Source organism: Thalassophryne amazonica, chromosome 6, assembly GCF_902500255.1.
Source record: "Thalassophryne amazonica chromosome 6, fThaAma1.1, whole genome shotgun sequence".
Classification (NCBI taxonomy): Eukaryota; Metazoa; Chordata; class Actinopteri; order Batrachoidiformes; family Batrachoididae; genus Thalassophryne; species Thalassophryne amazonica.
In genome coordinates, this window is record NC_047108.1 from 125,332,249 (window position 1) to 125,404,337 (window position 72,089).

At 44.7% G+C, this 72,089-nt stretch overlaps 2 protein-coding genes across 2 annotated transcripts; both read left to right on the top strand.

The window, feature by feature from the left end:
* The first annotated feature begins 20,834 nt into the window (after positions 1–20,834).
* ccn5 (cellular communication network factor 5) lies at positions 20,835–44,300 on the top strand. Its single transcript, XM_034173366.1, has 5 exons — positions 20,835–21,347; positions 30,135–30,351; positions 36,155–36,403; positions 40,030–40,268; positions 43,801–44,300. The coding sequence occupies exons 1-5, from the start codon at positions 21,273–21,275 to the stop codon at positions 44,086–44,088; spliced, it is 1,068 nt and encodes a 355-aa protein (XP_034029257.1). The 5' UTR covers positions 20,835–21,272; the 3' UTR covers positions 44,089–44,300.
* A 9,505-nt stretch (positions 44,301–53,805) lies between these two features.
* On the top strand, positions 53,806–57,265 carry si:dkey-78k11.9 (P2Y purinoceptor 1). Its single transcript, XM_034171640.1, has one exon. It carries the CDS (start codon positions 54,429–54,431, stop codon positions 55,416–55,418), a length of 990 nt encoding a protein of 329 aa, XP_034027531.1. The 5' UTR covers positions 53,806–54,428; the 3' UTR covers positions 55,419–57,265.
* Positions 57,266–72,089: the final 14,824 nt, after the last annotated feature.

The following is a 72,089-nucleotide window of genomic DNA, read 5'->3' on the forward strand; positions in this document are numbered from 1 at the left end:
AGTTTTTCAGCATCACTCTGAGACAAGACCTTTCTGATTTTAGAGATATTGCGTAAATGCAAAAAAGCAGTCCTACATATTTGTTTAATATGCGCTTTGAATGACATATCCTGATCAAAAATGACTCCAAGATTTCTCACAGTATTACTAGAGGTCAGGGTAATGCCATCCACAGTAAGGATCTGGTTAGACACCATGTTTCTAAGATTTGTGGGGCCAAGTACAATAACTTCAGTTTTATCTGAGTTTAAAAGCAGGAAATTAGAGGTCATCCATGTCTTTATGTCTGTAAGACAATCCTGCAGTTTAGCTAATTGGTGTGTGTCCTCTGGCTTCATGGATAGATAAAGCTGGGTATCATCTGCGTAACAATGAAAATTTAAGCAATACCGTCTAATAATACTGCCTAAGGGAAGCATGTATAAAGTGAATAAAATTGGTCCTAGCACAGAACCTTGTGGAACTCCATAATTAACTTTAGTCTGTGAAGAAGATTCCCCATTTACATGAACAAATTGCAATCTATTAGACAAATATGATTCAAACCACCGCAGCGCAGTGCCTTTAATACCTATGGCATGCTCTAATCTCTGTAATAAAATTTTATGGTCAACAGTATCAAAAGCAGCACTGAGGTCTAACAGAACAAGCACAGAGATGAGTCCACTGTCCGAGGCCATAAGAAGATCATTTGTAACCTTCACTAATGCTGTTTCTGTACTATGATGAATTCTAAAACCTGACTGAAACTCTTCAAATAGACCATTCCTCTGCAGATGATCAGTTAGCTGTTTTACAACTACCCTTTCAAGAATTTTTGAGAGAAAAGGAAGGTTGGAGATTGGCCTATAATTAGCTAAGATAGCTGGGTCAAGTGATGGCTTTTTAAGTAATGGTTTAATTACTGCCACCTTAAAAGCCTGTGGTACATAGCCAACTAACAAAGATAGATTGATCATATTTAAGATCGAAGCATTAAATAATGGTAGGGCTTCCTTGAGCAGCCTGGTAGGAATGGGGTCTAATAAACATGTTGATGGTTTGGATGAAGTAACTAATGAAAATAACTCAGACAGAACAATCGGAGAGAAAGAGTCTAACCAAATACAGGCATCACTGAAAGCAGCCAAAGATAACGATACGTCTTTGGGATGGTTATGAGTAATTTTTTCTCTAATAGTTAAAATTTTGTTAGCAAAGAAAGTCATGAAGTCATTACTAGTTAAAGTTAATGGAATACTCAGCTCAATAGAGCTCTGACTCTTTGTCAGCCTGGCTACAGTGCTGAAAAGAAACCTGGGGTTGTTCTTATTTTCTTCAATTAGTGATGAGTAGAAAGATGTCCTAGCTTTACGGAGGGCTTTTTTTATAGAGCAACAGACTCTTTTTCCAGGCTAAGTGAAGATCTTCTAAATTAGTGAGACGCCATTTCCTCTCCAACTTACGGGTTATCTGCTTTAAGCTACGAGTTTGTGAGTTATACCACGGAGTCAGGCACTTCTGATTTAAAGCTCTCTTTTTTAGAGGAGCTACAGCATCCAAAGTTGTCTTCAATGAGGATGTAAAACTATTGACGAGATACTCTATCTCACTTACAGAGTTTAGGTAGCTACTCTGCACTGTGTTGGTATATGGCATTAGAGAACATAAAGAAGGAATCATATCCTTAAACCTAGTTACAGCGCTTTCTGAAAGACTTCTAGTGTAATGAAACTTATTCCCCACTGCTGGGTAGTCCATCAGAGTAAATGTAAATGTTATTAAGAAATGATCAGACAGAAGGGAGTTTTCAGGGAATACTGTTAAGTCTTCTATTTCCATACCATAAGTCAGAACAAGATCTAAGATATGATTAAAGTGGTGGGTGGACTCATTTACTTTTTGAGCAAAACCAATAGAGTCTAATAATAGATTAAATGCAGTGTTGAGGCTGTCATTCTCAGCATCTGTGTGGATGTTAAAATCGCCCACTATAATTATCTTATCTGAGCTAAGCACTAAGTCAGACAAAAGGTCTGAAAATTCACAGAGAAACTCACAGTAACGACCAGGTGGACGATAGATAATAACAAATAAAACTGGCTTTTGGGACTTCCAATTTGGATGGACAAGGCTAAGAGTCAAGCTTTCAAATGAATTAAAGCTCTGTCTGGGTTTTTGATTAATTAATAAGCTGGAATGGAAGATTGCTGCTAATCCTCCGCCCCGGCCCGTGCTACGAGCATTCTGACAGTTAGTGTGACTCGGGGGTGTTGACTCATTTAAACTAACATATTCATCCTGCTGTAACCAGGTTTCTGTAAGGCAGAATAAATCAATATGTTGATCAATTATTATATCATTTACCAACAGGGACTTAGAAGAGAGAGACCTAATGTTTAATAGACCACATTTAACTGTTTTAGTCTGTGGTGCAGTTGAAGGTGCTATATTATTTTTTCTTTTTGAATTTTTATGCTTAAATAGATTTTTGCTGGTTATTGGTAGTCTGGGAGCAGGCACCGTCTCTACGGGGATGGGGTAATGAGGGGATGGCAGGGGGAGAGAAGCTGCAGAGAGGTGTGTAAGACTACAACTCTGCTTCCTGGTCCCAACCCTGGATAGTCACGGTTTGGAGGATTTAAGAAAATTGGCCAGATTTCTAGAAATGAGAGCTGCTCCATCCAAAGTGGGATGGATGCCGTCTCTCCTAACAAGACCAGGTTTTCCCCAGAAGCTTTGCCAATTATCTATGAAGCCCACCTCATTTTTTGGACACCACTCAGACAGCCAGCAATTCAGGGAGAACATGCGGCTAAACATGTCACTCCCGGTCTGATTGGGGAGGGGCCCAGAGAAAACTACAGAGTCCGACATTGTTTTTGCAAAGTTACACACCGATTTAATGTTAATTTTAGTGACCTCCGATTGGCGTAACCGGGTGTCATTACTGCCGACGTGAATTACAATCTTACCAAATTTACGCTTAGCCTTAGCCAGCAGTTTCAAGTTTCCTTCAATGTCGCCTGCTCTGGCCCCGGAAGACAATTGACTATGGTTGCTGGTGTTGCTAACTTCACATTTCGCAAAACAGAGTCGCCAATAACCAGAGTTTGATCCTCAGCGGGTGTGTCGTCGAGTGGGGAAAAACGGTTAGAGATGTGAACGGGTTGGCGGTGTACACGGGGCTTCTGTTTAGGGCTACGCTTCCTCCTCACAGTCACCCAGTCGGCCTGCTTTCCCGGCTGCTCGGGATCTGCCAGGGGGTAACTAACGGCGGCTAAGCTACCTTGGTCTGCACCGACTACAGGGGCCTGGCTAGCTGTAGAATTTTCCACGGTGCGGAGCCGAGTCTCCAATTCGCCCAGCCTGGCCTCCAAAGCTACGAATATGCTACACTTATTACAAGTACCGTTACTGCTAAGGAGGCTGAGGAATAACTAAACATTTCACACCCAGAGCAGAAAAGTGCGGGAGAGACAGGAGAAGCCGCCATGCTAAATCGGCTAAGAGCTAGTAGCTACGCTAAGCTAGCGGATTCCTAAAAACACGCAAAGTGAATAATGTGTAAATAATTTAGAGGTGATTCAGCAGAAGGAGTGCTTTAGTTAAGGCACGTAAAGATTACACTGGGAAACAAATCGTAATCTAGATAACTAGATCAATCTAACTGCGCAGATTAAACAGCTAACAGATACAGAAAAACACCGCTGTGCTCCGGAACAGGAAGTGATACAATACCGCAGTGAGAGCCAACCACCAGTAGAGGCAGAACAAAGATCCCTCCTGGTCACCATCACTCTTGATCACTCTCCATTGGTCTCCAACAGGTGCGCGAGTGTATTGAACTGCTTAAAACTCTTGCAGCAGTTGTGCGACCGGTTAAAAGACTCATGGGTCTCATAGTCAGTCTCATTAACTCTCAAAGGTCCCAACCTGATCCTATTGGTCTTAATAGACTCTCAGTTGATTCTGCATGGGGTTGCATCACTGATTGTGGATATTAATATATATGTTACTCGCACAATTCATTCGCAGTGCACGCTTGGTGTAAACACAAATAATAGATCAAACTGGAGATCAGCCAAGACTTGTGAGAGCTGACATGTCATGGTCATGTAGGTCTTATGTGGGTCTCAGTCCGGTGTAAACAGGGCATTACTTTCGAGACGTGAGAATGGACCAGCCTGGGTGGTTGCTATACAGAATCCAAGGTGGTTCTCTGGTGTGGAGAAAGTGGCAAATCACAGCACCACCTCAAGCTCCCAGACCTGACCTGAGTGTTACCTCAACATCCATCCAAGATGACAAACCCTTTGAGCTGAAGGAGACACATGCAGAGACAGTTTTTGTATAGCTTAGGACTGCCCAGTCTGTGTCCTCTTCAGGATGTGGCGGTGATGCATCAATGCCAGACAGGACGTTACCTCTCCAAAATCCTGACTGGAATAATGAGTCAGTATAACTCAGTCCGTAAACATCATGAAGGCTATAACTCACACATGCTTTCTGACTTAAGCGTGCACAGATGGCCGCTGCGTTCTGCTATTTCAGACCAGAACAGTCACAGCTAATCTGCCCTCTGAACAGAAAGGGGACCTGCGGCACTGGCAGCCCCATCGTGTCGCTGCCTGGAAAGTCAGGCTGCTTTTAGAGACACACAGAGCCAAAACCTCAGACACCAATTACCAAGCGCACTTGGAGCTGCTCTGCTTGCTCTGTGTCAAATATTGTCCTGGAAGAAGATTTGAGCACAACCACAGCCTGTTTATTCTCAGTCTCATTGGAATCCGTCACAGCTTTGGCACCACCCAAAACCACAAACTGGCAAACTTAAATATTGTCTGGATTTGTTAAGCCTGCTTATGTTGGGGGTACAAGAGCAGATGAGGAGGGGCAAAGTGTTTTCGGTCAAACACAGTTCCTGTAATAATGGCTTAACGGTTTACGTGTGGTAACAATAGATGTAGCATGTGTGCTGTTTTTGTACTTTCTGCTGTGAGACTCAGGAGCTGTGCCACTACGTGTCTCACGACATTCAGCAGAAGTGGACAGAACTGAGCACAGAACTCTCGATGGTAACACACGCTTACTATTGAAGAAGACGGTGGGTTATAGAGCATCTACCTCCACCAAGGGTGAACATTTCTCAAATTTTGCACTGAAACTTCACAGCATCATTGTTGTAATTTACACCTCACTCATTTGGACTTTCACATCTTTACTTGACTGCCTGTCCTACGTTATGCATGTCTGATATTTCATCTAAGGGCAAATTCACTGGCCGACATACTTAAACTTTTGCCATCGGAGGGCAGGCGTACTGGTAGCTCACTATGCGGGCCGGTAATGTAGCTTGGCGGAGCCGATCATCAACTCAGCGTTTGAGACTTCACGTGACACAGCCTATATAAAATAGACTGTGACTGTGTCACTTGGTGCATCATCGAGACACCTTCTACATATTCCTTTACATTTCTTCATATTTCTACATATTTTTTCATGTCCAAGGGATCCTAAGGAGGTGCATCCAGTCAAGCCTCCGACGTTAGCCAGGAGAGGCCGGCGGAGGTGAACGGAGTAGTAACGGGGTACAAGTGGGGGTGAAGTTGTGGTAGCGGAGCTCAACTCTTGTCAGCATTTTAGCATGAACATCAAAGATTTTAAGCATGTTGAAAATTTTTCTGGGACCACGACGAACGTAATTTCACCCTGGAAAAAGAACAGTTCAAGGACATCATTAAAAGACCAAACATTAAAATAAAATAACATTCATGACCATGATGAGAGTATGTAGATATCTGAGCACAACTATATGTATTTATTTGATACAATTATGACACCCAAGGATTGTCAAGAGACCCTGAACCAAAGACATCCAGTTGTCACTTGAGTCCACTGGTTTCCATACAAGTCTCAAAACCATACAAGACAGGAAGCATCTGGACCCTAAAGACCAGGGGCCTCATGTACAAACTGGCGTTTGCACAAAAATATCCAGCTGTATCAAAGTGTGCATACGCATGGACCCAAGCATGTTCCGTTTGTACATCCCACTGAACATGGAATTGAGCGCACATGCAGCTGTACCAAGCTCCTCCCTTTCCATGCCCCTATTTAAATATGCAAATACATGTAAATAAGCCCTTAGAGCTGGGAATCCTCCTCTGTCAGATCAGTCAACATGAACAGATGAGTGGAAATGATATGGAGACACATATTTGGTACCCTGTAAAACAGAATAAACATGAAACAGAAAAAAGTTAGTGGGAGCATATGTGTGTGAGGCTGAAAATGCTGTGAGGTCAGAGCACACACACTGAAGTTAAAAAAGTGAGGTGTGCCGCAGCTGACAATGGTGAGACAATCACAACTTTACACACGCGTTTTTTGAGAAATACTGAACATGGGGAGACAATCGGGGGGCTTGTTAAGAATCACTGCAGCTCTAGTTTCACCATCAAGCAAGCACATTAATAATAATAATAATAATAATAACAAAAACATTTGAATGTGCACATGCCCAAATGTGCCCGCATTGGTGTTTTCATTTGGAACAATTGCACAAATCAACAATCACGTCGCATTGCACCATTTGCAAGGTCCTCTAACAACGCTAATGCAGCCATTGTTAGTGCTATTTTCCTCATCAATGTGTGTATGCTTTTATGTCCACCTATATAATTACAAACACATGGGTGTGTTCCTTGTTCATGAGTGTGTCTCTGATGTGCACATCACTCTGATGACTTCATGTTTTCACACTACGGTTCCCAGCATCACCTCTACGTGTCAGCAGAGCTGTAGAAACGTGTGTACGCCAGCTAGGATTTTTGCGTGACACACCTCACATTTCCACGGTCACTTCACTTTTGATACATCTGAACGTTAGCGTGGAGACGGATGTACACCGCGTTTTTGTGCATATGCAACCTTTGTACATGAGGCCCCTGGACTTTTGTTTTCCTGCAAAGATATAGGCATCAACAAACACTTGTGCCCAGTGACACTATGACTCTGTAAGGTTTTCCCAGGTGACTGACCATCTGAAAGACCTAGGACCCGAAGAAACATCACTGAGGAAAATGAGGAAAAGAAGGGAAACTGCATACCCCATTCAGCTATCACTGGGATTGTTGTAAAACAAAAATGTTCCTCACAAATGAAAGAGACCAAAGGGCTAATCATCTGAATTGGGTATTATGTAGGTAAAGCATGTCGGAAATACAGTTTGTGACCACCTCCCTTTCTACAAAAGGCACAAATCAAATAAGTGAAAGGGTTATTTTGCCCATGAACAAGAATAGCCAAATATTAAAGCAAAGGCAAACTATGCAGTCCGAATACTTTAAACCTACAGCTCTTAAACTTTGATTCCAAATATCGGCACTGATTTTTGTTGAGAATATCAGTTATTTCAAAAATTACTACAACTATGCGAGCTATGCATTTTGTAACTGCCACATTTTGTTTATTCCTAATGTGGACAATACTATCTGATCTTGTCTAAACCTGTACTACTGTATCAGTGGTGTTTAACATCTGTAAATGTGATTTAAAGCCTTCATCACTGTTCCAGAATGTCACCTCAGAATATCATTACAGCAGTCTGAGCTCACGTTGCATTACGTGCTGCTTCCACTCTGAGATATTTTTGGTTTGTTGGACAAAATTTATGAACATATGTTTGAGATTTTTGCTCCCCAGCGTCCGATTTGATGGAAGGATTTCTTCTTTAGGATTTAAACCAGTGAATTCTTCTCTGCTATTTATAAGGCAATTAATATTTTCATTTCTTTGCACGGCAGTACGTGCACAGAAGAAATCCAATAAGGGTTTTCTACATGTAATCACATTCCACATCAGTCTACTAACAAACAGAATATGGTTCATTTTCCAGGATTTGCTTTAAAAATAGCGATGTCTACTGTCATTCACAATGCCACTTTACAGTCTGAGAGCTGTCCAGCGTGTGTTTCCTCTGGAAACATTTGGTGTTTCTTCTGTGCCTATTTCAGTTTGAAATGAAAGATTTAGCTATATCTGATAGCGCCTTCAGACGTCAATGTTGTGGCTGAGCTTTGTGTTTCACACTATGGGTCTTTGGCTTTTGACCATATTGGAATCACATGAATCTGAGACCTCGCAACTGATTGCCATCCATCCATCCATCCATCCATCCATCCATCCATCCATCCATCCATCCATCCATCCATCCATCCATCCATCCATCCATCCATCCATCCATCCATCCATCCATCCATCCATCCATCCATCCATTTTCTAAACCTGTTTATTCCAGTTAAGGGTTACATGGGGTGTGCAGCCAGTACATCCTGAGTGCCGCTCTCAAGCCCGGATAAATGAGGAGGGTTGCGTCAGGAAGGGCATCCGGTGTAAAACAAGCCAACCCAACTATGCAGACTAAGAATCGAATTTCCATACCGGATCGGTCGCGGCCTGGGTTAACAACATCTGCCACTGGTGCTGTTGCCCAACAGGGTGCCGGTGGGAATTGGGCTACTGCTGGGCGAAGACGACGAAGAAGAGGAGGAGAATTTTTCCACAAACAGTGGGAGAAGAAGAAAACTAGAAGGGTGGAAATGAGAGTGGGGACTTTGAATGTTGGTAGTATGAGTGGTAAAAGGAGAGTGCTGGCTGATATGATGGAGAGGAGAAAGGTAGACATATTGTGTGTGCAAGAGACCAAGTGGAAGGGAAGTAAGAGCAGGAGCATCGGCGGTGGGTACAAGTTGTTGTACCATGGTGAGGACAGGAAGAGAAATGGTGTTGGGGTCATTTTAAAGGAAGAGTATGTTAAAAGTGTGTTGGAGGTTAAGCGAGTGTCTGCCAGGGTGATGAGTGTGAAGTTGGAAATTGAAGGGGTGATGATGAATATCATCAGTGTATATACCACACAGGTAGGTTGTGAGATGAAGGAGAAAGAAGATTTCTGGAGTGAGTTAGATGAGGTGGTGGAGAGTGAACCCAAGCATGAAAGAGTGGTGATAGGAGCAGACTTCAATGGGCATGTTGGTGAAGGGAACAGAGGTGATGAGGAAGTAATGGGTAGATATGGTATCAAGGATAGGAATGGGAAGGACAGATGGTAGTTGATTTTGCAAAAAGGATGTAAATGGCTGTGGTGAATACCTACTTTAAGAAAAGTGAGGAGCACAAGGTAACATATAAGAGTGGAGGAAGGTGCACACAGGTGGACTACATTCTTTATAGGAGATGCAAGCTAAAAGAAATCAGAGACTGTAGGGTGGTGGCAGGAGAGAGCGTAGTTAGACAGCATAGGATGGTTGCTTGTAGGATGACTTTAGAGGTAAAGAAGAAGAAGAGAGTGAGAGCTCAACAAAGGATCAGATGGTGGAAGGTGAAGGAGGAAGACTGTTGTGTGAAATTTAGCGAGCAGGTGAGAGAAACACTGGTTGGAGGGGAAGCAATTTTGGACAACTGGAAAAGTACTGCAGATGTGGTGAGGGAGACAGCTAGGACAGTACTGGTATGACATCTGGACAGTGGAAGGAAGACAAGGAGACTTGGTGGTGGAATGAAGAGGTCCAGGAAAGCATAAGGAGAAAGAGGTTGGCGAAAAAGTTTTGGGATAGTCAGAGAGATGAAGAAAGTAGACAGGAGTACAAGTAGATGCAGTGTAAGGCAAAAAAGAGAAGTGGCAAAAGCGAAGGAAAAGGCATATTGTGAGCTGTACAAGATGTTGAATAGTAAGGAAGGAGAAAAGGACTTGTACTGATTGGCCAGACAAAGGGACAGAGCTGGAAAGGATGTGCAGCAGGTTAGGGTGGTAAAAGATGCACATGGTAATGTGCTGACAAGTGAGGAGTGTGTGCTGAGAAGGTGGAGGGAATATTTTGAAGAGCTGATGAATAAAGAAAATGAGCGAGAGAAAAGGCTGCATGATCTGGTGAGAGTAAATCAGGAAGTAGGAAGAACTGAGGGCTGCTATGAAGAGGATGAAGAGTGGAAAGGCAGTTGGTCCAGATGACATTCCAGTGGAGGCATGGAAATGTCTAGGAGAGATGGCAGTAGAGTTTCTAACCAGATTGTTTAATAAAATTTTGGAAAGTGAGAGGATGCCTGAGGAGTGGAGACGAAGTGTGCTGGTTCCTATTTTCAAGAACAAAGGTGATGTGCAGAGCTGCAGTAACTACAGAGGCATAAAGTTGATCAGCCACAGCATGAAGTTATGGGAAAGAGTAGTAGAAGCTAGGCTTAGAAAACAGGTGAAGATCTGTGAGCAGCAATATGGTTTCATGCCGAGAAAGAGCACTACAGATGCAATGTTTGCTCTGAGAATACTGTTGGAGAAGTACAGAGAAGGCCAGAAAGAGTAACATTGTGTGTTTCTGGACTTAGAAAAAGCTTATGATAGGGTGCCAAGAGAAGAGCTGTGGTATTGAATGAGGAAGTCTGGAGTGGCAGAGAAGTATGTTAGGGTGGTGCAGGATATGTACAAGAATAGTGTGACAGCGGTGAGATGCGCAGTCGGAATGACAGACTCATTCAAGGTGGAGGTGGGATTACACCAAGGATCAGCTCTGATTCCTTTCTTGTTTGCAGTGGTCATGGACAGGTTGACGGATGAGATCAGACAGGAGTCCCCATGGACTATGATGTTTGCCGATGACATTGTGATCTGTAGTGAGAGTAGAGAGCAAGTTGGGTCTAGTCTGGAGAGGTGAAGATATGCTTTGGAGAGAAGGGGAATGAAAGTCAATAGAAGCAAGACTGAGTACATGTGTGTGAATGGGAGGGAGCCCAGTGGAATAGTGCAGTTACAAGTAGAAGTGGTGAAAGTAGATGAGTTTAAATATTTGGGGTCAACTGTTCAAAGTAATGGAGAGTGTGGTAGAGAGGTGAAGAAAAGAGTGCAGGCAGGGTTGAGTGGGTGGAGAAAGGTGGCAGGAGGGATTTGTGACCAAAGAATATCAGCAAGAGTGAAGGGAGAAGTTTACAAGATAGTAGTGAGACCAGCTATGTTGGACGGCTTAGAGACGGTGGCACTAACAAAAAGACAGGAGGCAGAGCTGGAGGTGGCAGAGCTGAAGATATTGAGATTCTCTTTGGGAGTGACAAGAATGGACAAGATTAGGAATGAACATATCAGAGGGACAGCTCAGATGGGACGGTTTGGAGACAAAGTCAGAGAGGCGAGATTGAGATGGTTTGGACATGTGCAGAGGAGGGACCCTGGGTATATAGGGAGAAGGATGCTGAGGATGGAGCCACCAGGCAGGAGGAGAAGAGGGAGGACAAAGAGGAGGTTGATGGATGTGCTGAGGGAGGACATGCAGGTGGTTGGTGTGACAGAGGAAGATACAGAGGACAGGGTGAGATGGAAATGGTTGATCTGCTTTGGCGACCCCTAATGGGAACAGCCGAAAGACAAAGAAGAAGATCGATGTGGAGCATGCTACTCTTTGGTGGATTTTCTTTTTAGTCATTCTGCATATTGAGCTTAAAGTGGAAATGTCAGAATTAAAACCAAAAATTCAAGAATAATGTCTAAATGTCAAGAATGAAGTTCAAATACAATTTTGAGAATAAATCTGAAATACACGCTCGAGAAAAAAGTCAAAATGTCAAGAATAATGTTGAATTCAAATTTTGAGAATGAATTTGAAATTCAAATTTGAGAATTAAGTCTAAGTTGAAATACAATTTTGAGACTAAAATCGAAATGCCATCATGACTAATCTAGAGATTCCAAGACTCACCAAGACAACACGATGACTTTATAGTAAAGGTGGTGAAGTGTGTGAGAACAGGGCTTTACAAAAAATGCAAGAAACTATGCATAGTAAGAGCAACTAAGTCTGGAAAAACTAGTAATGATGCAGCTCGAAGTCTCGTTCGTGCTTATCTAAATCTCTTCACGAGCAATAAGTCCAACAATAGACCACGTCCTGATGATTAATAGAGTCAACATATCTGCTTCAAACATGCTGCTGTTTAGTTATTTCTGTGAAGGCTCTCAGTTGTCCAGGTTTGACTGGACTGGGGTGCTTGACGCGAGGATGTTTTGCTTCAAATCACAGAAGCTTCCTCAGCTAAAATTCTTGCTCTGGTATTCTGACTTCTGTCTTGACCCTTGTAGAGAAGGACAAACAGAAGCCACAAAAGATAAGATAAGATAAGATAAACTTTATTGATCTCACAGAGGAGAAATTGTTGTGTGGGCCGCTGAAGAGGAGGTACTTGAGCGCCTTGGGGCAACTGTTTGTTGTGATTTGGCGCTATATAAGAAAAAAGTTGATTGATTGATTGATTGATACTGCTGGCCCACCACCACCAGATGGCGCCCTGCTTGAAGTGCGGGCTTCAAGCACAGAGGGCGTCATAGCAACCGGGAGTGACAGCTGTCACTCGTCATCAGCACCAGCTGTCACTCATCCACATCACCACCACCATAAAGGCCGGACTGCAACTCCACCTCCCCGCCGAGAAATCAGCTACCTTGGAGGTAATATTCTCTGCTGTGTCTGAACACTAACTTATAGTCTGAACTTCTTTGCAGCCGTTTTTCCTGTAAGTGTTTCCTTATCCGTGGGATTGGCGTTTGGTGTGATTAGTAACGGCTTCGCTTCACACCCCAACCAGATAAGTGGTTAGACAGGAGCTGCACGAGTGTGTGATTGGAGGTGGAGGTGCTCCCTCCCAAAAGAACACAGACTGTGGGATTACTGAGTGTGCTTACTCACACTCACCTGTGCTGTTTTTATTCTCTGCCAGCAGTGCCAGGTCTGACAGCTGGAGACGGTGGCCACCTGGGGACTCAGCACTTGGCGGCTCCGGTGTTCTTCAGATCCGTTGGCGGTGAGGGCTGTGTGGGATCTGGTTCGGTTCTGGACGGGCGTCTCCTATCCTCGAGCCTGCCCACACGTCACCCAACGTGTAATTGACTGTAGTTCCAAACTTGTTATTGTCTGTATTCCGTTGTGCACAATTTACAACATTAAATTGTTACTGTTTGGCTTATCCATTGCCCGTTCATTTACGCCCCCTGTTGTGGGTCCGTGTTCCTACACTTTCACAACAGAAATTCACATATATTCATTCAAAAGCTGGAGTTTTAAACCTAACCAGACCCCTCCTACCGAGAGGCAGACTGCTATAGGCTAGTGACTAAACAATTGCTTTAATTAGCACCTATTGTGCTCTAGTTAGCACCCTCCTAATGACAGGGTAGCTGTCCCTCCTAACAATGGGACTGACATCTCTCCTGACAGCTCTCCTGATGACGGGAATGACACATTACCATGAACAAAAGACTGAAACTGCTTTGACCTGAGTACCCCATTGTAAACAGGGGACAAAGCGGGTCTCAGACCCCCTCCCCAGTTAAGGTTGGCTTTCAACTGTTTCACATACAATGAATCCTTCACCTCTCTCTCAAACCATTTCTTCTCTCTGGCTAAGATTTTAACTTCCTTGTCCTCAAACGTGTGGTTAGTGTCTTTAAAGTGGAGATGAACAGCAGACTGAGGTCCACTGGCGCCCTCTCTGCGGTGCTGGTATAGCCTTTTGCGTAATGGCTGCTTAGTCTCACCTATATAGTGTTCATTACAGTTTTCCTGACATCTGATAGAATACACTAGATTGCTCTGTTTGTAACTAGGGATCCTGTCCTTAGGGTGAATTAATTTCTGTCTCAAGGTGTTAACAGGTTTAAAGTAAACTGGGATTTTGTGCTGTCTGAAGATCCTCTGTAGTTTTTCCCCTACCCCTCTTTAGCCCTTCCCTCTGTAGTTGTGGGCACCTGTAGGGCTCTTCAACACAGAGCCCTGCATTCCGGCACCGTCGGGCCGCTCCCTTGTTTGTCCATCGTGCTGCCCCGGTGGCTCTGGTGGCTGCCCTTCCTGGCCCCTGTGCCCTTCCGCTTCCCTTCTTCGCATGGTTCCTCCTGGGGCCCTGCATCCTGGGCCCTTTTCCGTCGTCGCTTGCAGTCGGCCGTATGGCTTCCGACACCCCGGAGTGGTCCATGTCTTATGGTAGGGTTCTGTACTTTTATCTTGGCCCAACACACCAGCCACAGTAGTGATTGGATATATAGCTGTGATCTGGGTCTCTGTGTGTGGCTGGTCACGTGTTTGTGGCCGACACCACAATTCGGTTTTGGGTGCTGTCAAGGGGATCAAGACTCTGGTGTCCTAGATTAGGGAATGAATGCTCACTAACCAGACTGTCACTGTCATTGCTTGTTCATGTGGTTTGTTCCCGCATGTTTTATGTTGGGGCCCCGTCTCCTCGGTGTCTCACTTCACAGTTATTGCTTTCACCACTTGTCTTTCGTTTTTGTCTGTCTTCGTGTTGTTTTGGTGGTCGGTCCCTCCTGATAGAACTTGTGAGGTGGCTTTGAGTAGGATGTTGTAGGCTGATCAGGAAGGGCGGATGGGGGTCACACACGTACACCACATTCACTCACGCACTACATACCTTCTGTCCTGCAAGAATAAATTGCATTTATGTGTATTAATATTCATAAATGGTTCTGCCAGTGTGGCATTTACCATTACTATATATGCAGACAGGGGAAAAAACAAAACAAACAAAAAAACAAACAAACAAAAACTTTAAAAGAACCAGTCAGAGCAGGAGGCTAAGCTAAGCAGCTAACTACGAAACTGTTCATTTAAAAATCCTCCTCTGTAATTACTGGGGTAAACAGTCAACATTGTACCTCCTTAGAGACTCTCTCCGTGCTACCAGACACATTTAATGACATTTTTGCCCATTCAATGGCAACAAGAAGCGGTTCGCTGTTTACTGCTAGCTTGAAACCGTACAATTACATTATGTAACTGTTTAGCCGTGATGGCCTTTACGTTCTAAATCGCTCCTGCACTGAATAAAATGGTCTGAAATGTTGAAATGAAACGATAAACTCAAAAACATCAAAGAATACAGTGTTGTGTGGGCCGCTGAAGAGGAGGTACTGCTGGCCCACCACCAGAAGGCGCCCTGCCTGAAGTGCGGGCTTCAGGCACGAGAGGGTGCTGCCGCCTCAGGAACAAGCCGTGGTGACAGCTGTCACCCATCATCCGTGACAGCTGTCACTAATCATCACATCTGGTATAAAAGCAGGAAGACACCTCCACCAAACTGCCGAGATATCATCTTCATCTGGAGGTAATACTCTCAGCCTTTTGTGATTTATAAATCTGTTATTGTGAGTGTTTGCAGGAGAACCGGTCGTTTTTGTGGAGGCTGTGCAAGACGGCGCTCCTTTTCATCTGAGACCGCTGCAATGTGTTGAGTGAGAGGTGGAGGTGGCATTCCCGCCATTGTTACTGGGTGTTCACACACCCACCCTTTGACTGTCTTTTGCTTTCTGCCAGCAGTACCAGATCCGACACGCCGGGAAGGTGGCCACCTGGGGACTCCGGGACTTGGCGGCTCCAGTATTCCTCGGGTTCAGGTGGCGGTGGAAATCGTGTGGTTCCGGTTCGTTTCCAGACGGGCGTCTCCTATCGTCGAGCCTGCCCACACGACACCTTTATTAATTGACTGTTGCACATTCTGAATCTGCTGTGTTTGGTTGTGACATTCACAACAGTAAAGTGTTATAATTTGACTCCTTCCATTGTCCGTTCATTTACGCCCCCTGTTGTGGGTCCGTGTCACTACACTTTTCCAACAGGATATCTCGGCCAGCGTCATGGACTCCGAGGGGCGTCACCAGGCTGTTGAACAACCAATGGGAGAGCAGGGAGCGCAGGCATCTGCAGGAGGCGTGATTGGTGAGCTGCAGCATATTCTCACCGCCTTTACGGCTCGAATGGATCAAATAGCCGAGCAAAACATCCTCCTGAACCGCAGGGTGGAGGCTCTCTCCGCGCAAGTGGCGGCGAGCGCTCAGGGCGCTGCTGCAGCTCCTCCTCCTGTCGATCCTGTACTAGATATTAATGTTCCAGTGGTGGTTCAACAACCCCTCCCACCATCCCCTGAAGCATACATAAGCCCTCCTGAGCCGTACGGAGGTTGTGTGGAGACGTGCGCGGACTTTCTTATGCAGTGTTCGCTCGTCTTCGCACAACGTCCCGTCATGTATGCGTCAGACGCAAGCAAAATAGCTTATGTGATCACTCTGCTTCGGGGAGAGGCACGCACTTGGGCTACGGCGCTTTGGGAGCACAATTCACGGCTCCTTCACACATACACTGGGTTTGTGAGGGAGTTCAGAACTGTGTTTGATCACCATAACAGGGGAGAGACCGCTTCAACCGTGCTGCTGTCGATGAGACAGGGACGCCGGAGCGCAGCCGCTTATGCAGTCGACTTCCGCATCGCGGCTGCGAGGTCCGGCTGGAATAACGCTGCGCTCCGCGCCGCCTTTGTAAACGGACTGTCGTCAGTCCTAAAGGAGCACCTAGTGGCCAAGGATGAACCGCGGGAATTAGATGGGATTATTGATCTCGTTATACGGTTAGACAATCGGTTGGAGGAACGCTGTCGGGAACGAGACGAAGGACGTGGCCGGGTGCGCGCCATCCCTCTTCCTTCCGGGTCCGAGAAAGGTCCGCCCTTCCCACGCTCCCTGGCCTCTACGTCCCGTGGGGCGACAGCTCCCCCTGCTGACGAAGCTATGGACACGAGCAGGGCCACATTTAGACCACCTAATAGACAGAGGAGGTTTCCACGCGGGGCGTGTTTTGTTTGTGGCTCAATGGAGCATCAATTGAGCGATTGCCCCGAACGGTTAAACACCAACGCCCGCCCCTAGAGACTGGCTTAGGGTGGGCCAAAAAATTCACGTGGGACACACACATATTGCCGCACGACTCCCAGTTACAATCCTTAGTGGGGATTTAACCCTTCAGGCCCCAGCACTGGTAGACACAGGGTCAGAAGGGAATCTGTTAGACAGCAGATGGGCCAGGGAGGTAGGGCTCCCTCTGGTGGCGCTACCTACACCATTGCAGGTGCGAGCACTAGATGGCACCCTACTCCCTTTAATCACACACAAGACACCACCAGTAACTCTGGTAGTGTCAGGGAATCATAGGGAGGAGATTGAGTTTTTTGTGACTCCTTCTACCTCCCGTGTGATTCTGGGGTTCCCCTGGATGATGAAACACAATCCTCGGATTGATTGGCCGTCCGGGGTGGTGGTACAGTGGAGCGAAACCTGCCATCAGATGTGTTCGGGATCCTCAGTTCCTCCCGGTTCCCAGGCTAAGGAGCAGGTCCAAGTTCCCCCCAATCTGTCGGCGGTGCCGGTTGAGTACCACGATCTTGCTGACGTTTTTAGCAAGGATCGGGCACTCACTCTTCCCCCGCACCGTCCATATGATTGTGCCATCGATTTGTTGCCAGGCGTGGAGTTCCCGTCCAGCAGGCTGTACAACCTCTCCCGACCTGAGCACGAATCAATGGAGACCTACATCCGGGACTCCTTAGCTGCCGGGCTGATCCGTAACTCCACCTCTCCGATGGGAGCAGGTTTCTTTTTTGTGGGAAAAAAAGATGGCGTTCTTCATCCATGCATTTATTATCGGGGGCTGAACGAGATCACGGTTCGCAACCGATACCTGTTGCCTTTGTTGGATTCAGTGTTCACCCCCCTGCATGGAGCCAAAATCTTCACAAAGTTGGATCTTAGGAACGCATACCACCTAGTTCGGATCCGGAAGGGAGACGAATGGAAGGCGGCATTTAACACCCCGTTAGGTCATTTTGAGTACCTGGTCATGCCGTTCGACCTCACTAACGCCCCCGTGACGTTCCAAGCTTTGGTTAATGACGTCTTGCGGGACTTCCTGCACCGATTCGTCTTCGTATATCTGGATGATATACTCATCTTTTCTCTGGACCCTGAGACCCATGTACGGCACGTACGTCAGGTCCTGCAGTGGTTGTTGGAGAACCGGTTGTTTGTGAAGGGCGAGAAGTGTGAGTTTCACTGCACTTCTTTGTCCCTCCTGGGGTTTATCCTCTCCTCCAACTCCGTCGCCCCGGATCCGGCCAAGGTCGCAGCGGTGAGAGACTGGCCCCAACCTACAAGCCGTAGGAAGCTGCAACAGTTCCTCGGCTTCGCAAATTTCTACAGGAGGTTCATTAAGGGGTATAGTCAGGTAGTTACCCCCCTGACGGCCCTGACCTCACCAAAAGTTCCCTTCACCTAGTCGGATCGGTGCGAAGCCGCGTTTAGGGAGTTGAAACGCCGGTTCTCGACTGCACCGGTCTTGGTGCAGCCCGATCCTGGTCGCCAGTTTGTGGTTGAAGTGGACGCCTCTGACTCAGGGATAGGAGCCGTGCTATCCCAGAGCGGAGAAACCGATAAGGTTCTTCACCCGTGTGCCTATTTTTCCCGCAAGTTGACCCCAGCAGAGCGGAACTATGACGTGGGCAATCGAGAGCTCCTTGCGGTGAAAGAGGCTCTTGAGGAGTGGAGACACCTGCTGGAGGGAGCGTCAGTGCCTTTCACGGTTTTCACTGACCACCGGAACCTGGAGTATATCAGGACCGCCAAGCGACTGAACCCCAGGCAAGCCTGCTGGTCACTGTTTTTCGGCCGTTTTGACTTCCGGATCACCTACCGCCCCGGGACCAAAAACCAAAGATCGGATGCCCTGTCCCGGGTGCATGAACAGGAAGTCAAAACCGAGCTGTCGGATCCACCGGAACCCATTGTCCCGGAGTCCACTATTGTGGCTGCTCTGACCTGGGACGTGGAGAAGACCGTCCGGGAGGCCCTGGCACGGAGCCCGGATCCCGGAACAGGGCCGAAGAACAGACTATACGTCCCACCAGAAGCCAGAGCTGCCGTTCTGGACTTCTGTCACGGGTCCAAGCTCTCCTGCCACCCAGGGGTGCGTAGGACCGTGGCAGTAGTCCGGCAGCGCTTCTGGTGGGCGTCCCTGGAGACTGATGTCCGGGCTTACATCCAGGCCTGCACCACCTGCGCCAGGGGCAAGGCTGACCACCAGAAGGCACAGGGACTTCTACAGCCACTTCCTGTGCCTCACCGCCCCTGGTCCCACATCGGTCTGGATTTTGTCACGGGCCTCCCGCCGTCCCGGGGACATACCACCATACTCACGATAGTGGACCGTTTCTCCAAGGCGGCCCACTTCGTGGCCCTCCCGAAGCTCCCGTCGGCCCAGGAGACGGCGGATCTTCTCGTCCACCATGTTGTCCGGCTGCATGGGATACCAACAGACATCGTTTCGGATCGCGGTCCCCAGTTCTCCTCGCAGGTGTGGAGAAGATTCTGCCGGGAACTGGGGGCCACTGTAAGGCTCTCGTCTTGGTATCACCCGCAGACTAACGGACAGGTCGAACGGGCCAACCAGGAGTTGGAGCAGGCCCTCAGGTGCACGACCTCCGCACACCCGACGGCTTGGAGTGAACATCTGGCCTGGATCGAGTACGCTCATAACAGCCAGGTGTCCTCTGCCACCGGCCTCTCCCCGTTCGAGGTGTGTCTGGGGTACCAACCCCCTTTGTTTCCTTTGGTGGAGGGAGAGGTCGGTGTGCCCTCAGTCCAGGCCCACCTGCGGAGATGCCGTCGGGTGTGGCGCACCGCCCGTTCGGCCTTGTTGAGGGCCCGGGCGGGGGCTAAAGCCCATGCAGACCATCGACGGTCCCCGGCCCCCACATACCAGCCCAGGCAGGAGGTGTGGCTTTCCACCAAGGACATTCCACTCCAGGTTGAGTCCCCCAAGTTGAAAGACCGATTCATTGGACCCTTCCCCATTCTCAAGGTCCTCAGTCCTACCGCAGTGAGGCTCCAACTCCCGGCCTCACTGCAGATCCATCCGGTCTTTCATGTCTCCAGGATAAAACTGCATCACACCTCGCCCCTCTGTGCACCCGGTCCAGCGCCGCCTCCTGCCCGTATTATCGACGGGGAGCCGGCTTGGACAGTTCGCCGGCTCTTGGACGTCCGTCGAATGGGCCGGGGTTTCCAGTATTTGGTGGACTGGGAGGGGTATGGACCCGAAGAACGCTCCTGGGTGAAGAGGAGCTTCATCCTGGACCCGGCCCTCCTGGCGGATTTCTATCGTCGCCACCCGGACAAGCCTGGTCGGGCGCCAGGAGGCGCCCGTTGAGGGGGGGGGTCCTGTTGTGTGGGCCGCTGAAGAGGAGGTACTGCTGGCCCACCACCAGAAGGTGCCCTGCCTGAAGTGCGGGCTTCAGGCACGAGAGGGCGCTGCCGCCTCAGGAACAAGCCGTGGTGACAGCTGTCACCCATCATCCGTGACAGCTGTCACTAATCATCACATCTGGTATAAAAGCAGGAAGACACCTCCACCAAACTGCCGAGATATCATCTTCATCTGGAGGTAATACTCTCAGCCTTTTGTGATTTATAAATCTGTTATTGTGAGTGTTTGCAGGAGAACCGGTCGTTTTTGCGGAGGCTGTGCAAGAAGGCGCTCCTTTTCATCTGAGACCGCTGCAACGTGTTGAGTGAGAGGTGGAGGTGGCATTCCCACCATTGTTACTGGGTGTTCACACTCCCACCCTTTGACTGTCTTTTGCTTTCTGCCAGCAGTACCAGATCCGACACGCCGGGAAGGTGGCCACCTGGGGACTTCGGGACTTGGCGGCTCCAGTATTCCTCGGGTTCAGGTGGCGGTGGAAATCGTGTGGTTCCGGTTCGTTTCCAGACGGGCGTCTCCTATCGTCGAGCCTGCCCACACGACACCTTTATTAATTGACTGTTGCACATTCTGAATCTGCTGTGTTTGGTTGTGACATTCACAACAGTAAAGTGTTATAATTTGACTCCTTCCATTGTCCGTTCATTTACGCCCCCTGTTGTGGGTCCGTGTCACTACACTTTCCCAACAATACAGCACAGGTTGAAAAAAAAGGCTGTCATATCAGGTTAACATTCCACGAGTATTCCAGGTTTTGAAATGAAAACTTAAATAGAGGAAATATCTGACAGGCCTACAGCAGCTCACAAATCGTAATTCTCACCACAAAAGTGTAAGAGGTTGTTTTGTTTCTCTCATTTCTCGGGTTAATGTGTTTATTTTCCACATCTCCTGGTATTGTCAGCTAAGATGTCTAGAAAAAGAGGGAGGAAAGGAAAAAGAGTGTGTGGTGGTGATGGAAGGGTGTGGAAGTGGAAATGGGCAGCAGAGGGGAGGAATGTTAAACATTTCTCATGCGGGTCCAGTGAGCTGTTTACACGGCAGGCAGCCTGTGACATCACACTCCAGACTTTATAAATGTCTGCAGGCGTAAGAATGAGCAGTTAACAAACAGCTGCTGCTTGCACCGCATCACACCCACCGCGTCAGGAAGGCCTCATGGAGCGACCTCTGGAGCGACCTCTGCGTCGCGCACTCATAGGTTTGGCAGCGCTGCTCTGTGCAGCCACACAGGTGAGTCTCTACCTGCTCGGACTCAGCGCCATATATATGAATGGAAATCATTAAAAGGAATCCAGTGTGCGTTAGAGGGCAATTACATTGAAGCTGGGAAAATACGACGTCTCTGTGGTTTTTAGGGACAAATTGGCTGCAATTAGTGTTCATTTTAGTAACCCTTGGAGATCGCACCATTCAGGAAGCCAATAAACACTGAAGAAAGGGAATTTTTGCACCTACATTTATTAGAATTATTAAAAATTATGAAAACCTGATGAAATATGTGATGAATTTCAACTTTAATGATAACTGATATTAAAACCGAGTTCTGTTTATATGTGATTTTTCAGTATATAAGTCACAGGAATTCAAAACTATTTTAAGAAAAACTCAATTTAAAGTATGAGTAATTGTGTTTTACAATCATTTTAATATTGCATGATCATTTGCAACTATGTTTATGTGGTATTTTAGTGGACAGTACACTTACAAACAAATTATTATTGTTATTATGGATTAAAAAATATAGCTCACATATTCACTTGTGTTGGAACTGATTTTATGTTGATATGCCAGTAAAAAAGGGGGTGGGCCATATACAAATAATGAATGTTTATGAGTTCAATGGTAAGAATATTTCATGAGGTGAAAGCTGGAACAAACCATTCAACCCAAATTAAATATTTGTTTCAATAATGTAAAAACATTCATTGTTTGTTTTATATAACGGCTAAAATAGATCCTTGTCATTTGATATTTTAATAACAACAGAAAAGGGACTTACGTTTTGGTGGTCCTGTGCTGCTGAAGTCCAAATTGTAACGTGTAATCCAGTGATGCTGTGCAGTGACTTTGAACTTCCATAAAAAAAAAACCTTTGTGTAGTTCCTCAGCCCAGCCAAAAATCACATCAGCTTTTCATGCATCCAGACAATGGAGTGGATTTTGTGTGTGTACGTGCATTTGTGTGTGTATTACAAGAACTAGCACTCTCAGTTAGCTCAATTAAATTGTCTCGCTTCTGTCATTGTCCCGTGTGCTCACAGAAAAGGGATGTGCTTGTACTACCAAAAAAGGACTCTATTTCCTCAGTGCAGCAAAAAAAAAAAAAAAAAAAAAAAAAAATCAGAGAGATTAGTCCAGCTTTTCATTCTAACTTCCTGCTAACAGATGGCTTACAGTGCAGTGGATTTGTATCGTGTGCATGCGCGGACGCGTTGTTTGCGCGTGTGTGCATGTGTGCGCGCATGTGTGTAGGTGTGTGTGTGTGTGTGTGTGTGTGTGTGTGTGTGTGTGTGTGTGTGTGTGTGTGCGCGTGTGTGCAGAGTGCAATGGTACCAAATGTATGGAACCAAATTTGCACTCTAAATGGAACCAAGCTGCACTCTAAATGCAATGCAACACAAATGGGATGAATTAATCCATGTCACATGACATACAAAGCGCCAATCAAATGACAAGGATCCACTCAGCTGTTATATAATACCTATTAAAACTTGAGGATGGCTAAAACTTTTGCATAGTACTATATATATATATATATATATATATATATATATATATATATATATATATATATATATATATATACGAGGTCTGTTAGAAAAGTATCCAACCTTATTATTTTTTTAAAAAACCATATGGATTTGAATCACGTGTGATTGCTTCACACAAGCTTGAACCCTCGTGCGCATGCGTGAGTTTTTTCATGCCTGTCGGTTGCATCATTTGCTTGTGAGCAGGCTTTGAGTGAGGTGTGGTCCACCCCTCTCGGTGGATTTTTATTGCGAATAAATGTCTGAACGATTTGGAGCTTTGCTGCATCAATTTTTTTACCAGAAACTGTGAGAGACCTCCAGGTGGACACCGTTCGAAAAATTAATATGGCTTTCAGGGACGATTTTATGGGGATTAAACAGATTACGGGGTGTTACTGCTGCTTTAAGGACGACCCACAACCGCTGAGAGCGCGGTGCGCTCCCAGCCCCCATCGACAGGCTGACACCCCGCTGAAACAACCAGATCATTTCCAACGTGAAAGCTTTCAGGTGGATTTCAGACAGATTGTGGTTGCTTTCCAGTCGTGTGAATATCCAATTGTGATTGTGCATGAGCTGGACATGCCAGAACATGTCCAGTGAGGCCTCATCACGGCGTTGCTTTGCGCCGAGCGGCTGCACCGCGACGCGGGGAACTCCTCCGCATGTCTGTCTTAATGTGCCGGAAAAAGTGCTGATGTCCACGTCTTTTCACAATTTGTGTGTGTGTGTGTGTGTGTGTTAAATTAGGTCAGCATTGAAACTTAATTTCAATCTGATTTATAATGCCAATAATACAATAATAATGCCAATAATGCCAATAATACTTTTTATTATGAAATTTTGAGATTTCCTACAAATACATTTTTAAAGTGTATTTCTGATGACCTGTCATGGGTCACATGCATTATCACCTGCATTCCACACTGGGAATCATTGCACTGTGCAGTAAAATGTAGAGCGCTTAGAGCAGGGGTGGGCATCGAGGGCCGAGACACTGCAGGTTTTCCATGTAACCAATCACCTCAGCAGGTGGGTTGCTGATGAGCTTCTGCTCTGAACATAAACACCTGGTTGTCAGTGAAATCACCTGCTGAGACGCCTGATCATTAATGAAATCACCTGCTGAGGCGATTGGTTGCACGGAAAACCTGCAGTGTCTCGGCCCTCGATGCCCACCCCTGCTGGGTGAAAATCAGACAAATCTTGTTGAAGTTACTATTGACACAATTATCAATACTGTCTTCAGTTAAGTGGGTAGTCTTTAGAGGGCCTTGATGAAACCCAGTTCTGCTCAAATTCTCAACTATGGAAGGTACACTTATTTGAAATTTTAAACTAACTATTTTGAAAAGAAATATTAAACCATTGTGAAGAAAATTAAACAAATTTCAAGTTATAATGAAAACTCAATAAGGTGGGCATCCGGAGATGTTTTTTGGTGAAACAATCATGTTCAAATTTGGTCTTGTCCATGATATACTTGGGATGCCATTCATTTATTCTTTGATTCATTTTCCATTCCTGCTTATTCCAGTTAAGGGTCATGGTGGAGCTGGAGCCTATCCCAGTGGTCATTGTTTGAGAGGCAGTGTGCACAAAGCGCCTTGGGACAACTGTTTGTTGTGATTTGGCGCTATATAAATAAAACTGATTGAACTGATTGAACAATGGACAGGTCACCAGGCCACTGCAGGGTCACACTTCACATGGGATACCCAGTTCAAATTTGGTGAAATTTTGTTGATGTTATGAGCAGAATGGAGTGTGATTGACAGACAGAGTGAGGTTCTATATAACGTCTGGTCCTACAGCTAGTAGGGGACAAAAACCTTCCAGCACATTTGAGCCAATATTCCTTGTTTATTCATTTTTGAACAATGCTTTCTCTGCAGCAGGGAAAAGCTGTTTGATGCCCCCGTGGTGCCTCTAGAAATTTTGGGCCTTATGACAGAATATAATGTTATGCCTCCCAAACCTGGACAGTCACATTGCTTTAAAAACCACAAAACAAACACTTTTCAGTGGACTTCCCACGCAGGGGCTGTGAAGAGACAGGCCCCTTTTCCCTCCCACTCCTAAGTCCCGTCTGAGGTTTGTAACTCCTCTGGTTGTCTGATTTGGGACTCCAACTGAAGACCTTTTATCTGCTGATTTGTCAAGGAAGTAACACAAACCTGACTGTGGAGCAGCTCAGCCGCCAAACCGTCTCATTACCATTGTCTAGAAAAACAAGGAACCACACCCCTATCAGGTCTTGCACTAAGAAATGGCAGGACACAATGGCAGGATTCAGACAAAAAGCACTTAGGATTAAGAGAGTTTACTGAGGTCGTAAGCTGGGTCCGATACACAAAAAGGCAGTTCAAAATAAGCAACAATACCAAATCCATGAGGCAAAAGGCATGGGTGAATAATCGCGCAGATGGTCAAAAAACACAAGGAGGCAAGCAGGATGAGAAAACACTAGGAACAAGGCTGGAAGCGATGGCACAAGGTGCATCAATCTGGCACCTTGGTGATGAGCTACAGATTAGAAACAGGTGTGTCAGAAAGAACCAGAACGAGAGTGTGGCCAGACAGAGTGAAACACCCACCACCAAACACCAAGAGATAGACAAGCAAAACAGACACAGAGAACCCCAAGCAGGAAAAAAGACAAGCAAGAAAAATCACCACATAGAAAAACCGTCCAAAATAGATAACAAAAACAACACACACAATCCATAAAATCCAGACCCTGACCTGCTCCCTAACGGCCAACCCTGATGAGCCGCTCCTATTCCACCAATACTGCACCCCACACCCACATCACCGAGCTGCCAAGAGGCACTGCACAGTGAAGACAGGACCCCCATCCACGAACCGGGTGGGCGGAGGGGGAATGGCTGGAGAGCACACTGGGCTGGACCACACAGGTTTGACATGGCTGACATGGAATGTGGGATTTATCCGCATGGACCTCGGAAGACGAAGTCAAACAGAAACAGGATTAATGACCTTGGATATAGGGAATGGACCAACAAACCTGGGAGCAAGTTTCCTGGGCAGTCCTCGCAGGGGAAGGTTCCGTGTGGAGAGCCAAACTCTCTGACCAGTAGAGTAGGCCGGCGCCTTGGTCCTCTTCTGATCCGCAGCCATCTTATAACATGCAAATGAATGAAGCACAGCCCGCCTCGCCTGCTCCCAGGTTTGTCGACACCGCAGAATGAGGGCCAAATCAGAGAGGACTGGAGAGTGTAAGTCTGTGGAGGAAAACAAGGAAGGCTGCAGCCATAAACAACATGAAAGGGGGAGTAATCGGAGGACTGTTGTGAGCTAACTCAATCCAACTTAGCTGACTGGACCAGGTTGTGGGGTGCTGGGAGGCAAGGATCCGTCGTCCCTTTTCCAACTCCTAGGATTGATACGTTCCGTTTGTCCTTTTTGCTGTGGGTGGTAGCCAGAGGTGAGACTGGAGGTGACCCCAAGCAGATGGCAGAATTCTCTCCAGAATCATGAGATGAATTGAGGTCCACAATCTGAAACAATGTCTTGAGGAAAACCATGTAACCTGAACACATGAGATAACATGACCTCGACTGTCTCCTTGGCCGAGGAATAAAATGTGACATCTTGGACAGCCCATCAACGACTGTCAAAACTACTGTATTCCCTCTAGAGGGCGGAAAGCCGATCATAAAATCAACTGTAATATGAGACCACGGTTACGTTGGAATCGGTAGTGGAAGAAGTTTCCTCGCAAGGTGGATGTGTGGACGATTTATGCATTGCGCAAACCTTGCAGGCATTAACATAACGCAGGATGTCCTGGAGCATACGAGGCTTACACATCTTACACAACTGTAAGTTGATTTTGACTGTCAGCTCATCTTATTTTCACCAAAAGTTAACTTCTCATATAAATAAACAGTCGAGAACTTGCTGCAAATTTGTACAGCTTTTGTTGCCATCTAGTGGACGATGAGAGCATTTCAGGGCTTCTGTTACATTTCCTACTTGGAACCCAAAATTCAGACATGCATAATGTTTTGGCAGTCAGAGCTTTGACGTCCCAGTATTATTCTACAAAAACTTTGATTTTGAGAGTTTTTATGGTTCTTGAGTTTTAGGATGTGGAAGATTTTGCCGTAGAGATAGACAGCAGTTTCTCTTGACAAGCACAACTTACAGTTATGAAAAACAAGAAGTAATTAACAATACTAATATTGTCTGGGATTAGCAGGGCATGCGTAGGATTAATGGAGTCAGGCAGTGAGTGCAACCTCAAAAATTCTCTAAGTAACTATAAAAACTACTCCATATTCAGCTCTGGTGTTTTGGGTTCAGATAGATTTGGTTGAGGAGCAGCCACATGGGGTGTGCAACTCAGCCACATGGGGTGTGCAGCCAGTACATTCTGAGTGCCGGTCCCAAGCCCGGATAAATGAGGAGGGTTGCCTCAGGAAGGGCATCCGGCGTAAAACAAGCCAACCCAACTATGCAGACTCAGAATCGAATCGGTCGCGGCCCGGGTTAACAACGTCCGCCACCGGTGCTATTGCCCAACAGGGTGCCGGTGGAAATTGGGCTACTGCTGGGCGAAGACGACGAAGAAGAGGAGGAAAACGTTGCCACGAACAGCGGGAGAAGAAGAAAACTAGAAGGGTGGAAATGAGAGTGGGGACTTTGAATGTTGGTAGTATGACTGGTAAAGGGAGAGAGCTGGCTGATATGATGGACAGGAGAAAGGTAGACATATTGTGTGTGCAAGGGAGGAGCACAGGGTAACATATAAGAGTGGAGGAAGGTGCACACAGGTGGACTACATTCTTTATAGGAGATGCAAGCTAAAAGAAATCACAGACTGTAAGGTGGTAGCAGGAGAGAGTGTTACTAGACAGCATAGGATGGTTGTTTGTAGGATGACTTTAGAGGTAAAGAAGAAGAAGAGAGTGAGAGCTCAACAAAGGATCAGATGGTGGAAGCTGAAGGAGGAAGACTGTTGTGTGAAATTTAGCGAGCAGGTGAGAGAAGCAGTAGTTGGAGGGGAAGCAGATGTGGTGAGGGAGACAGCTAGGGCAGTACTGGGTATGACATCTGGACAGTGGAAGGAAGACAAGGAGACTTGGTGGTGGAATGAAGAGGTCCAGGAAAGCATAAGGAGAAAGAGGTTGGCGAAAAAGTTTTGGGATAGTTGGAGAGATGAAGAAAGTAGACAGGAATACAAGGAGATGCGGCGTAAGGCGAGAAGAGAAGTGGCAAAAGCAAAGGAAAAGGCATATTGCGAGCTGTACAAGAAGTTGAATAGTAAGGAAGGAGAAAAGGACTTGTACCGATTGGCCAGACAAAGGGACAGAGCTGAAAAGGATGTGCAGCAGGTTAGGGTGGTAAAAGATGCATATGGTAATGTGCTGACAAGTGAGGAGTGTGTGCTGAGAAGGTGGAGGGAATATTTTGAAGAGTTGATGAATAAAGAAAATGAGCGAGAGAAAAGGCTGGATGATGTGGTGAGAGTAAATCAGGAAGTAAAAGATTAGCAAGGACAAAGTGAGGGCTGCTATGAAGAGGATGAAGAGTGGAAAGGCAGTTGGTCCAGATGACATTCCAGTGGAGGCATGGAAATGTCTAGGAGAGATGACAGTAGAGTTTCTAACCAGATTGTTTAATAAAATCTTGGAAAGTGAGAGGATGCCTGAGGAGTGGAGACGAAGTGTGCTGGTTCCTATTTTCAAGAACAAGGGTGATGTGCAGAGCTGCAGTAACTACAGAGGCACAAAGGTGATCAGCCACAGCATGAAGTTATGGGAAAGAGTAGTAGAAGCTAGGCTGGCTTAGAAAACAGGTGAAGATCTGTGAGCAGCAATACGGTTTCATGCCGAGAAAGAGCACTACAGATGCAGTGTTTGCTCTGAGAATACTGTTGGAAAAGTACAGAGAAGGACAGAAAGAGTTACATTGTGTGTTTGTGGACTTAGAAAAAGCTTATGATAGGGTGCCAAGAGAAGAGTTGTGGCATTGTATGAGGAAGTCTGGAGTGGCAGAGAAGTACGTTAGGGTAGTGCAGGACATGTACAAGAATAGTGTGACAGCAGTGAGATGCGCAGTCGGAATGACAGACTCATTCAAGGTGGAGGTGGGATTACACCAAGGATCAGCTCTGAGTCCTTTCTTGTTTGCAGTGGTGATGGACAGGTTGACAGATGAGATCAGACAGGAGTCCCCATGGACTATGATGTTTGCAGATGACATTGTGATCTGTAGTGAGAGTAGAGAGCAAGTTGAGTCTAGTCTGGAGAAGTGGAGATATGCTTTGGAGAGAAGGGGAATGAAAGTCAGTAGAAGCAAGACTGAGTACATGTGTGTGAATGAGAGGGAGCCCAGTGGAATAGTGCAGTTACAAGGAGTAGAAGTGGTGAAAGTAGATGAGTTTAAATATTTGGGGTCAACTGTTCAAAGTAATGGAGAGTGTGGTAGAGAGGTGAAGAAGAGAGTGCAGGCAGGGTGGAGTGGGTGGAGAAAGGTGGCAGGAGTGATTTGTGACCGAAGAATATCAGCAAGAGTGAAGGGGAAAGTTTACAAAACAGTAGTGAGACCAGCTATGTTGTATGGTTTAGAGACAGTGGCACAAACAAAAAGACAGGAGGCAGAGCTGGAGGTGGCAGAGCTGAAGATGTTGAGATTCTCTTTGGGAGTGACAAGAATGGACAAGATTAGGAATGAACATATCAGAGGGACAGCTCAGGTGGGACGGTTTGGAGACAAAGTCAGAAAGGCGAGATTGAGATGGTTTGGACATGTGCAGTGGAGGGACCCAGGGTATATAGGGAGAAGGATGCTGAGGATGGAGCCACCAGGCAGGAGGAGAAGAGGGAGACCAAAGAGGAGGTTCATGGATGTGCTGAGAGAGGACATGCAGGTGGTTGGTGTGACAGAGGAAGATACAGAGGACAGGGTGAGATGGAAACGATTGATCTGCTGTGGCGACCCCTAACGGGAACAGCCGAAAGACAAAGAAGAAGGTTGAGGAGCAGTGAACCTTTGATTTTGTTCCACGTTGGCACTTATCAACATGCAAAATTAAATAAAGATTTACCAGCCTATCAAGTTGCTTGTGAAGCCTTGTTGGTATTCGTACGGTCTTGGTGGCCACTAGAGGCCACTGTTGCTTGTACATACTAGCCATTGATGAAAATAATTGGTAGTTGTCAGAGGCTTCAATGATGAAGGTGTCACTTGTTTATCTTCTCCGTAACACGGTCTTGGTGTGTCTGATCCCTACTAGGTGTTCTCTCAGCTGTGTGAGAAACCATGCCGTTGCCCTGGTCCTGTCCCTCAGTGTGCCCCGGGCGTTCCTCTGGTTCTGGATGGCTGCCACTGCTGCCAGGTGTGTGCCAGGCAGCAAGGAGAGCTCTGTACTGAAATGCTGCCCTGCGACAGCCAGAGAGGACTCCAGTGTGACTACAGTGCCAGCTTTCCTGAAGAGCCCGGGGCATGTGTCAGTGAGTGCCTCCCTGTCCGGGGTCTGTAGTAGGGGTGAGAGTGAGGTGTGTGTGTGTGTGATAGGACAGATAAGCAGATGGCAAAGTTTAGAGTATGTTTAGTGTGAGTGAGATGGGTTATTACGGGTCAAACTGCTAAATATTTCAGCCTCTATTTTCAGGACTGCTGTTGCTCATGCACTCTTAAAAAATAAAATAAAATAAAAATGCTTCATTGAGTTAGTTTGCATAACTTAAGTTAAAGAGTATTTTCAGAATGAAAAAAAAAAGGTTTCTGCATGTTCACATTTGTTGATAGCTTAAATGTTGGTACAAAAATTGTTCATTGTTTAAAAAAGATGGATATGAGTTGTGGAATTGCAGCATTTATTGTGACTTGAAAGAAATATGACTAAAAAACTATTAAACTTCGCAAAATGAAGGTAACAAATGGCATGGACATTTCTGTGTAGAATGGAGGTAAAATAAAGATCAGAATAACTTAATAAGTTGGCTACGTAATAACACCAAAACCTTGAATTGAGTTGGTTCATCTTTATCAAATGTACTCAGCTACTTAACTAAAAGCTTTGCTAAAAGTGAGTTAGTCTGACTATTAAATGTCCCATGGTGTGGACTTAGTAGCAGCTGAGTTGGATTTACGTTAAAAAGGTCCAGGCAAATTGTTTCCTTATTTAAGTTGTGCAGCATTGTATAGTATTTATTTTATTTTTTAGAGTGCACGAATGCCTTCTGAGTGTGATCTGAACTTGTGGATGGAAATAAATAATCATCAGTTTGTATGTAGAGAGTCCTGGTTTCCGGTGAAACTGAACAACCATTGTAAGGTTCATATAGCCACTTGTTCAGGAGTATAAGTCGCTCCTGCTAAAAAATGCCTCTTGAAGAGGCAAAACCCAAATATAAGTCTCACTGGAGTATCAAATCAAATCAAATCAATTTTATTTATATAGCGGCAAATCACAACAAACAGTTGCCCCAAGGCGCCTTATATTGTAAGGCAAGGCCATACAATAATTACGTAAAAACCCCAACGGTCAAAACGACCCCCTGTGAGCAAGCACTTGGCGACAGTGGGAAGGAAAAACTCCCTTTTAACAGGAAGAAACCTCCAGCAGAACCAGGCTCAGGGAGGGGCAGTCTTCTGCTGGGACTGGTTGGGGCTGAGGGAGAGAACCAGGATAAAGACATGCTGTGGAGGGGAGCAGAGATCAATCACTAATGATTAAATGCAGAGTGGTGCATACAGAGCAAAAAGAGAAAGAGAAAGAACCCCCCAGCAGTCTAAGTCTAAGTCATAACTAAGGGATGGTTCAGGGTCACCTGATCCAGCCCTAACTATAAGCTTTAGCAAAAAGGAAAGTTTTAAGCCTAATCTTAAAAGTAGAGAGGGTGTCTGTCTCCCTGATCTGAACTGGGAGCTGGTTCCACAGGAGAGGAACCTGAAAGCTGAAGGCTCTGCCTCCCATTTTACTCTTACAAACCCTAGGAACTACAAGTAAGTCTGCAGTCTGAGAGCGAAGCGCTCTATTGGGGTGATATGGTACTATGAGGTCCCTAAGATAAGATGGGACCTGATTATTCAAAACCTTATAAGTAAGAAGAAGAATTTTAAATTCTATTCTAGAATTAACAGGAAGCCAATGAAGAGAGGCCAATATGGGTGAGATATGCTCTCTCCTTCTAGTCCCCGTTAGTACTCTAGCTGCAGCATTTTGAATTAACTGAAGGCTTTTCAGGGAACCTTTAGGACAACCTGATAATAATGAATTACAATAGTCCAGCCTAGAGGAAATAAATGCATGAATTAGTTTTTCAGCATCACTCTGAGACAAGACCTTTCTAATTTTAGAGATATTGCGCAAATGCAAAAAAGCAATCTTACATATTTGTTTAATATGCGCATTGAATGACATATCCTGATCAAAAATGACTCCAAGATTTCTCACAGTATTACTAGAGGTCAGGGTAATGCCATCCAGAGTAAGGATCTGGTTAGACACCATGTTTCTAAGATTTGTGGGGCCAAGTACAATAACTTCAGTTTTATCTGAGTTTAAAAGCAGGAAATTAGAGGTCATCCATGTCTTTATGTCTGTAAGACAATCCTGTAGTTTAGCTAATTGGTGTGTGTCCTCTGGCTTCATGGATAGATAAAGCTGGGTATCATCTGCGTAACAATGAAAATTTAAGCAATGCCGTCTAATAATACTGCCTAAGGGAAACATGTATAAAGTGAATAAAATTGGTCCTAGTACAGAACCTTGTGGAACTCCATAATTAACCTTAGTCTGTGAAGAAGATTCCCCATTTACATGAACAAATTGTACTCTATTAGATAAATATGATTCAAACCACTGCAGTGCAGTGCCTTTAATACCTATGGCATGCTCTAATCTCTGTAATAAAATTTTACGGTCAACAGTATCAAAAGCAGCACTGAGGTCTAACAGAACAAGCACAGAGATGAGTCCACTGTCTGAGGCCATAAGAAGATCATTTGTAACATTCACTAACGCTGTTTCTGTACTATGATGAATTCTAAAACCTGACTGAAACTCTTCAAATAGACCATTCCTCTTCAGATGATCAGTTAGCTGTTTTACAACTACCCTTTCAATTATTTTTGAGAGAAAAGGAAGGTTGGAGATTGGCCTATAATTAGCTAAGATAGCTGGGTCAAGTGATGGCTTTTTAAGTAATGGTTTAATTACTGCCACCTTAAAAGCCTGTGGTACATAGCCAACTAATAAAGATAGATTGATCATATTTAAGACTGGAGCATTAATTAATGGTAGGGCTTCTTTGAGCAGCCTGGTAGGAATGGGGTCTAATAGACATGTTGATGGTTTGGAGGAAGTAACTAATGAAAATAACTCAGACAGAACAATTGGAAAGAAAGAGTCTAACCAAATACCGGCATCACTGAAAGCAGCCAAAGATAACGATACGTCTTTGGGATGGTTATGAGTAATTTTTTCTCTAATAGTTAAAATTTTATTAGCAAAGAAAGTCATGAAGTCATTACTAGTTAAAGTTAAAGGAATACTCGGCTCAATAGAGCTCTGACTCTTTGTCAGCCTGGCTACAGTGCTGAAAAGAAACCTGGGGTTGTTCTTTTTTCTTCAATTAGTGATGAGTAGTAAGATGTCCTAGCTTTACGGAGGGCTTTTTTTTTATAGAGCAACAGACTCTTTTTCCAGGCTAAGTGAAGATCTTCTAAATTAGTGAGATGCCATTTCCTCTCCAACTTACGGGTTATTTGTTTTAAGCTGCAAGTTTGTGAGTTATACCATGGAGTCAGGCACTTCTGATTTAAAGCTCTCTTTTTCAGAGGAGCTACATCATCCAAAGTTGTCTTCAATGAGGATGTAAAACTATTGACGAGATACTCTATCTCACTTACAGAGTTTAGGTAGCTACTCTGCACTGTGTTGGTATATGACATTAGAGAACATAAAGAAGGAATCATATCCTTAAACCTAGTTACAGCGCTTTCTGAAAGACTTCTAGTGTAATGAAACTTATTCCCCACTGCTGGGTAGTCCATCACAGTAAATGCAAATGTTATTAAGAAATGATCAGACAGAAGGGAGTTTTCAGGGAATACTGTTAAGTCTTCAATTTCCATACCATAAGTCAGAACAAGATCTAAGATATGATTAAAGTGGTGGGTGGACTCATTTACATTTTGAGCAAAGCCAATTGAGTCTAATAATAGATTAAATGCAGTGTTGAGGCTGTCATTCTCAGCATCTGTGTGGAAAAAGCCATCATTGTTATTCTGATTAACAAAGAAAGTGTATCTAAGTCAGTCCGGAGTATAAGTCACAGGGCCTCTCAATTATTAAAAAAAAGTGACTTATACCCTGGAAAATACAGTATATACCATTTCAACAAATGGTTGACATCTGTATTAACAAAATGAAAATTAAAGTTTTCAGAAAAAAAGCAATCCCACATTGCACTGAAGTTGTGCTTCCTTAAGCAAGCTGTTTTCATCTTTTCACGAATGAACCTGCTTCTGTGCCTGTCAGCTTTTTGCCACCCGCCCCCCTTCAGAAAACAGAGGTCTTTTGTTGTCTTTCCCAAAGACTGGGTGGGTGTGTCACACAGCACAGACCAGCCCATTGGGCATGTCTGGCAGAGAACCCACAAGGTCAGATATGGTTTTCCGTGACAGGATTTTTACGGACACGTCTACGGAAGCGGGCCACAGTCTCAACTGGATGAATTTCCCTCCCTGCCTCATAAACTGCATTAACACCATAGTGGATTTTCTCTACTAATTTTCTCGCTAAGCTAATGAATTCCATACCCACATTTGTCATAAGCCTTGCAGGGTCTCTAATCACCTGCTCTGTGGCCTGCTGTAGATTCCTAATGTTACCCTCCCTGTAGAGCTCTATCTATGTTCGCAGACAAGATGGTGGCACCTTCCCCAGTAGGGTGGAGGCCGTCCGGCATCAGCAGGCCATGGTGGCCCCAAAACGAAGGCCAGTTATCAGTAAAACTAACGACTTGCTGTCTACAAAATTGTGCCAGCCATCTATTTATCGATGTCAGGTGCTAAACGCCTCATCAGTACCCCTGGAGGGGAGGGGACCAGAGACTATTAATTGATGCCAACACATCTTTCTGGCAAGGTCACAAGGACTCTCTATGTCCATTTTTGTGACCTCAGAGTACTTCATCCTGACATCATTGGTGCTGACGTGAATAACTGTGTGACTATATCTCATGTCATGTTCCTTTGTCTGTCTACCCTTCTGCAGCATCAGCACGCTAAGATGGGAGGCAATGTCAGGAGCTCTGGTCTCAGGAATACATTTAACATCAGCTGGCATCTGTAACCTGACATTAAGGGTGATAGAATCCCCTGTCACTAAAGCCCAGCATTTCAGCCTGGAGATATGAATGGAAGTCACCTGTGGGCTCAATGAACTCACAACAGGCATATCCAAGGGAGAAAACCTGTTCACAGTTTGCAGTTCATGCATATCTGTATGATCGGGGTACCGCAACAGGGAACCAAGCACTACGTGACTTCCTCCGCCTAACCACAGTCCTAAAGCCATCATCCACCACCGGCATTTCTAGGCTAATGCTAATGGGCATGCTAGCCGATCCAACACTAACCTCGTCTGGAGTGCCTGTAACATCTAACTCCACTGAGCTAAGAAGCTGTTGTAGCCTATGGACGCGACTCTCTGAAAGAGCCACCCTATCTGCCAGCATTGTGCAGGATTTATGCAATGTGTAAAGTAGTGTACTTTGTGCACCAGAAAATCCAATAATATAACCAAGCTAGCATGAGCTAACGGCTAATGAAAATGCTAACCACTCCTAAGATTCACACAGGAGTAAAATAATGACCTACAATTCACAGCAGTTACACAGAAAAAAAAATATCATAAGTATTAGACTGGTAGTAACATTAATAAAAGAAACGGGGGGAAAAAAAATGCAGACCTAGCTAATGCAAGCTAACCGCTAGTGAAACGCTAAGCACTCCTAAGATTCCCAACAGGAGAAATTTAGTTAAATAAGATTCACAATAGATGCACTTAAAACCTAAAAGAAGTGTTAAACAGAAATAAAAGAAATGAATACAACCTTGTAGAGATTAGAAGGGTGTCAATTCAACACACAGTCCGTCAGAAGCAAGTTGCCAGAACTGTGAGCCAAAATGGCGATTTTCACTGCCTGATTAACTTTCCTGCATCACTCCAAATTGCAGGTGTGGTTCCAAGAGTTAAAAAATAAATAAATAAAACTAAGACGGCATCTGTGTATTCTGCAGGTCAAGAGGATCTGGGTTGTGAGGTCAACGGAGTCACTTACCAGCAGGGCCAGTCCTTTCAGCCGTCCTGTGACTCCCACTGCCGCTGCAGCGGTGGCGGTGTAACCTGTGTGCCGGCGTGTCCCCTGAATGCCCGTCTTCCCACTCCGGACTGTCCCAATCCACAGTATGTCCTGCTGCCAGGGAAGTGTTGCAAGGAGTGGGTGTGTGAAGACCTCCAGAACACAGTCATTCAGGATGCCATCACAGGTAAAACCACTCCGATGTGCAGCTCGATGAATGTGTGTTAACTGTAATCACAGCAGAAAACCACAACGACCGCTCTTTGATTAAGATGTAGAAACTCCAAACAAGGAGCAGCAATGAAATCAAACAAGAAGGGACACTCAGACATTCCAAGTTTTGACACATGGATTTTTTAATGTTATTGAGTTTGATCTTTCAAGGTCACCCAAGGTCATGTGCCCAATAGAAAGTAGATATACGACTTTATATAATGCTTTTATATTATTCATATAGCTTCATAATTGAAACATAGACATATATTTAACCAGTTCTGCAAAATAGTCATTGTAAATAAGTTTGACCTTTCAAGATCACTCAAGGTCAAAGGTCATGGGGCCAATTGGAAGGCAATATATCATATCATATTAGTTTTTAATAGGATCCATAGGTGCATCTTTAATCAGTACCTCAAAATAGTAATTCTAAATATTCAGTATCAATGTACATCTGTCCTCCAATTACCTGTGTTTGCGCAGTCCCATTTCATTACATTATACATATTTATTTAACAGTGAATATAGTTTTGCATATTTTACTCTTTTACTTCTTACAGAAGTGTTTTTTTCTTTTCTTATTGTTTATGCACCAATAACACCAGATCAAATTTCTTGTATGTGTGAACTTACTTGCCAATAAATTTGATTTCCAAAGTGTGGGCTGTGGCCCTATGGTTGGTCTGCTTGTGGGCTGTGAGAAGTCATTAACAATAAATAAATACAAACATCTTTGATTTTCAGTTTTGTAATAAAGATTAGAATGATCCTAAAATGATTCATGATATGGTGAAGTGAAGAAGCAGGGTATTGTCCCTGGGGGGGCGAGTGTGTGTTTGTGGACTGGACGGATTTCCTCAAACCTAGTGGACATACTCCTTGGATAGATATCTCGAGGTGATCAGATTTTAGAATAGTTTGGTCAAAGGTTACAGCCAAGAAAGCATGAACCCAAACACCTCTTTTTTTATTTTCGTATATCTCAACAACAGTGATGCTCTAATCTGACCACTTTTTTTAGTAACGAGTAATCTAACGTGTTAATCTTTCCAAATCAGTAATCAGATTAAAGTTACTTCTCCAAGTCACTGTGCGTTACTATTATTGTTGCATTGTGGGTCGATAGCAGCATTAAACTTTGTCCGTGGGCAGGAAGTCGGTTTTCGACTGAACTGCCCACTTTAAGCGAGCTGTGAGCTTTTCCGCGGTTTTTTGCAGCAGCTCGACTCGTCCTCACCTCTTAAAGCACAGTGACAACAGCACAGCTGCACTGAACTTTACAAAGACATTTTTATACTTTTTTTTTCTCCGAGCCGCTCCATATTTGCTGCCAAAAACAGCTGATCCTCCGCGACGTGTCAACAACTAACACTATTTTCCACTCAAATGCACCTAAACTCTCTTTCTGAGGACCACATGATGTGAAAACGCAATAAAACTTTCTTACCTGTAAATCTGGTCATGTTTACTGCATAAATAAATGTTATCCATTCTTTGTGCTCAAACGCCAAAGCAGGGGCGAATCCAGATGGAATGGGGGCGTGGGGCAGGGATGTGCCCCCCCCACAACACCCCTAGATTAAAGGTCCAGTTTTGAAGCCTTTTTTTTACTACAACTACTAATACTACTTAAAATAATAATAATTTCGACAAGTAAAATGTTTAGAGAGACTTTAAATGTTAGAAAAATGTTAGAATGAATTTAATAGTTACATTTATAAACAATGTAGGTTAGAAATTGCAAGTTTTACTGTTACAGTGCTGTCAACAGTTAAATATGAGGTCAAGAAAGAGGTCTTTATTTTACTTTTTATAAAACAAGGATTTATTTTCATTGAAGCCAAGAAAGGGTGACTATAAAGTGAGTTTTGACAAAACAGGTATCATTGTCATGTTGAGGTGGCAGAGGGTTGTCGGCAGCTGGGGAAAGTAACTAAAAAAGTAACTAGTAATCTAACTTAGTTACTTTTCCAATTGAGTAATCAGTAAAGTAACTAGGTTACTTTACTGATTACGCCTTGAAAAAGTAACTAGGTTACTTTTTCAAGGCGTAATCAGTAATCAGTAATTGGATTACTTTTTCAAAGTAACTGTGGCAACACTGGTCAACCAAGTAGTCTAGACGGATTATCTAATGCATATATTGATCAACGTTTGTGATTGTGATTTAATATTTGTGATTGATTAGTATGACTCAAGTTACACAGAAGTCATATGATGAAGTTGGTCCGAGTCAAAAACACCATCACAGACGTGTATATTTACTTCTACATTTACATTGTGGTGTGTAGAGTGCACAGGGTATGTAGCAGCCTATTTCTTAGTATTGTGTGATGAAAAAAATGGTGTTGTAATGGTTTGGGTGGGCCACCTTTTTTTTTTTTTTTTCAGACCACAAAGTTGGAGACCTTGAGTCAAAATTTTGACCTTGGCAAACAATTACCCCCAAGTTTGGTCCACATCAGATCAAAACTCTGTGTAACAAACAGGTGCTAATGTGCTTCCCATCAGACTTTAGACTCTCCTGACAGCTTAAAGCTTGATGTTTTATGACATATTTCCCAAAGTCAGGCTGGCTGGTACCAGATGTCTCTCCACATATCACTGGATTCCTCAGTTCTAAGTGTTGCTTAGTGCTCGACATCAGCCTGAACAGCAACGTTATACTTAATTTCTATGTACTTTGTCACTTGTGGTCGTGTCTGGAAGCTTTTAGTGGAACCATTTCCATGTTAAACAGGGGTGTGTCGGGCCAAGTGGAAACTCACAAAGTCCAAATATAATTCACATCCCTTTAGAAAAGTCAAAACATACTTCCCCAACCTCCCGAAAATACATTTCCTGAGCAACATCATACCATTTGAACAGATGAAGTCATGTGACTATATTGCAACATCCCATTAAAAAGTGTGAGTGGGTTGGCGGAGAAGACGCTATGCTAGAAACAGCTGGAATTCCAGAGTCAAACTGTTTGGTGAATAGCAAGATTTGTTATGCACAAGGCTCAGGAGACTATTATCAGTTATACTCTGTTTTAATGAGAATGAATCAGTAAATCACAAGAACAGAACAGCTGGAGTTCAACTCTTGTCTAGAGATCATTTCCATCACCAGTCAATGTTTTATGGCAACATGTAATAATATGCCTGGGCTTCATTAATCCCACACGGGTTATGCCAGTCTTGCCAGTGTCACTCCACCTCTTGTAGGTTGACTGAGAGTCAGGTACTGTCAAGATATTGACATCGTGAGCCGCCCTATTTGAACTTCAAGCCACTGGTTAAAAATAAATAAATAATTAAAATGAAAAACAACAAAATACTGCTTTACTGGCAGTATAGGACATTAAAAGAATCAATGCCCAAAAGTCCTTGGAAAGTATCCTAAGATAGAGAGACCCTTGGAAGACAGATGGATCATAGCAAGCAGGCAGCTCCTTCTTTCTGTGGAAGGGGACAAAAAGGATTTTCTCCTGTTTTTTTTTTTATTTTTAGGATGCATCACCTGGTGTTATCACTTATATCATGGAAAACCTGAACAATATCATTGTTTTATTTCTCACTCTGAATATTTTTCCCTCCTCTGGTTTTTCTCTAGCTTTGAGATCTAAACCCTTCTGGCCAACTCCCTCTCAAGCCCGTAACCTAAACAAAGTAGCGCCACCTACCTCCTGTGTAGAACGGAGCACCCAGTGGAGCGCCTGCTCCCGCAGCTGTGGCGCTGGGATCTCCACGCGGGTTTCTAACCAGAATCCGGGCTGCAAACTGGAAATACAGACCCGACTTTGTAAAGTGCGTCCGTGCCAGACAGCTCAGCCTGCACCTGGGAAATCCATGGTGAGAAGTCGTATACCAGCTCCTCACATCACACAACACTGTGCACAACAACGATAATTTATGTAGAACTTTCAGTCAGAAAATTTCAACGTGCTTTTCATAGTAAAAATACTGAAACATCTCAAAAGAGTGAAATAAAGATTTTTTTTAAAGATTAATCTTAAAAGATTCAGCGGTAGTGTACCTTCTGATGTCTGCTGGCAACACAAAGCCGCAGTGCATGATGATCAAAGGCTCTCAAGCCTGCTGACCTCTTTTTCACCCTGTACACACAAAACAAGTGCCCAACCTGAGACTGCACAGCACAAGAAGGCAAGTAGGGTTTATCCACTTCTGCAAGATAGTCAGGCCCATCATCCTTCTTAGGCCCATTAGAGCCTCATGAATTAGCAAAAAAACAAAAAACAACAACCCCCCCCCCCCCCCCCCCAACCTTAAAGTCTCTTCTTCAGAGAAGAAGGTCCATCCACTCGTCCATCCATCATCCTTCTTAGGCCCATTACAGCCTCACGAATTAGCAAAAAAAAAACAAAACAAAAAAAAACCCCAACCTTAAAGTCTCTTCACACACAAAGACCTCAAATGGAATAACAACCTGATTGCAGATTTGATGATTATTATTAAACTCAGTTACCGCACACAAAGTATTTTTGTTTGTCTGGAGGTGAATAAAAGTTTGGATCTTCCTATTTTTGATAAATTCTTTTTTTTTTCATAAAGATGCATGTTATATTTCCTGAAAAATTAAAACGGTGTCTTACAAAATTTAAGGAAAATGGAGGAAAAACTTGGATCTGCTCCTTGATCTGGATTTTGGGTTGTTCTTTCACCCATGCCCCCCCCACACACACACACAGTCACCACTACGTTTCATCAACAGACAGACTAATAAAAACATGAACGTTCTCAGCAGAGGTAAATCTTTTATATTCAAGATTTGATAGAGGTACATATTTTCATCACTAGAGGGGGATCAAACTGATGTCTGCTGCACTTGGCTCAGATCAAAATGCAAGTTCAATTTAATTTTGAGCAAGGTGTGATAGATATGGGAAAGATACAAATACAGATTCTTTATTGTCATTGTGACCAGTACAATGAAAGGTAAAGTGCCTTTCAGTTTAAATATCAACCTCAGTAAACCAGGAACAGACTTGAAAGACCTGGAGAAGAAAAATAAACATAAAATTTAACAGAATGAAAGAGGTATGTCCAGGGCGCAAATTAAAAAAATAAAACAATTATAAGAACGTAGTAGCAAAAAAGAGATTGCATATAAAAATATAACACAATGCTAAAATACCCTCGGCTATGTTCTTTATAATTTTCAGTTGTTTTATTCATTATTAAGATCCTGTTGTCTTACAATTTGTACATGTTCATTAAAGCCCGTATATCAATCAATCACACACGCTAACGTCCATAAATTGCTTTGTAAATCAGTTCAGAAGTGTTATTAGGTTCCAAAAACAGCATTTTCAGTTTTAGGAGTGCTTATTTCTTCTTACGTAATATATGACAAAGAGGTTATATTTACACACAAATGAAACAGAGTTTCCACCTAGCTAGTAGCATGTTACGTCACCGTGCTAATATGCGCTAAATTGTTTGTACATTTTCCAGAGGTGTTACCAGGTGACAAAAACAGCATTTTCAGTTTTAGACGTGTTCATTTCTCACTAGCTTTTCCATAATATATGACAGAGGTTATATTTACATATAAACGAAACAGAGTTTCCACCTAGCTAGTAGCATGTTATGTCACCATGCTAATATGCGCTAAATTGTTTGTAAATCTTTCCAGAGGTGTTACCAGGTGACAAAAACAGCATTTTCAGTTTTAGACGTGTTCATTTCTCACTAGCTTTTCCATAATATATGACAGAGGTTATATTTACATATAAACGAAACAGAGTTTCCGCCTAGCTAGCAGCATGTGATGTCACCACGCTAACGTCCACAAGATCATGCCATGAAATTAGGTATAGAATGCGACTTTTTACCCTCTTAAAATATGTCAAGGTTAGCCATCTTTGAACTTGTCTAAGGTGTTGTGTGGGCCGCTGAAGAGGAGGTACTGCTGGCCCACCACCACCAGAGGGCGCCCTGCCTGGAGTGCGGGCTCCAGGCACCAGAGGGCGCTACCGCATCATGGGAGTAATCTGGGTGACAGCTGTCACCCATCACCAAACACAGCTGTTTCTACTCAGCACCGAGGTATATCAGGAGGACGGCGTCTCCACCTCAGTGCCGAGATATCGCCTAAGACTAAGGTAGTATTCTCTGCATTTATATATATTAACCAGCTAAACCTATTAAACCTTTTCAGGACTGGTGACTACAGATAGCTTCACGGTTTTGGATAAGTACTCACCTTCCTGCTGTTCTTTGACAAGAGGTGGAGGCGGCTTCTCCCCTCTCCGTTACTGGGTGCGGTCATCCACGCCTGTGTGTTGTCGCTCTCTCCTGCCAGCAGTACCGGATCCGACGAGCGGAGGCAGTGGCCACCTGGGAATTCGGGACTTGGCGGTTCCAGTATTTCCAGGGTTCGGTGGCAGAGGAGATCTGGGTGGTTCCGGTTCGACTGAGACGGACGTCTCCTACCTTCGAGCCTGCCCACACGACACCAGCGGATTCGACCCCAAATTGTGTTTGTTATATTAATTGTGCCTGTTTCACAGAAGTAAATCTTGTTCTTTACCTTCTCCATTGTCCGTTCATTGCGCCCCCTGTTGTGGGTCCGTGTTCCAACACTTTCACAACATAAGGTCTGTGTCCCAAGAATGTTCCCTGTGAATTTGAAGACTGTGGCAGTAACAGAACTGGACTTATGCTGAACACAGACAGACGGATGGACAGACGGACAGACGGACGACAGACGGACGGACGGATGGACGCCAGGTCTACGCAATACCTGATGGCCATATGTTGGCCTCGGGTAAAAAGAGAAAAGTATGTACAAACCTGTGGATATTGCACATAAGCAAATATTGCACTAGAATTGCACAGAATTAGGTTTCCAGTGTTTAAAATAAAAACTTTGTATCAAAATGATGATAAGAGGGTTTGTATTTAGTTCCTTAGACTGCATTAGAGTGCAGGAAAAGAACTATCCTTTTTTCAAAATTTCAAGAGTGGACATGGTTTTGAATCCCCCCAAAATCAAATCACACCCCCCGCCCCCAACCCCACCACCACCTCAGTCTGCATCCACCCCTGAAAATGTAAGATTTTATCCTGAATCAAATCATGGTGACGTAATCAGTATTGGATTGAGTTAGCATTTATTTATTTATTTATTAATTTTCAAATTAACATTGGTCATCCTGAGTTGTAGTTAAGCTTGTTAACCAGCCTGGTGACCTTCCAAAATCTTAGAGTGAAGTGATCATCTAATGAATAACATGAATCGTCATCTCTCAGATGGTTAGAGGTTTGTGTTTATGCAACTAGAGCTACATTCTCAGAGAGTTTGCACCTTCACTTTTACTGTATTTCTCCATTATTGTTTGTGTGTGTGTTGTTTTCCCAGAGAACAAAGAAGGGGCGCTGCAAGGCCAGCTACAGGTCACACGTGCCCATTCGGCTCGTTCACCAGGGCTGTTACAGCCTTCGCCCCTACCGGCTGAGATACTGTGGACAGTGCACGGATTCCCGCTGCTGTACACCGAATCAAACCCACACTGCTGAGGTGGCCTTCCGCTGCCCCTCAGGCGGGCTGCTGAAGCGAGCGGTGATGATGATCCACTCGTGTACATGTCACTACAACTGCCCTCATGCACCATTCAGTAACCCGGCTCTTTGGGGCATCAGGCCGTGAGATGCACTGGGACTTCACTGAACAATTCTTCATTTCTCAAGCAGGCGGACTGTACAGCAACATTAGCAGCTGGATCCACATCAGTACTACTGGACCTTGAAAAGGAACATTATATTTAACTTTAACATTACATTATATGGAAGCGTTGTTATGCAAAACTGTGACTGGGTTGGAATTTACTTTGACTTTCATGAATAGAACTGAATATGCAGAACTTCAACATTCCACTCCAGCACCTCAAAAAAGCTCTCATACCGAATTATTTGTACTCTTATATTTTAGACAGAATTTAAAACATATTCAGAAATAAATGTAAACCAGCCAGCTTTGTATAATCAAATTATTAATAGTATTATTAAATTATTGAACAAAACCAACAAAACAAAATGCTTTTGAACAGTGAAATAAAATACTGAACTAAAATTTAAATTGGACACAATTATTAGAACCCTTTGATAAGAAGTAAGACCTGTATTGGTTTGGAGATCAAGTGGGACTCTGAACCATCCCCCTTGAGGGAAAGCCAGTCCATCACCCCTAAATCCTCTACTGGTGGTTGGCTCTCACTGCGGTATTATATCACTTCCTGTTCCGGAGCACAGTGGTGTTTTGCTGTATCTGTTAGCTGTTTAATCTGCGCAGTTAGATTGATCTAGTTAACTAGATAACAATTTGTTTCACAGTGTAATCTTCACGTGCCTTAACTAAAGCACTCCCTCTGCTGAATCACCTCTAAATTATTTACACTTTATTCACTTTGCGTGTTTTTAGGAATCCGCTAGCTTAGCGCAGCTACTAGCTCTTAGCCGGTTTAGCATGGCGGCTTCTCCTGTCTCTCCCGCACTTTTCTGCTCTGGGTGTGAAATGTTTAGTTATTCCTCGGCCTCCTTTAGCAGTAACGGTACTTGTAATAAGTGTAGCTTATTCATAGCTTTGGAGGCCAGGCTGGGCGAATTGGAGACTCGGCTCCGCACCTTGGAAAATCCTACAGCTAGCCAGGCCCCTGTAGTCGGTGCGGACCAAGGTAGCTTAGCCGCCGTTAGTTCCCTTCCAGCAGATCCCGAGCAGCCGGGAAAGCAGGCCGACTGGGTGACTGTGAGGAGGAAGCGTAGTCCTAAACAGAAGCCCCGTGTACACCGCCAACCCGTTCACATCTCTAACCGTTTTTCCCCACTCGGCGACACACCCGCCGAGGATCAAACTCTGGTTATTGGCGACTCTGTTTTGAGAAATGTGAAGTTAGCGACACCAGCAACCATAGTCAATTGTCTTCCGGGGGCCAGAGCAGGTGACATTGAAGGAAATTTGAAACTGCTGGCTAAGGCTAAGCGTAAATTTGGTAAGATTGTAATTCACGTCGGCAGTAATGACACCCGGTTACGCCAATCGGAGGTCACTAAAATTAATATTGAAACGGTGTGTAACTTTGCAAAAACAATGTCGGACTCTGTAGTTTTCTCTGGGCCCCTCCCCAATCGGACCGGGAGTGACATGTTTAGCCGCATGTTCTCCTTGAATTGCTGTCTGTCTGAGTGGTGTCCAAAAAATGAGGTGGGCTTCATAGATAATTGGCAAAGCTTCTGGGGAAAACCTGGTCTTGTTAGGAGAGACGGCATCCATCCCACTTTGGATGGAGCAGCTCTCATTTCTAGAAATCTGGCCAATTTTCTTAAATCCTCCAAACCGTGATTATCCAGGGTTGGGACCAGGAAGCAGAGTTGTAGTCTTACTCACCTCTCTGCAGCTTCTCTCCCCCTGCCATCCCCTCATTACCCCATCCCCATAGAGACGGTGCCTGCTCCCAGACCACCAATAACCAGTAAAAATCTATTTAAGCATAAAAATTCAAAAAGAAAAAATAATATAGCACCTTCAACTGCACCACAGACTAAAACAGTTAAATGTGGTCTATTAAACATTAGATCTCTCTCTTCTAAGTCCCTGTTAGTAAATGATATAATAATGGATCAATATATTGATTTATTCTGCCTTACAGAAACCTGGTTACAGCAGGATGAATATGTTAGTTTAAATGAGTCAACACCCCCGAGTCACACTAACTGCCAGAATGCTCGTAGCACGGGCCGAGGCGGAGGATTAGCAGCAATCTTCCACTCCAGCTTATTAATTAATCAAAAACCCAGACCGAGCTTTAATTCATTTGAAAGCTTGTCTCTTAGTCTTGTCCATCCAAATTGGAAGTCCCAAAAACCAGTTTTATTTGTTGTTATCTATCATCCTCCTGGTCGTTACTGTGAGTTTCTCTGTGAATTTTCAGACCTTTTGTCTGACTTAGTGCTTAGCTCAGATAAGATCATTATAGTGGGCGATTTAATCTATTATTAGACTCTATTGGCTTTGCTCAAAATGTAAATGAGTCCACCCACCACTTTAATCATACCTTAGATCTTGTTCTGACTTATGGTATGGAAATTGAAGACTTAACAGTATTCCCTGAAAACCCCCTTCTGTCTGATCATTTCTTAATAACATTTACATTTACTCTGATGGACTACCCAGTAGTGGGGAATACGTTTCTTTACAGTAGAAGTCTTTCAGAAAGCGCTGTAACTAAGTTTAAGGATATGATTCCTTCTTTATGTTCTCCAGTGCCATATACCAACACAGGGCAGAGTAGCTACCTAAACTCTGTGAGTGAGATAGATTATCTCGTCAATAGTTTTATATCCTCATTGAGGACAACTTTGGATGCTGTAGCTCCTCTGAAAAAGAGAGCTTTAAATCAGAAGTGCCTGACTCCGTGGTATAACTCACAAACTTGCAGCTTAAAGCAGATAACCCGTAAGTTGGAGAGGAAATGGCATCTCACTAATTTAGAAGATCTTCACTTAGCCTGGAAAAAGAGTCTGTTGCTCTATAAAAAAGCCCTCCGTAAAGCTAGGACATCTTACTATTCATCACTATTTGAAGAAAATAAGAACAACCCCAGGTTTCTTTTCAGCACTGTAGCCAGGCTGACAAAGAGTCAGAGCTCTATTGAGCTGAGTATTCCTTTAACTTTAACTAGTAATGACTTCATGACTTTCTTTGCTAATAAAATTTTAACTATTAGAGAAAAAATTACTCATAACCATCCCAAAGACGTATCGTTATCTTTGGCTGCTTTCAGTGATGCCGGTATTTGGTTAGACTCTTTCTCTCCGATTGTTCTGTCTGAGTTATTTTCATTAGTTACTTCCTCCAAACCATCAACATGTCTATTAGACCCCATTCCTACCAAGCTGCTCAAGGAAGCCCTACCATTAATTAATGCTTCGATCTTAAATATGACAATCTGTCTTTATTAGTTGGCTATGTACCACAGGCTTTTAAGGTGGCAGTAATTAAACCATTACTTAAAAAGCCATCACTTGACCCAGCTATCTTAGCTAATTATAGGCCAATCTCCAACCTTCCTTTTCTCTCAAAAATTCTTGAAAGGGTAGTTGTAAAACAGCTAACTGATCATCTGCAGATGAATGGTCTATTTGAAGAGTTTCAGTCAGGGTTTAGAATTCATCATAGTACAGAAACAGCATTAGTGAAGGTTACAAATGATCTTCTTATGGCCTCAGACAGTGGACTCATCTCTGTTCTTGTTCTGTTAGACCTCAGTGCTGCTTTTGATACTGTTGACCATAAAATTTTATTACAGAGATTAGAGCATGCCATAGGTATTAAAGACACTGCGCTGCGGTGGTTTGAATCATATTTATCTAATAGATTACAATTTGTTCATGTAAATGGGGAATCTTCTTCACAGACTAAGGTTAATTATGGAGTTCCACAAGGTTCTGTGCTAGGACCAATTTTAGTCACTTTATACATGCTTCCCTTAGGCAGTATTATTAGACAGCTTTGCTTAAATTTTCATTGTTACGCAGATGATACTCAGCTTTATCTATCCATGAAGCCAGAGGACACACACCAATTAGCTAAACTGCAGGATTGTCTTACAGACATAAAGACATGGATGACCTCTAATTTCCTGCTTTTAAACTCAGATAAAACTGAAGTTATTGTACTTGGCCCCACAAATCTTAGAAACATGGTGTCTAACCAGATCCTTACTCTGGATGGCATTACCCTGACCTCTAGTAATACTGTGAGAAATCTTGGAGTCATTTTTGATCAGGATATGTCATTCAATGCGCATATTAAACAAATATGTAGGACTGCTTTTTTGCATTTGCGCAATATCTCTAAAATTAGAAAGGTCTTGTCTCAGAGTGATGCTGAAAAACTAATTCATGCATTTATTTCCTCTAGGCTGGACTATTGTAATTCATTATTATCAGGTTGTCCTAAAAGTTCCCTGAAAAGCCTTCAGTTAATTCAAAATGCTGCAGCTAGAGTACTAACGGGGACTAGAAGGAGAGAGCATATCTCACCCATATTGGCCTCTCTTCATTGGCTTCCTGTTAATTCTAGAATAGAATTTAAAAATTCTTCTTCTTACTTATAAGATTTTGAATAATCAGGTCCCATCTTATCTTAGGGACCTCATAGTACCATATCACCCCAATAGAGCGCTTCGCTCTCAGACTGCAGGCTTACTTGTAGTTCCTAGGGTTTGTAAGAGTAGAATGGGAGGCAGAGCCTTCAGCTTTCAGGCTCCTCTCCTGTGGAACCAGCTCCCAATTCAGATCAGGGAGACAGACACCCTCTCTACTTTTAAGATTAGGCTTAAAACTTTCCTTTTTGCTAAAGCTTATAGTTAGGGCTGGATCAGGTGACCCTGAACCATCCCTTAGTTATGCTGCTATAGACTTAGACTGCTGGGGGGTTCCCATGATGCACTGAGTGTTTCTTTCTCTTTTTGCTCTGTATGCACCACTCTGCATTTAATCATTAGTGATTGATCTCTGCTCCCCTCCACAGCATGTCTTTTTCCTGGTTCTCTCCCTCAGCCCCAACCAGTCCCAGCAGAAGACTGCCCCTCCGCGAGCCTGGTTCTGCTGGAGGTTCTTCCTGTTAAAAGGGAGTTTTTCCTTCCCACTGTCGCCAAGTGCTTGCTCACAGGGGGTCGTTTTGACCGTTGGGGTTTTTACGTAATTATTGTATGGCCTTGGCTTACAATATAAGGTGCCTTGGGGCAACTGTTTGTTGTGATTTGGCGCTATATAAATAAAATTGATTTGATTTGATACTCCAGTGAGACTTATATGAAATGAATGAAATTGATTTGAAATTGATTTGATCACTTGTGTAGATGGAGACAATGTATAAATGAAGTGTTTTGCCCAAGGTAGTGTGATCGAGACTAGAACCTACTGTATATTAGTAGCCCAACTCCTTATCCAACCGAACAACCTGCTGTACACAGTTTGTTCAACTGACATTAAATAATCACTTTTACAGCCACTTTTCTTCCACAGGACAGTCACATGAATATTATAAGTCCCTGAATAGGTCTTTGACGTCACCTACAACAATTAAGAAATACAATTTGCTAAATGCTAAATCTGTCAGAAGTAGGAAGTTCTCAAAAACTGAGTTACTGTACGTGAAGGAGACTTGTGAGGGAAGCCTCCAAGACACCCATGACAGCTCTGAAAGAGTTTCTGTGGCTGTGATTGGAGAAACTGCACGAAGTGCATCTTTTGTCAGTTGCATCATCAGTTATGAAGTTTCATGCTGGAGTGGAACATAGAAGGACTTTAATGGAAGAAAACAATTCATTAAAATCTAGGCTGGATTCTCCCACATGCCCTCTAGCAACCGGTAGCTCAATTGTACTTTTTTGAAGGTCTTATAAAGCACATAGCAGCCAACCTGTGCAGAGACTCAAGCAACACTCCCAAGGTTTTTCCATCCTGGACCAGCCACACATGAGGGCATGTGACTCTCACCCTGTGAAACTGTTGAGACCCTCCCCATGTTTATAAAGAGGTAACAGTGACTGGACCCACATCGAACTGTGCATGCAAGATGTTAGAGAGTAGAGACTTTCCAGAAAATCCTCCCCCTGTCAAGCGACGTTCAGAAGTTAAAAAGGCCAAGAATGTGTTCCGATTAGAATCAGCACAGGCCTGGCCTTTCCCAGGTAGAGAGCCCTTCAATGTGGTCAAAGGATTTGGCATTACTTCTCCTCATGTGGTGGAGGAAGAAGGGAAAGAGAAGATGAAGGGAAGCCAAGTTTTTTGGTCAGGAAAAGGCACTAAATAATTTATAAGACTTTTACAAAATCCTTCTCTGTTCTGTTTCACCGCATGCACAAATGTAGTTCTGTGGAACTCTGAGGAGGTTCAACAACCAAATGTGACTGTGAATGGAAGATATATATATATATATATATATATATATATATATATATATATATATATATATATATATATATATATATATATATATTGCACATTAAGGCCCCTTTAAACAGAAATTTAATTTCCATAAAATTGTCATGTTTCACTGGCAAATTTTTTATGTGTTGAGAGTATTTTACTAACATGAGCAATACAGTCCTCCCCCACCCCTTTTTGTTATATTTTTGGGGCATTTTACTTTATTTTAGCTGGTGTGTGATAAACAGAAAATGGAAAGAGAGAAATAGAGACGTGTAGCAAAGGTCACCTCGGCCTGAGGATGCTGCAAACCACATCCTGCAGCACATTGATGAGCAATGCAACTTTTAACGTGCGGTTCAATTGGACAATATTGCACTTCTTAATTTTTTTTATATTGTTGTAAATGATTTTAGCTGATGATTTTTCTGTAAAATAAAACATGTTTATTTTTCATATGGCCTATATTTATTACTTCCAGTTGATGTGCTTCTGTTTTATCTTTCCAAAATAGTCTGATCAAAACTTTAATTTTTATGTACTTATACAAGAAGGTTTTAATGTCAGTGATCCTCAAAATTCACCCCGCTTTACAAAAATAAGAATATACTTTTTGGCCAACTTAAAACTGTCAGGATCAGACTAAGTGTGGCACAGAAGGTGGATGGACACAAATGCAAAACCCACAGAGACTGGCATGAGAGTAAAAAGGCTTTATCTCAAAAAGGCAGGCAGAGATTCGGTACACAAGTAGACAGTCAGAGAGGCGGCGATACAGGCAGGCGTCAGGCTAAGGCAAGGTCAAAAAACATGCACTGGTCAAAACACATGGGCTGAGGCGAGAGCAAGGTCAAAGGCAGAACACGGTCAAAAACACAGTAGAGCAAAACACAGCACGACAAAGGGCTGGAACGTGAACTTGAAAGCACAACAAACTGGCAGGGAGTGGAGAAAGTGAGGGGCTTAAATAACAGGTGCAATAATTAGGAAAACAAGACACAGGTGTCAGGGCATGTGCTGGAAGGGGCGTGGTCAGACAAGACAGAGGTGAGGCAGCAGTAGAGTAACAGGTGGGCGTGACTAACAGAAGTAAATCAAACCTCAACCAACTGTGATAAAAACTAAAATGCCTAATGCAGAGAAGAAGACAAGAAAAGAGTACCAACATAAGACAGTGATCAACAAGAAAATAAAGGCAGAGAGCAAACAAGAATGGGACTAAACAAGTGGTAACAGTGTAACAGAAAAGACAACTAAATGGTAAATGGACTGCATTTATATAGCGCTTTTCCATCTGCATCAGACTCTCAAAGCGCTTTACAATTATGTCTCATATTCACCCCAATGTCAGGGTGCTGCCATACAAGGTGCTCACTACACACCAGGAGCAATAGGGGATTAAAGGCCTTGCCCAAGGGCCCTTAGTAATTTTCCAGTCAGGCGGGGATTTGAATCCATGATCTTCTGGACTCAAGCCCAGCACCTTAACCACTAGACCATCACCTCCCCTAAACAACTAATGACTACCCAGAAAATAAATAATAAACAGAGCATATAAGCAATGACAAAAGTAATGTGCACAGAAAAGAGATAATCACAACAAAACCAAAACAAGACTTAACAAGTGACTAAAATACAATGACCAGATACATAAAACCAGTGACTGAAATCATGATAAACAGAAAAGCAAGGACAAAAGTCTCACAATAACAGGACATGAGCCCAGATCCAAGGTAAATCATGACAAAAACGACTGATGAGTTGTTCAAAAGGCAAGTTATGACCACTATTATCATTATTTTAAAGCCTGTAACTAAAATATTATATTGTGCCACTGAATCATTCTGTACGGTTTTCCATAGATCAAAAAAAGTAGGGTTTTTTTAATGGTGTTTTCATTCAGTTCACGGCATTTATTTTTTGTATCCTGGCTAGCAGTGGCTAGCAGGGTGTATTGCAACAACTCTGAAAATGTTGTTGTTGAGTTGGGTTGCTCGTGTTTGCCACTGTGGCTGTTCTACTTCTCTCAACTCTGGGTGATGACGTCTTAAACACACTTGAGCATTTGTTGTGTTTCTGACATGCTCGACTCGTATTTTGCACAGCTTGCATATAGGTGGTCATATCAAGCTCCTTCTTACCCAGGACATAGAATCCAAAGTGTGCCCCAATGCTTGTTTTTAACGTTGACAGAGCGGGTTGACCTTCTTGCATTTGCTGGTTCATACTAATGATGTGTTGAGCTAATTTGCTAAAGCGGTGCAACCTCACGGAGAAAACGTTATTTTAAAAATTGATTTTTGAAAGTTATGAATTTATTTTCCTCCATAGCATGTCTTTTTCCTGGTTCTCTCCCTCAGCCCCAACCAGTCCCAGCAGAAGACTGCCCCTCCCTGAGCCTGGTTCTGCTGGAGGTTTCTTCCTGTTAAAAGGGAGTTTTTCCTTCCCACTGTCGCCAAGTGCTTGCTCACAGGGGGTCGTTTTGACCGTTGGGGTTTTACATAATTATTGTATGGCTTTGCCTTACAATATAAAGCGCCTTGGGGCAACTGTTTGTTGTGATTTGGCGCTATATAAAAAAATTGATTGATTGATTGATTGATTTTGAATTGTTAAGGATAATAATCACGATTCATATGTAAATTAATGTTTTGACTGAAATTTTTTTTCAGCACCCCTCCTACATACCCAAATTGTCACATGACCAAGACTGACCAATGAGAAGTGCTACATATGAACAGAATTGCGTCTTATCAATATGGCTATGTATGGATGGTCATGGCCTTCTTCTTAAGATACGTAGCTGCTGCCTTCTTTCGTTGTTGCTGTTGTTGCTTCAGCATTTTTGCACATTATATTAAAAACAGACAGTTTTAACTCTGATAGTTCCAAAAAAAACCTTAACTTTTTGCAACATTAAATTTTTTTTCTGTATAACATCACACAGCAGAATGATGGCACACACACACACACACACACACACACACACACACACACACACACACACACACACACACACACACACACACACACACACACACACACACACACACACACACAGTCAGAAGACCCCTGCAGGTTCATGTCCTACAGTCAAGGTCTAAATTATTGGCACCCTTGACATATTTCAGAATCTCTTCAGAAAGAAATGCAAACAAACCAATCTTGTATCATGAAAGCATTTTTAAAAATTACAAAGTTATTGAAAACAAATGACAAAGCAAAATTTTTTATAAAATGAAATACAAAACTTGGATATAAAATTTATGCTTTGTACAGTTAATCTTTAGAAACCCTTAAATATAACACAACCAAAAAAAAAAAAAAAAAAAAAAAAAAAAAAAATCAGATTTACAGCTAGGTTTCCTAGGACAAGTCAGGGAGTGGATACATGAACATTTCCAAATCACTGTGTGTGTGTGTGTGTGTGTGTGTGTGTGTGTGTGTGTGTGTGTGTGTGTGTGTGTGTGTGTGTGTGTGTGTGTGTGTGTGTGTGTGTGTGTGTGTCTTGGACTTCATTGTCATCACTCACTAAGAAGTACAAACAATGTGGCACCTTGTAGTAAATCTGTGGGCAGCTCTCAAAAAGCTGTGTTATTGTGCATGGAGAGCAGTGAGGGAAGCCATTAATCTTGACAATCGGAAAAAGTTATAGGCTTCTGTGGTTATTTTTGGAGAAGATATGCTTGGTGCATGGACTGTTGCATTGCCAGCCACAGCTTCATGTTGAATGGAGCTAAGAAAGATTTTTATACAAGAAAACTAATCAAATCTAGGCTTTAGTGTTTTTTGACTGTCTAACTGCATATTAATTTCCCCACATGGATAATGCACTTTGCTGATAATTTTTGGTGCAAAAAAAAAAAGTCACAGTGAAAGCTTCTGCAAAGCCAAGCATTTCAAGGGTCCACTTCCTGCATATGACAGGTGCTGAACTAAAACTAGTTTGCAGACACTCAGGCATGAAACAGGAAGTCTTCTCTGAACCACCCAATGCGGTTTTCCAAATATGATTCTGTGTGAGAAAGATTCTTGCATTGTGTCCTTCAAAGCACAATGAATACCACATTTTGCCCTCGTGTCAGCTTTGATGTTAGTAGCAAATTCTTGCCGCCTGTTTTTATTTTGGTGTTCATCGTTGGCCTGGCAGCTAATGCTTGGGGACTGAAGTCCTTGCTGCAGAAATGGAAGAAACTGGGAAATGTCAGTGTTTTTGTTCTCAACCTTGGAATTGCTGATGTTTTGTACCTGCTCACGCTCCCGTTTTTGGTGGTGTACTACTTCAAGAAGAGCACGTGGATCTTTGGAGATGCATTCTGCAAAATAACAAGATTTTGCTTCAACATGAATTTGTATGGAAGCATTGGATTTCTCACTTGTATAAGCGTGTACAGGTACTTGGCGATTGTTCATCCACTGACACTGAGTCGAAGAATAACTGTTACCCACTCTGTGGCTGTTTCAATCATGGTGTGGCTTCTGGTGGTGAGTCAAAGTCTTCCAGATATGTTCTTCACAAAAACTTTCAGAAACAAGCCTGGGAAATGTTACGAGACCACAGATACGATCCATGTGGAGAAGTACCTGAAATACAGCCTTGGATGGACCTTCACTGGTTTTTGCATCCCGTTACTCATCACGCTGGGCTGCTACGGGCACGTGGTTGTCATTCTCTTCCAGAAAAATACCATTGACAGGGCACTAAAACAGAAATGCTTGAAGTTGTTGTTCTTCTCGATTGTTCTCTTCTCTCTTTGTTACATCCCTTATCATATATTAAAAAACCTCAACCTCAGGGTGAGAGTTTTGTTGAAATGGAAGATGTGTTACCAATGGTTTAATGGAGTCTACATCGCTCATCAGATAAGTCGTGGCCTCGTGTGCCTGAACAGTGCACTCAACCCACTGGTTTTCCTCCATGGCATTGAAGACATTTCTCATCAGGTCACACAGCTGCTCCAGCAAGTTTGTGAGACATTTAACCATCAGTCAGTCTGTAGTTGTGTGACCATACCACATATTGCAAATGATGTTGATGCAACTTAAAAAAAAAAAAAAAAATACTTATCTTGGTCAGCGTTTCCCCTAGAATTTTTTTCAGTCCTGGTGGCACTAACTGACACCACCCCCACTTTAAATGGAGTGGTGCATGGTGCAGAACAACGTGAGGCTCTGAAATGCAAAAGCTAAAGTAAAGTGTTATGTTCATTATGTATGGAATTCTACCATAGTCCTGCAAAGCTTGATTTTTGATTCAGCATCGCTAACCACCCCATCTCCAACTGTATGGGAGCAAACATTATATTTGGGTATAAATAAAATTTTACTTGCATATTTCTTGGCAGAATCCTTCCAGTCATCACTTGCAGATTTAAGGGTGCATGGTCCACTTTTTTCTAGAAGCAGGTCAAACTAATGGAAGCCTAGTCCAACATGGCCCATGGGCTCCATATTAGGAGTATTGATTAAAATGCTGCACTGAGCATGTCCCTGGTCTGCTCATCGTAACAAAACCATCATGCTGACCACATTTTCCTTTGGCAGTGCAGCTGTCTGGTAAGAAACAACATAATGAGAAGGAGTTTCAAAGACATATCACAAGATCGAGCACTTTGTGATAAAAGATTTCTGTGACAGAAAAAATATATATTGCTGGAGGGAGGAGATGGTGGGGAGTCCAACTTTTGTTATGTCCAACTTTTGTTATGTTGCTAGGAGTCAAACCCTATTATATCTACTCGTCTGTCAGATTCTGACTTCTGACACCTTCGATTGAAAGCTTTGACTGTTCACTTTAATTGATGCTGGATGGCTATTAGCGCTGCAGTGATTATACAAATGCTTCGCTGAAATTAATATTGATTCCCAAATTAATGGATACTTTGTCTTATTTTCATCATTTCAATCATGTTATTTTTTCAGTGGTGTTGTTAAAAATATATTTCTGGCCTGGCTGGGGTTCTCCTTGGCCTGGTGGGCTGCCAGGCCTATATTAATGCAGGGGATACACCATTGATGGTTATGCTTATTTGTGTCACACTTTACTCAGTGTGTGCCTTTCTGCATGAAAATCTGTAATACAATTTGCTGTTGAAATTTTTCATTAAAAAGAAAATTCATGTCAAAAAAGTCTAGATACGTATGTTGCCGATTTGTTTCAGGAAGCTTTGCACATTAGGGACGTTGTATATGTTAAGAGAATGTAAATTTTATTTGGAATTGAAGTCTTGTAGCCTGACAAGTCTTCAGCAATCATCAGCACTAATAGTTATCAACCGTCTGCAGATGGTCCAGAATGCATCTGCAAGAATTTTAACTAAAAACGTAAAAAACAAACAAACAAACAGCAGTCTGCTCTACTTAGGAGTCAATGGGCTGCAGGGATGTTTTTATATTGTGCTCCACTGATACGGAAAAATCTGTCTGCCAAAATTAGACAGTCAAATTCAGTTAATTCCTTTAAATCTCGACTGAACACATCTGTTCTCTGTTTGTTAGAATTAGTGCATTTTTGGGGTGTGATGTGACAGCAGTTCAGATTTAGTGCTGGGTGGATTTTCTTTTATTTCTTATTGATTTTAATGTTTCTGACTGTTTTCATTGCGGTGTAGTCCTTATTTTAATTGCCTGTTGTCCTGTGTACTGTTGTGCATTTATTGATGTTGTAGCACTTGGTGACGGGCGCGATACAAATAAAATAACCACACATCATTCCAGCTCGGCTGCTGGTGTAACTACAAATAAATGACGGATGTTCCTGAGAAAAGCAGTACATTCTTTGAGCGAAACAAAATGCATCATGGGGAAGCCACACCCCCTTTATTGATCCAACTTTCAAATGTCACTTCATCCACCATCTGGACATAGATTTGCAGTATTCTACCATATTGAATTTCACTTATTCATATGGTGTTTGAGGTAACTGGTGTCCTGTCCAGGGTGTAGCCGGGCTTACGGCCTATGATAGGCTCCAGCCCCCCTCAACCCTTAACTGGGGTAAGCAGCTGAAGGTGAGCGAGTGAGTGTTTGAGGTTTGAATTTGTTGAGTGTGGCAAAACCACCCCCCCCCCCCCCCAAAAAAAAAAAAAAAAAAGGCCAAGGACCTTGTCAGCAATACAGATTGTCCTCTGGCATCATGGTGCAGACAAGGATTTGAGCAGAAATCTGTAATTCCTTTAAAGATGACTGGGTGTTTTGGTGGCTTCCCTCATAAGTCACCTTCTTGCACAGTCACAAATTTACCTCACTTTGCCGTACTGCTTCTTAATGACTGATATGTTAGGATCCCATCAGGTTGTTTTGGGGGTCTTGTATTTTGTCTTCATCCTTGTCCATCTGTCCTGTCTTCTAAATGGTCAGTGTCCAAGTTTTCTGTTGTATTTGTTGTCTGTGTCCGAGTTCTTTGTCCATCTGTCCGGTCTTGTCCTGCATTAGTCAGTATTTGTTTTCTGTGTCTGTTTTGTCTCTCCTGTCTGTGTGCGTGTCATTTGGATGAAGGAGTTGGAGTCGTGTGTGTGTGGAGGTGTGTGTGCACTTCTTGTTGTGTGTGTGCGCTGCTGCATGCACGTGTGTGTTCCGGCACCCCCAGTCCACATCAACATGCTGCTGGTTACCATTTCCATGTGGACGTGTTTGTCAGCAGTGGCAGTTCTACACCGAATTACTCCCTGGGCGACACTCCCTGGGCCCCCCCTCCCCACACCTAAAAAAAAAAACAGACAAAATTTTGCAAAAAAAACTATTTTTTATTATTTTATTAATAATATTTGAGAAGTGCCCCTGAAATTGCAATTGAAATTAACATCAAAAGCCTGCAGGCTACAATATTACTCCAAAACATCCATGAATTGTAAGTGTAAATAAACACACTGTTACATTAGACACTTTATTAATCTGTCTTTCAGGTAGGAACAATTAGCTCTTTTATTAAGGTGCATATTTGTCTCAACATTTAGCTTAATATTCATCTTGATGTTTGTACATATTAGGCTAAATGTGGAAATAATTTGCATTAACTAATCTGAAAAAGTTTTAGGTTTGACAGAAATTTGATCATGTAGTGTTTTGCCTTTTTTCTCCCAATTTTTGATCTTCATCTGTGGAACAAACAAAAATCTAAACTGAAATGTTACTAGCGTTCCCATGTCAGTGAAATCAAATGTGATTCTTTTTCTCCGTTAAATAAACCAGTTAATGTTAAGCTTAATTTTAAATTTCATTATCATTATTATTATTTTGTCAGTGTACATGACAACAAAAATTGTTGCCAGCTGCTGGAAATTATTGTTAAAACACACACTCTTGCAGGCACAGAAAAAAGGGTCAGATTCAGTCACTTCAGCTTCTAATGTGAACACAGCATCAGTTCTAAGCCATCTTTAAATAGGCAGTCTGTCCTTTTTGCAAACTTTTATTCCACAAGTGGGCAGATTCAAACCCGTTCTTACACGCTGTCTGTCTGCTTTCAAACACCTTTTATTTCACAAACTGGCTGCCTGCCTCGTTTGCTGCATGATCCGCAGAGAAATGTGGCTCAGAGTTCTGGTTCTGTGCTGCATCCTAAGTGGATGGAGACAAAGCGGAGCAGAGGGCACGGGAGGAGAACGTCTGTCCCCAGCTTACTGCCGCACACGGCACACAGCTGTGGATAAAGCTGAATCCTCTCCATGTGCGGCAGGACACACTCACACTCACTCATACTCACACTCATTCTCACACTCATACTCACACTCGTACTCATACTCACACTCGCGCTCATACGCATGCTCACACTCATACTCATGATCGCACTAATACTCACACTCATACTCGCTCGCATTCTCACACTCATACCCACACTCGCACTCATACACTCATACGCATTCAGTACCACTCACACTCATACTCACACTCATACTCATGCTCACACTCATACCCACACTCGCACTCATACACTCATACTCATTCTCACACTCATACTCATGCTCACACTCATACTCACACGCACACTCATACTCACACCCGTGCTCACGCCCACACTCTCACTCATACTCGCAATCATACTCATACTCACACTCATACTCATGCTCGCATCTGCACTCACACTCATTCACTCACACCCACACTCACACTCACGCTCATACTCGCACCCACACTCATGCTCACACTCACACCCACACTCATACACACACCCACACTCATACGCATATGAACACCCACACTCATACTCATGCTTGCACTCATAGTCATTCAGCAGTGCTCACACTCATACTCGCACCCATACGCACTCATATTCATACTCACACTCATACTCATGCTCTCACTCATATTCACACCTACACTCACACTCATGCTCACACTCACACTCATACTCACACTCATGCGCATACTCATGCTCATACTCACACCCACACTCATGCTTGCACCCATACTCATACTCACTGATACTCATGTTCACACTAATACTCGCACACATAACTCATACTCACACTCACACCCACTTATACTCACACTCACACTCATGCTCACACTTACACTCATACTCACACTTATGCTCACACTCACACCAACACTCATACCCATGCACGCACCCATACTCATACTCACACTAATGCTCACACTCATACTCACACTCATACCCATACTCATTCACTCACACTCATACTCAGATGCATACTCACACCCACACTCATACTCAAACTCACTCACGCCCACACCCATACTCATACTCACACTCATACGCATGCACGCACTCATACTCACATTCATACTCATACCCACTGTCATACTCATACCCACACTCACACTCATGCTCACACTCATGTTCACAATCGTACTCACTCACTCATACTCACACCCACACTCACACACTCAGACTCACACTCATTCACTCACACTCATACTTGCACTCACTCATACTCACATGCACACTCAAACTCACAATCATACTCACACCCATACACTCACTCACTCACACTCGCACTCATACTCAAACCCACACTCATACTCATACTCACACCCACTCATACTCACACTCTCACTCACACACACTCACACTCGCACTCATACTCACACCCACACTCACACCCACTCATACTCACACTCTCACTCACACACACCCACACTCACACTCATTCTCACACTCACACTCATACTCATGCTCACACCCACACTCATACTCACACACTCATACTCATACTCACACCGACACTCATGCTCATACGCACACCCATACTCACACCCACACTCACACCCACACTCATGCTCACACCCGCAATCACACTCATAGTCACACTCATATTCTCACCCACTCTCACACTCATGCTCACACATACGTTCACACTCATACTCACACCCACACTCATGCTCACACTCAAACCCACACCCACACTCATATTCACACACTCATACTCACACGCACACTCATACTCACACACATACTCACACCGACACTCATGCTCATACGCACACCCACACCCACACTCACACTCATAGTAACACCCACACTCATTCTCACACCCACACTCACACTCATACTCACACCCACACTTGTACTCTCAGCCACACTCATGCTCACACACACGCTCACACTCATACTCACACTCATGCTGACACTAATACTCACACCCACAGTCACACTCATACTCACACTCATACTCACACCCACACTCAGGCTCACACTCATACACACACACTCATGCTCACACTCATACACACACTCATGCTGACACTCATACTCACACCTACACTCACGCTCACACTCATACACACTCATGCTCACACTCAAACTCACACTCATGCTGACACTGATACACTCATGCTCACACTCATACTCACACTCATGCTGACACTGATACTCACTCACATTCATACTCACACTCATGCTGACACATACTCACACTCACGCCCACACTCATACTCACTCACTCACACTCATACTCACACCCACACTCATACTCACGCTCATACTCGCACGCACTCATACTCACGCTCACACTCATACTCGCAATCATATTCATACTCGCACTCATGCGCACACCCATACTCATACTCACACCCACACTCACACACTCATACTCACGCTCATTCACTCACACTCATACTCACACCCCCACTCATACTCATGCCATACCTCACACTTGCACTCATACTCACACCCGCACTCACACCCATACTCACACTCATACTCACACTCATGCAAACTCACACTCATGCTCATACTCATAGTCATACTCACGCTCATACTCACACTCGTACTTATACTCATACTAAATCAAATCAAATCAATTTTATTTATATAGTGCCAAATCACAACAACCTCCAGCAGAACCAGGCTCAGGGAGGGGCAGTCTTCTGCTGGGACTGGTTGGGGCTGAGGGAGAGAACCAGGAAAAAGACATGCTGTGGAGGGGAGCAGAGACCAATCACTAATGATTAAATGCAGTGGTGCATACAGAGCAAAAAGATAAAGAAACAGTGCATCATGGGAACCCCCCAGCAGTCTAAGTCTATAGCAGCATAACTAAGGGATGGTTCAGGGTCACCTGATCCAGCCCGAACTATAAGCTTTAGCAAAAAGGAAAGTTTTAAGCCTAATCTTAAAAGTAGAGAGGGTGTCTGTCTCCCTGATCTGAATTGGGAGCTGGTTCCACAGGAGAGGAGCCTGAAAGCTGAAGGCTCTGCCTCCCATTCTACTCTTACAAACCCTAGGAACTACAAGTAAGCCTGCAGTCTGAGAGCGAAGCGCTCTATTGGGGTGATATGATACTAAGAGGTCCCTAAAATGACTCTGAGAAATCTTGGAGTCATTTTTGATCAGGATATGTCATTCAAAGCGCATATTAAACAAATATGTAGGACTGCTTTTTTGCATTTACGCAATATCTCTAAAATCAGAAAGGTCTTGTCTCAGAGTGATGCTGAAAAACTAATTCATGCATTTATTTCCTCTAGGCTGGACTATTGTAATTCATTATTATCAGGTTGTCCTAAAAGTTCCCTAAAAAGCCTTCAGTTAATCAAAATGCTGCAGCTAGAGTACTGACGGGGACTAGAAGGAGAGAGCATATCTCACCCATATTGGCCTCTCTTCATTGGCTTCCTGTTAATTCTAGAATAGAATTTAAAATTCTTCTTCTTACTTATAAGGTTTTGAATAATCAGGTCCCATCTTATCTTAGGGACCTCGTAGTACCATATCACCCCAATAGAGCGCTTCGCTCTCAGACTGTAGGCTTACTTGTAGTTCCTAGGGTTTGTAAGAGTAGAATGGGAGGCAGAGCCTTCAGCTTTCAGGCTCCTCTCCTGTGGAACCAGCTCCCAATTCAGATCAGGGAGACAGACACCCTCTCTACTTTTAAGATTAGGCTTAAAACTTTCCTTTTTGCTAAAGCTTATAGTTAGGGCTGGATCAGGTGACCCTGAACCATCCCTTAGTTATGCTGCTATAGACGTAGACTGCTGGGGGGTTCCCATGATGCACTGTTTCTTTCTCTTTCTGCTCTGTATGCACCACTCTGCATTTAATCATTAGTGATCGATCTCTGCTCCCCTCCACAGCATGTCTTTTCCTGGTTCTCTCCCTCAGCCCCAACCAGTCCCAGCAGAAGACTGCCCCTCCCTGAGCCTGGTTCTGCTGGAGGTTTCGTCCTGTTAAAAGGGAGTTTTTCCTTCCCACTGTAGCCAAGTGCTTGCTCACAGGGGGTCGTTTTGACCGTTGGGGTTTTACATAATTATTGTATGGCCTTGCCTTACAATATAAAGCGCCTTGGGGCAACTGTTTGTTGTGATTTGGCGCTATATAAAAAAATTGATTGATTGATTAAGATAAGATGGGACCTGATTATTCAAAACCTTATAAGTAAGAAGAAGAATTTTAAATTCTATTCTAGAATTAACAGGAAGCCAATGAAGAGAGGCCAATATGGGTGAGATATGCTCTCTCCTTCTAGTCCCCGTTAGTACTCTAGCTGCAGCATTTTGAATTAACTGAAGGCTTTTCAGGGAACTTTTAGGACAACCTGATAATAATGAATTACAATAGTCCAGCCTAGAGGAAATAAATGCATGAATTAGTTTTTCAGCATCACTCTGACACAAGACCTTTCTAATTTTAGAGATATGCGCAAATGCAAAAAAGCAGTCCTACAATATTTGTTTAATATGCGCTTTGAATGACATATCCTGATCAAAAATGACTCCATGATTTCTCACATTATTACTAGAGGTCAGGGTAATGCCATCCAGAGTAAGGATCTGGTTAGACACCATGTTTCTAAGATTTGTGGGGCCAAGTACAATAACTTCAGTTTTATCTGAGTTTAAAAGTAGGAAATTAGAGGTCATCCATGTCTTTATGTCTGTAAGACAATCCTGCAGTTTAGCTAATTGGTGTGGTTCCTCTGGCTTCATGGATAGATAAAGCTGGGTATCATCTGCGTAACAATGAAATTTAAGCAATGCCGTCTAATATACTGCCTAAGGGAAGCATGTATAAAGTGAATAAAAGTGGTCCTAGCACAGAACCTTGTGGAACTCCATAATTAACCTAGTCTGTGAAGAAGATTCCCCATTTACATGACAAATTGTAATCTATTAGATAAATATGATTCAAACCACCGCAGCGCAGTGCCTTTAATACCTATGGCATGCTCTAATCTCTGTAATAAATTTTATGGTCAACAGTATCAAAAGCAGCACTGAGGTCTAACAGAACAAGCACAGAGATGAGTCCACTGTCTGAGGCCATAAGAAGATCATTGTAACCTTCACTAATGCTGTTTCTGTACTATGATGAATTCTAAAACCTGACTGAAACTCTTCAAATAGACCATTCCTCTGCAGATGATCAGTTAGCTGTTTTACAACTACCCTTTCAAGAATTTTTGAGAGAAAAGGAAGGTTGGAGATTGGCCTATAATTAGCTAAGATAGCTGGGTCAAGTGATGGCTTTTTTAAGTAATGGTTTAATTACTGCCACCTTAAAAGCCTGTGGTACATAGCCAACTAATAAAGATAGATTGATCATATTTAAGATTGAAGCATTAAATAATGGTAGGGCTTCCTTGAGCAACCTGGTAGGAATGGGGTCTAATAGACATGTTGATGGTTTGGATGTGTTGGGAAGGTGTCGTAGCACGGACCCACAACAGGGGGCGCAAATGAACGGACAATAAGTAAGCCAAAAGGTAACAATTTAATGTTGTGATATTACACAACGAAACGTGTCTTAATGTTCACAGTCAGTAAACACCAGGTGACGTGTGGGCAGGCTCGAAGATAGAAGACGCCCGACGAGAGAGAAGCCGCGTCCCACACGGCCTCCACCACCAACGGCCTGAAGAACACCGGAGCCGCCAAGTCCCGAGTCCCCAGGTGGCCTCTGTCTTCGGCTGTCGACCCTGGTACTGCTGGCAGAAAACAGAAAGATGATGTGTGAGTGTGAGTCCGCACACTCAGTAATTAACAGTCCAGACACCGTTAGGAGGGAGCACCTCCACCTCCAAATCACACACACTGTGCAGCTCCTGATCAACCACTTATCTGGGACGGGTGTGCGCGGTGAAGCCGTCACTGTCACACACCAACGCCAATCCTCCAGACAAGGAAAGCACCAGGAAAACGGCTGCAACAGAAGTTCAGATTACTATTCACGTATAAGTCAGCAGAGAAAATTACCTTAGTACTGGTAGTTCGATTTCTCGGCGGGGAGGTGGAGTTGCAGTCGGCTTATATGGTGGTGTAGATGAGTGACAGCTGGAGTAATGAGTGACAGCTGTCACCTCCTCTGGTCTGGCGCCCTCTCGTGCTTGGAGCCCGCACTCCAAGCAGGGGCGCCCTCTGGTGGTAGTGGGCCAGCAGTACCTCCTCTTCAGCGGCCCACACAACAGGACCCCCCCCCTCAACGGGCGCCTCCTGGCGCCCGACCAGGCTTGTCCGGGTGTCGTCTGTAGAAATCGGCCAGGAGGGCCGGGTCCAGGATGAAGCTCTTCTTCACCCAGGAGCGTTCCTCAGGTCCATACCCCTCCCAGTCCACCAGATATTGGAACCCCCGGCCCTTACGACGGACGTCCAGGAGCCTGCGGACCGTCCAAGCAGGCTCCCCGTCGATGAGCCGGGCAGGAGGCGGCGTAGGGCCAGGTGCACAGAGGGGCGAGGTGTGGTGTGGCTTGATACGGGACACGTGGAAACAGGGTGGACCCGCAGTGAAGCTGGGAGTCGGAGCTTCACTGCGGCCGGGTTGATGATCTTGAGGATGGGGAACGGGCCGATGTATCTGTCCTTTAATTTGGGTGAGTCCACACAGAGGGGGATGTCCTTTGTTGACAGCCACACCTCCTGCCCGGGCTGGTATGTGGGGGCCAGGGAACGTCGGCGGTCCACATGGGTTTTGGCCCTCGTCCGGGCCTTTAATAGGGCAGAGCGGGCGGTCCGCCACACCCGGCGGCACCTCCTGAGGTGGGCCTGGACCGAGGGCACACCGACCTCTCCCTCCACCAGCGGGAACAATGGGGGCTGGAACCCCAAACATGCCTCGAAAGGGGAGAGGCTGGTAGCAGACGAGATTTGGCTGTTATGGGCATACTCGATCCAGGCCAGATGGTGACTCCAGGCCGCCGGGTGCGTGGAGGTGACGCAGCGAAGGGCCTGTTCCAACTCCTGGTTAGCCCGCTCTGCCTGGCCGTTGGTCTGGGGGTGGTACCCCGGACGAGAGACTCACGGTGGCCCCCAGCTCCTTACAGAAACTCTTCCACACCTGTGAAGAGAACTGGGGACCATGATCTGAACGATGTCCGATGGTATCCCATGCAGCCGCATGACGTGGTGGACAGGAGGTCTGCCGTCTCCTGGGCCGTCGGGAGCTTCGGGAGGGCCACGAAGTGGGCCGCCTTGGAGAACCGGTCCACTATCGTGAGAATAATGGTGTTGCCCTGGGACGGCGGGAGGCCCGTGATGAAGTCCAGGCCGATGTGAGACCAGGGGCGATGAGGCACTGGCAGGGGTTGGAGGAGTCCCGTCGTCCTCCGGTCTGCCTTGCCCCTGGCGCAGATGGTACAGGCCTGGACGTAGTCCCCGGACGTCGGTTTCCAGGGGACACCACACAGAAGCGCTGCTGGACTACTGCCACGGTCCTACGCACTCCGGGATGACAGGAGAGCTTGGACCCGTGACAGAAGTCCAATACGGCAGCTCTTGCCTCTGGTGGGACGTACAGTCTGCTCTTGGGGCCAGTCCCCGGGTCCGGGCTCCTTGTCAGGGCCTCCCGGACGGTCTTCTCCACGTCCCAGGTGAGGGTGGCCACGACAGTGGACTCGGGGATGATGGTCTCGGTGGGGTCCGACAGCCCCGCTTTGGCTTCTTCTTCGTGCACCCGGGACAATGCATCTGGTTTTTGGTTCTTGGTCCCGGGGCGATACGTGATCTGGAAGTCAAAGCGCCCGAAGAACAGAGACCAGCGGGCCTGCCTGGGGTTCAGCCGCTTGGCGGTCCGGATGTACTCCAGGTTCCGATGGGTCTGTGAAACCGTGAAGGGCACGATGCCCCCTCCAGCAGGTGTCTCCACTCTTCAAGAGCCTCCTTCACCGCAAGAAGTTCCCGATTGCCGACGTCATAGTTCCGTTCAGCTGGGGTCAACCTGCGGGAATAAAAGGCACAAGGATGGAGGACTTTATCAGCCTCCACGCTCTGGGACAGCACGGCTCCTATCCCTGAGTCAGAGGCGTCCACTTCTACTATGTACTGGCGATCAGGATCAGGCTGCACCAGAACTGGTGCAGTCGAGAACCGGCGTTTCAACTCCTGGAACGCGGCTTCGCACCGATCCGACCAGGCGAAGGGGACCTTGGTGGAGGTCAGGGCAGTCAGGGGGCTAACTACCTGACTGTAACCTTTAATGAACCTCCTGTAGAAATTTGCAAAGCCTAGGAACTGCTGTAGTTTCCTGCGGCTTATCGGTTGGGGCCAATCTCTCACCGCCGCAACCTTAGCCGGATCAGGGGCGACGGAGTTGGAGGAGATGATGAACCCCAGGAAGGACAAAGAAGTGCGGTGGAACTCGCACTTCTCGCCCTTCACAAACAGCCGGTTCTCCAACAACCGCTGTAGGACCTGACGTACATGTTGGACATGGGTCTCAGGGTCCGGGGAAAAGATGAGTATATCGTCCAGATACACGAAGACGAACCGATGCAGGAAGTCCCGCAAGACGTCATTTACCAAAGCTTGGAACGTCGCGGGGGCGTTAGTGAGGCCGAACGGCATGACCAGGTACTCAAAATGACCTAACGGGGTGTTGAATGCCGTCTTCCATTCGTCTCCCTTCCGGACCCGAACCAGGTGGTACGCGTTTCTAAGATCCAATTTTGTGAAAATTTGGGCTCCATGCAGGGGCGTGAACACTGAATCCAACAGAGGTAACGGGTTATCGGTTGCGAACCGTGATCTCGTTCAGCCCTCTGTAATCAATGCATGGACGGATGTCCGCCTTCTTTCTTGCCCACAAAAAAGAAACCAGCACCCATCGGGGAGGTGGAGTTCCGGATCAGCCCGGCAGCTAAGGAGTCCCGGATGTAGGTCTCCATTGATTCGTGTTCCGGACGTGAGAGGTTGTACAACCTACTGGACGGGTACTCAGCGCCCGGGACCAAATCGATGGCACAATCATACGGTCGGTGCGGGGGGAAGAGTGAGTGCCAGATCTTTGCTGAAAACGTCAGCAAGATCGTGGTACTCCTTTGGCACCGCCGATAGATTGGGGGGAACTTTGACCTCATCATTAGCCGTAGTGCCGGGAGGAACCGAGGATCCTAAGCACTCCGGGTGGGCAGGTTTCGCTCCACTGCGTCACAACCCCAGACGGCCAATCAATCCGGGATTGTGCTTCACCATCCATGGAAAGCCCAAAATCACTCGGAGGTAGATGGTGTTACATGGAACACTATCTCCTCCCTGTGATTCCCAGACACAACCAAAGTCACTGGTTGTGTCTGATGTGTGATTAATGGAAGCAGGGTGCCATCTAGTGCTCGCACCTGCAATGGTGCCGGCAGAGCCACCAGAGGGAGCCCTACTTCCTTTACCATCTGCTGTCCAGCAGATTCCCTTCAGACCCTGTGTCTATCAGTGCTGGGGCATGAAGGGTTAAATCCCCACAAAGGATTGTTACTGGGATTCGTGCAGATTTGCGGGGTTTTCCCGCGTGCGTGTTATGACCCACCCTTAGCCCCAGTTTCTAAGGACGGGCGTTGTAGTTTGACTGTTTTAGGGCAGTCCTTCTGCATATGCTCGCAAGAGCCGCAGACAAAACACTCCCCGCGGGCCAGCCTCCTTTGTCTGATTTTTGATCTTAATTTGGCCCTGCTCGTGTCCCTAGCCTCCTCAGCAGAGGGAGCCGTAGCCACACGGAGCTCTCTGGCAGTGAAGCGTGGGGACGACGCCACCTTGTCGGAACCGGAAGGGGGAGAGACGGCTCGTGCCCGGTCACGCCCCCCGGCCTGCTCCCGACGATGCTCATTTAAACGGTTGTCTAAACGTATAACCAAATCGATCAGCCCGTCAAATTCCCGCGGTTCCTCCTTGGCCAGTAGGTGCTCCTTAAGGACCGGGGACAGTCCATTTACAAAGGCGGCGCGGAGCGCAACGTTATTCCAGCCGGACCTCGCTGCCGCGATGCGGAAGTCGACTGCATACTCGGCTGCGCTACGGCGCCCCTGTCTCATCGACAGCAGCACATTCGAAGCGGTCTCGCCTCTGTTGGGATGATCAAACACTTGTTTGAATTCCCGTACGAACCCAGAATAAGACGTTAGGAGCCGTGAATTCTGCTCCCAAAGCGCCGTAGCCCATGCGCGTGCCTTTCCTCGAAGCAAATTAATAACATAAGCCACCCGGCTAGCGTCTGATGCATACATGACGGGGCTCTGTGAAAAGACGAGTGAACACTGCATGAGGAAGTCCGCGCACGTCTCGACACAGCCCCCGTACGGTTCCGGAGGGCTTATGTATGCTTCAGGGGACGGTGAGGGGGTTCGTTGAACGACCAGTGGAACGTCTAATACGGGCCCAGGACCAGCCAGAGGAGTGGCTGCAGCAGCGCCCTGATCGCGCGCTTCCACCCTGGCGGTGAGAGCCTCCACCCTCCGATTAAGGAGGACACTCTGCTCGGTCACAAATACTAACCGGGCCTTGAAGGCGGTTAAGATCTGCTGCAGCTCACTCAACCCGCCTCCCGCTGACGCCTGCGCTCCTGGCTCTTCCATTGGCCGTTCAAGCTGGAGTTGACGCCCCTCGGAGTCCATGACGATGGCCGAGAAATCCTGTTGGGAAGGTGTCGTAGCACGGACCCACAACAGGGGGCGCAAATGAACGGACAATAAGTAAGCCAAAAGGTAACAATTTAATGTTGTGATATTACACAACGAAACGTGTCTTAATGTTCACAGTCAATAAACACCAGGTGACGTGTGGGCAGGCTCGAAGATAGAAGATGCCCGACGAGAGAGAAGCCGCGTCCCACACGGCCTCCACCACCAACGGCCTGAAGAACACCGGAGCCGCCAAGTCCCGAGTCCCCAGGTGGCCTCTGTCTTCGGCTGTCGACCCTGGTACTGCTGGCAGAAAACAGAAAGATGATGTGTGAGTGTGAGTCCGCACACTCAGTAATTAACAGTCCAGACACCGTTAGGAGGGAGCACCTCCACCTCCAAATCACACACACTTGTGCAGCTCCTGATCAACCACTTATCTGGGACGGGGTGCGAGGTGAAGCCGTCACTGTCACACCAAACGCCAATCCTCCAGACAAGGAAAGCACCAGGAAAACGGCTGCAACAGAAGTTCAGATTACTATTCAACGTATAAGTCAGCAGAGAAAATTACCTTAGTACTGGTAGTCGATTTCTCAGCGGGGAGGTGGCGTTGCAGTCCGGCTTATATGGTGGTGTAGATGAGTGACAGCTGGAGTAATGAGTGACAGCTGTCACCTCCTCTGGGTCTGGCGCCCTCTCGTGCTTGGAGCCCGCACTCCAAGCAGGGCGCCCTCTGGTGGTAGTGGGCCAGCAGTACCTCCTCTTCAGCGGCCCACACAACAGGATGAAGTAACTAATGAAAATAACTCAGACAGAACAATCTGAGAGAAAGAGTCTAATCAAATACTGGCATCACTGAAAGCAGCCAAAGATAACGATACATCTTTGGAATGGTTATGAGTAATTTTTTCTCTAATAGTTAAAATTTTATTAGCAAAGAAAGTCATGAAGTCATTACTAGTTAAACGTAAAGGAATACTCGGCTCAATAGAGCTCTGACTCTTGTCAGCCTGGCTACAGTGCTGAAAAGAAACCTGGGGTTGTTCTTATTTTCTTCAATTAGTGATGAGTAGTAAGATGTCCTAGCTTTACGGAGGGTTTTTTTATAGAGCGACATACTCTTTTTCCAGGCTAAGTGAAGATCTTCTAAATTAGTGAGACGCCATTTCCCCTCCAACTTACAGCTTATCTGCTTTAAGCTGCGAGTTTGTGAGTTATACCACGGAGTCAGGCACTTCTGATTTAAAGCCCTCTTTTTCAGAGGAGCTACAGCATCCAAAGTTGTCTTAAATGAGGATGTAAAACTATTAACGAGATACTCTATCTCACTTACAGAGTTTAGGTAGCTACTCTGCACTGTGTTGGTATATGGCATTAGAGAACATAAAGAAGGAATCATATCCTTAAACCTAGTTACTGTTATGTGTCGACGCGGGTTGAGGAGCGGACCTGCGTCAGACGGAACCCAGCGCTACAAATAACCAGAAAAGCGGTTCCAAAAACAATATATTTATTTCACCCGCTGGTGCATAAAAAGTGTAAAAACAGAAATAGCGTCCTTCTGGTGGAGTGAAGGCTGGCACGCTCTCCAGCGCCCAAAAGGATCGAAGCCCGGCGCTCCTGGACCCACTACCACCGCCAAACACCCCCCAGGTGGACACGACAAACCGACTCTCTGCGAAGCATAGAAGAGGTGAGGTAAGTTAGCAGTTACAACTAATATCCTTCAAAAGACACACACTATCAGCAACACATGCAGTTCTGTATTTTAAGCTTTATGCAAATGAGCAGCTTCTCACAACAGGTGGAGGACCACTTGTCCGCATGCCACAGCAGTGAGAAGCGAGATGCACAATCCTCATCACAATTCAAGTATACTGCCTAACAAAATACCAAATTACTATCAACAATTAGTCAAACACTTAATCACCTTTGATGTGTGCTGACAGCATGTGTCCCTCACCCTTCCTTGCTTCACAGGCTCGATGTGTCAAACCCAGGCGCGGTCCTCAGCGTCTCACAAACGAACATCACAAGGTCTAGTTCCCGGCAGTTCTGCTTGAATCACACATGACTTAAATGCAGAACGCCATCCAATTATCTGCTTCAGCTGAAAGTCTTTAAGGTTGCATGTGAGCACCATTCACAGGTGCTGCACATGATGTTGATGAGGGTGAAGGATTCTTCAGCCAGCACCTTCTCCACAGACAAATCAGTTCTCATGCCACCTGGAGAGCAAAGAAAAGAAAAGAACACCAAAATATCCAGCCACACCCCCCAACACACAACAGTACCCCCCCTTTAACGGGAAGCCTCCCGGCGACCGAACAGACCAGGCCCGAGAACAGCACCTCCCTCCGGGGTCCTCGTCAGGAAGCAGACAGCACCACGCTCCCAAGGTCCACCACAGACAGCAGGACAGGGCACCGCAGCT

Coding starts and splice junctions, on each gene's coding strand:
- ccn5 (XM_034173366.1), top strand. CDS start 21,273: ATGGAGCGACCTCTGGAGCGACCTCTGCGTCGCGCACTCATAGGTTTG. Junction 21,348..30,134: donor TGCTCTGTGCAGCCACACAG/GTGAGTCTCTAC, acceptor GATCCCTACTAG/GTGTTCTCTCAGCTGTGTGA. Junction 30,352..36,154: donor AGAGCCCGGGGCATGTGTCA/GTGAGTGCCTCC, acceptor TGTATTCTGCAG/GTCAAGAGGATCTGGGTTGT.
- si:dkey-78k11.9 (XM_034171640.1), top strand. CDS start 54,429: ATGAATACCACATTTTGCCCTCGTGTCAGCTTTGATGTTAGTAGCAAA.